This window comes from Sitophilus oryzae, unplaced genomic scaffold, assembly GCF_002938485.1.
Source record: "Sitophilus oryzae breed Bouriz unplaced genomic scaffold, Soryzae_2.0 scaffold_151_pilon_pilon, whole genome shotgun sequence".
Lineage (NCBI taxonomy): Eukaryota > Metazoa > Arthropoda > Insecta > Coleoptera > Curculionidae > Sitophilus > Sitophilus oryzae.
In genome coordinates, this window is record NW_022146192.1 from 906,292 (window position 1) to 978,380 (window position 72,089).

Genomic DNA, 72,089 nt, shown 5'->3' on the forward strand with positions numbered 1-72,089 from the left:
CTCCAGCCAGCATCGTTATGGGACGGGAAGTGCGCCTACCCTGTAATCTGAAATTTGGTTGCCGACCGGGAGAAGAAGTCGCCGGAGAAGATTATGTCCACATACTACGTCAAAAGATGGACGACATCCATCAGCGAGTCCGCCTAAATATTCAAAGTGCTAGTGACCGAATGAAGGAACACTACGACATTCAAGCTGAGCATGGAGGAGGACCAGGGAAGTTGGTGTGGCTATACAACCCGCAGAGACGTCGTGGGTTATCTCCGAAGCTACAATCCTCGTGGGAAGGGCCATACGAAGTCTTGGATAGGATTAATGACGTCTTATACCGTATCAGAAAATTGCCAAAAGGAAAGCCGAGGGTAGTCCATTTCAACCGTTTGAGCCCCTACCAAGGCGAAATAGAAGATCGTGCTGAGACCGTGAGAACCTGCAGCTTTGATCCCCCTGATTCGGAGATGTCCTTTGACGATTTCATGGCCCGATACAAAAGCAGTCAGAAGGCTTGCTATGGTGTAACCAAAGAAGAACAACGAGACCTCTTTTCCGTGCCTCCTGATTATTCACTCCCTCACTGTGTAGCCCGAGATTTGCGGATGTCCAGAGGAATCGCTGCGACGTTCAATGAGAAGTTTGGGCGTATCGGAGAACTACGCCGACAGGATCCAGAGGTTGGAAGCGTCTTGAGCCTAACCGACAATGAACATGGTCAAGCAAGGTACATTTTTCACCTAGTCACAAAGGAATGGTCCCCAAGTAAGCCGACTTATCTCAATCTATGGAAGACCCTGACTGAACTGAGAGAAGCCTTACTAAACAGCAACATTACACGATTAGCCATTCCGAAGCTGGCGTGTGGACTCGATGGTTTGAGTTGGCGTACAATCCGGAACATGATTGAAGTCTTGTTCAGACTTACGGGAATCGAGATGCTCGTTTGCTGCTACAACCCAAAGCTGAGATCGCGAGAGAAAACTGTAGGCTGCTATTTCTACCAGACTTCTCAATGTACCAGGGGCCAGCTTTGCAAATACCTTCATTCACCGTGTACATCTCGGGACGAGCATGTACCTAAGAAGGGGGCAGTGTTGCGGATCCGTGTGGACTCGACCTAACCTAACTTTATGTCCCGCCCTCAGATGACCTTCACATCGCATTAAAGAATAGACACCGTAATGATTCATTCGGACGTTCGAGAAAAATCGAGTTCCACTGGAATGGAGTAGTACATACGAGAACAATCGAAACCTTCTCTATGCACCTAACCATCTATGGACTATTCTAGAAATATTTAGCTGTAGGTATAAAAGCCGGCGTCTGTGGCCTAGAGAGGGCAGTTAGAAATAGACGAGTACAGTTGACGCGCTAAAAATTCAAAATAAATTCTTAGTTATAAATCGTTTGTAAATAGTTCTGTAAGTCTTTTATCTTTATTGTTTTTGTTAATTAGTGTTAAATAAATAGTGTTTAAATAAATTGTGACTTTCTATCCACACGGAACCGACGAAAAACGTAACATAACATAACGATTTTTGCTTGGAATTGAAGGAAGAATTGAATTATTTTTTTTATTCCACATTTTTAATGTGGAATTTGAATCAGCATCAAATTACGCAACTTTGCCTCAATTTAACCAACCTCGTATCTCTCTTAGTTTCCGAAATCCCATTGATAAGCCTCGAATTTGGAATACCCTGTATAGTATTTCCAAAGTCAATTGGGAATATTGGGACACTTAATTCCCTTGTCCCGACGATGCCGACAAAGACAGTGCCGAAATTAAGAGTCCCAATCTATTCCAACTGACTTCAGATAAACTATAAATCAATATCTAGTGATAAGTATATAGTAATAATAGGTTTCCAACGCAGAAATTAGTACCGTTCTAGAACGGTAATTGGGATCGCCGCGCCGGTAGAGATGAGCAAAACTGCGATTCTCCAATCGCAATTAAAACCTGCATTTGCAATTTTAATATTTACGAAACCAAATTATTCGTAAAAAATGCTTTTCCTAAATATGCCAATGAGCCATCCTCGTTCTATTTGCAAAAATTGAGATATGATCTTTTAACTAGCCAGGACAAGGCGCGAAAAACAATAGACGATAAAATCTATTTTTCCAAGGCATCTTGATTAAAATCAGTGTTTTTAACACAACCATGACATACTAGATTAAAATTTAAAATACGATTTTTTTAAGCGAAAATATCAAAAGTTGCCATATGATACGCCATTCTATTCATATTCATTCATTACAGGTAAAACGCTCGAAAACGACACTCTGAATAGAATGGCATATCATATAGCAGATTTTTTTTGTGTAAAAAAATACCGAAGGTGTCATTTAAAAATCAAAAGTTGTAGTCATTTCCGGTGAAACAGGAAGTGACCGAATACAATTAAATACGTTAATAAATTCTAATTTATGTCGTATACTAGCATACCAAATCTCGTTTTTTTTATCAGGAAGAAATAAAAAAGTTATAGAGGTGAACCACTTTTGAGCACCCGGTATATTATTGATCGTGGCTCTACAAAATAATACCTTCTCTATAAATAAATTATATTAGAGAGAAAATTCAATCGCAATTTACTATAAAAGTCTTCAGTAGACCACAAAATTACATTCGCACCAATATTGCAAATCGCAACACCTAAAAATTCAAATTCGCAGATAGAAATCACATGACAATCATATGACAATTCTATTTTATGCCGACGACGCTGTGCTATTCGCAGGAAATGAGGATGACGTCTAAATACTAGTGTATCGCTAGTGTATCGATATAGTATATCGCTTCAATCTAGTAGGAAAATCTTATAACATGATAATCTTTGCATCCAAAACAAAGAGCCTGACAACATCAAAAATACATATCAGATGCAAGATTGTCGTGGATACAATAATACAGCAAGAAATGAAATTTAAATACCTCGGTATAGAGTTATCCGGTTATAGAGATATCTCGGTATAGAGACATCGAAACAGAGGTAAGACAACAAACAACAAAAGCAATGATAGTAGCTGGATGTCGGAATGACATCATATGGAAAAATAAATACATAGGTGTCGATGTCAAGTCAAGAATATACAAGGCTGTCGTCAGACCCATAATGTGTACCTACACAGCAGAAACCAGACCGGATACAGCAAAAACAAAAATATTCTTGGAAACAGGTGAGATGAAAATCCTCCGCAAAATCACAGATAAAACGCTGTTAGATAGAGAACGACAACATAAAGCAAACATGCAAGGTGGATAGCATTAATAAATGGATATTGAGACTGAGCAGAAGGCGCGAATGGGATGAACATATAAGCCGAATGGACGAGGGAAGAGTAAGGTCAGCTCGAGACAAATCACCACTGGGAAGAAAAAGTACGGGAAGGCCAAGAAAAAGATGGTGTCATGAAAAAGATGGTCGTGATAACCTTACCATCGATTTCAAACTGTAGGCATGATGTGAAGAATGAACAGGTAATCTGCTTATTCTAGAGTAGGAAGAAGATAGAAATCACGGTCCCAATTTACAAAATCACAATCGCAGCAAAATCGCAACAAAATCGCAAATTGCAACAAAGTCGCAAAAAGACTGGTTGCCTAAATTGAAACTCGCAAATAGAAGAAATCGCAATCGCAGTTTCCTATGAGAGCCAATCGAGCAGTTTGCGATTGCGATTTTAAAATCGCTACGATTGAATCGCAGTTTGGGATTTCTTGCTCATCTCTAATCGCCAAAATCGAATTTGTAGGCATGTCTCGACTTGGACAGTTCTATTACTACACCGAAATTAAATGCGGGTTGGGACAGTTTTTGAACTGATTTTAGATTACAGTTGGGGGTTGGAACCTTTGGTGTTACAAAAGTAAAATAACACTCAATCACCACAATACACCAAAATACTTTAACTTTTTGATGATGCTAACGTGGTTAGCAAAATGTTTTGGTGTATTGTGGTGGTTTAGTGTTTTATTTTACAACTGATTTTAGAATCAAATTCATAACCTGTTGTTAATATTATAGGTCAGATATATTTTGGATGTAAATTTGAAATTTTGTTGGATTTGTTATTGTTGTTGTATTGTTAATTTGTCTTTGTTATTGTTGTTTTTATTAATAAAGGTTTCATAAATAAATAAGTTTACATTAGCAACTGTTCATTTACTAATTTAATAATTAACAAAAGTTCTTAATACGGAAAAATGTGCGTGCCGTTCATTTTACAAATGAAAATTTATTTATCCTCTAATCAAGATATTTATATTTAGTAGCAGATGACCTTTGCTGGATTATCTGATTGTATCAGAAGTCAATTTTATTTGAAATGTGGTGTTATAGGTCAGAGGTAGAATTATATAGAAAATCGATAAAAAATTGCTTCAATTTCAAATACGTAGTATAATCTGTTAGAATAATCGAATCGAACTGTCCTTGGTGTAAAGCAATGTTTTTTGTCGTTTTTGAGTATTTGTATATTTTTTAATGTTATAACTACATTAAAAAATTGATAAATAATCATAAACACTGATAAATAATCATAAATGTTAAATATACAGGGTGTCCCAGAAATAAGTGGAAGTATTTTTAGGGGTGGTAGAGCTGCCCATAAGAATCATATCTCTCTTTACCAATTTTTAAAATAAACCGATAATAACCGAGTTATTTTTAACTTTAAAAATTTAAAAAAGGAATGGCAACATTTTGAAAGCCGCCGTCAACAATCTATAATCAGCGGGAAATACCAAGCAATTACCTAGATCTCGGCTTGTTAGACACCCAACAAAAACAAATTGGAAAATTGAGATTAAAAGAAAAAAAACTTACCTAACATTAGAAAACGGGACTCCGATACATAGCAGATCGATGTAATTAGGTAAGAGCGTCGTTTTATCACCTTACCTAAAACCGCTACTCTACATTTAACAACACTTCATTCCATTTCGATTTTTGACAGCGCTACAAAATACCCACGTGTACTTTGTACAAAATACATTCATATGCCATCTGAATTAGTTATTTTTTTTATTTATTTTTTATTTTTTTGGTAATTTAAACTTCTCTGTTTTTCTATCTCATATTCTCATACTTTTGTTTTGAGGAGGAGGGGAAAAATTTTCAGTGGGTAGTGTCGCATTCCTACGGACTAAAAAAATCCTCCTCGCATTCCAACGCTCTATCCAGCTGAAAACCGCTTGCGCATTACTTCAGCTGGAAGGCTGTCTATGCGATATGGCGCCGCATTGTATTCTCTTTGGTCTGTACTAATTCTCGAATGCATTTATATGTAATTTTCCATGATTCTTCACTACTTAACAGCCCTTCCATCATTTTTGGCATTAAAAACTTGTCCGCCACTGTCTCGTTGGAATGTCTCTCTAAACTGTTTTCATTCATTGCAGAAGTATAGTGTATGTTCGACACTATCAACTTCCTTGTACGGGTTGAGGTGGATCTCTCCCTTTTATACAGATAACTGTTAAAGTATCCGTGCCCTGTCAGTGCCTAAGTTAAAAAATAGTCTGTGTCTCCTATTCTAACCAGGTATTAATTCTGGTATAGATCTGTCTAGATCCCACTCCTTTTGCCATTTATTCATCAGTATGTTTTTTGACCCTAGTTTTGGTATCCCTTTGAAATTTTCTCTTCCCTCCTCTACAAGAAGGTGAATAGGAGGTATCCTGGATATGACATTTAATCCTTCAGCAGAGACTGTTCTATATACGCTGCAGATCTTGAGGTTCAAGTTTTTGCCTTATATATCCTTTTGTTATTGCGAAGTGCCACACTGGTGCGGCGTACAGCAATTGAGAATGTGCTACACAGGTTCGGATTCTTCGTTTAGAAGCAATTGTTACCTATATTAGGCTTCAACCTACCAAGTGCGCTCAAAGTTCTTTCCACCTTTCGTATAACTGGATTTATATATAATTCAAACAATTCGTACAGAAGTGTTGCTGGATACAATACTGTTTATAGTTAGTAAGCACTATCAAAATATTTATACGTTATAACAGTTGAGGGAAAAGATTGAAAATATTTCGTAATATGGCGAAAAAAGCTGCTATAGGTAATTATTCATTATTTAGGGTTTCATAATTTCAGTTTAATAAACTGTAAAAAAAAGTATTTAAAATAATAGACGTTGCACTATACCTAATAGTAATCTGCAATGATTAAAAAATCTACAATAAATAAAATTAATTTAAGTATTTTTTTTGTCGAAATTTAAAAATGCCAACTTAATGTATATGTGGATAACGTAGAAGGTGGCAACATTGTATCCTCTTGAAGCGCTATAAAGAAATTTCCCAAAATTGTACAAGTGGCCCCCAAATTTTTTCAATATTTTACGGAAAATGTGAAAAAAAATTTCAAGATTTTCTTTCGCAAAAAAAACTTATGGGCATGTTTCTGGGATCTAACTATAATACCAGTTAAAATACTTGCACTTATTTCTGGGATTGTATAATAATCAATATTATATGAGCAACTAAAAATATAAACTAAAAAAATTGCAACCTAACCTAACAAAAATTTATTAATATTAAAAACTCCTCCATGAAATAATAAATTCGCCAAAAAAATACAAAGTGATATTTTTGGTTTTTCTGAAACCCTCAATAATGTCTAGACTAAACAAACGGTTCTAAACCACAAATACTTAACAAAAGAAAATATTAGGGTAAATAAACTTTCGCGGCTAGCAAAGTCAAAAAATATGAAGGAATGTGTCCGGACTGGGAGCATGGCATTTATAGACACTTATATTATAATACTTACTTTAGAATTGTGTATATAATTTGCAGTTTATACTACAGCCACTTTTGTCTATAAATAATTTTAAATGGCTAAGAGCCAGTTTTATCGGTGCTTAAGCTTCAGATAAAACTTAATGTGAGATTTCCTACAGATGTCGGTTTTATAGCTTGCTGTAAACTGCAATCTAAAGTTTTTGAACATTCCGTTGTAAAATGTAGAATATTTAGGTGGGGGTTAATCGCCACGACTTCGCAGATCTATAGCATTCCGTTACAAGAATAACCAGAAGGATAACTCCCTGACGTCATCGCCGCGACCGTATAGCCTTGAAGGGTTTCTAACCTAACCTAACCTAACGTGAAATTCTAACTTGAAACGGCCAGTGCAGTAGTGACTGTTGTGGCAATTGCGAGAAAAGTTATCTATTGTGTTTTTTTTGCTTTTTTGATTGATTATTTTAATTTGTGTGTGTCAAGCTATGGATAAAGATAAAAAAGGCGGGTCATGTCACTCAAAATTGCGAGAGCGACAGGAACAACATAAAAGAATTTTAGAAGATATTTTGCTGGATATTTGATAAAAAAAATGTTTATCTGTACATTCATGTACTAGTTGTGAAAAATATACAAAATCTTATCAAAATTTGGATGATACATCTTTGTTTTGCTACTACTTAAATATGCCCCACGATGATTTTGTAAAAATTTTATTAAAACTTTTGTACATACATATCAAAATAATACAAATCTGTTACACCCATGTGAGCATTTTCCCATTGGCTATTTGATAAAGCTTTTCGGTACGGTAAGACTATTTTATACATTAAAATATATCAATAGAAATTTTAAAACAATAAAAGACAGAAAGATTGTTATTTGGAGAAATATGTAATAGGTAATTGTATAATTAGGCTAAATGATTTTTTTTAATAATTTATTTAATGAAAATGTACTGTATTTGCAGGTATTCCAGTTCTAGTAATTAATGACTGACAAATAGCTTTATATTTGTTTACTTTTAATATTTAAGTATTGCTTAAATATTTTTTTAAGTTATTTTCTAAATATTTTATTTTCCTTACAAATATTTAAAAAAGATATATCAGGGCGGTGCGGTGTGGTGTTTTTTTCATCGTTAGTTCACTACAAATACAAAAATGACTACGACTATAATAATTTAAAATAAAATGTCCATCCACTGTTTATTTTAAATCATTTAAATAAATAAAGAATCCGCACGCCTATGCAAATTCTGTGTATCGGTAACGCGCGCGATGTAGGAAGGTCACCGGCTGTCGGCTTCGACTTCAAAGAGATTGAATTTAAGTTGTCCTTCTGGTTATTATTTATTCTTGTGATTCCGTTGCAGTGAGCGGGGAGTCCGTCGACCGTCGCGTTTTGACAAATGTAAACCGGGACGCGTATTTACGTTTCCGTGTTCATTTCAACACCGCGCGGTCATGGAAGCACTGAATTGTTGTTCAATATTGCTTTACAAACCCGTGTTGATTTCAAGATCACGCGGTTGTGAAATCAGCACGAAAACCTATCCCAATGTTGGTTGGCAAACCCGTGTTGATTTCAAAAGCCTCAATCTCCAAACTAAATTTTCGTACAAATTAAGTTACACATCTATGTTAAAAAAGGGATTTTATTTACATTATTGACATTTGAGACTTTTTAGGCGCGCCTCTGTAAACCATACTTTTTTCTCAAAATGGAATATACAAAGCAATAATCTGCAGTTAGGAAAAACTTTCCTTAAAGCATTTCTCTCAGCACTACTGTCATCGGTCGTAATAATTCCTGGTTGAAATAACTTTCCGCAAGTATTTCCGTAGTTTCGTAGTTTTGGAGTCACCACTACTCATATAAATGGGTTAGTTGACGATCAAGTAGATTTTTTTGGGCATTAGCTTGTGTCACATACAAATCTCCCTCGCAATTTTTCATAATGCTAAACTCATGAAATGATTTAGCTGCTGCAGCTGTCATTCCAGCGTCAAAGTAGGATATATTAGGATATATATATTGTTCTTTTGTATCTTCAGAGCAACGCAAAAGTCCTAAAGATTGAGCTACATTGCCTCTGTGTGAATGAATAAAATTAATATGTAGAGCGACATTTAAACCTCTCTTCAATAAACATGATGTTTTTAAAGTATGTTCCGTCACTTTTAAAAATTTTATGCTTATGTTTGCTTCGTAATTGAAGTTTCTCATTGCTCCTTGTGTTTTGTTTTTCGATTTATTTCTTTCTGTCAGCTGAAAAACGTAAACTTTTCGAAAATCGTAACTTAGTGGTTTAGAAAAACGTCTTTTCATTATCCAATTGGTTTTTGTCTCTGGCGTTTATAATGTAACTACATTTCTCATCATAACTGGTGTAATCAGGCAACGAATTGAACAACGAACGTTGAACTTCAGAAGTATAACTAACTGAAGAAATTTCTTCAAACTTCAAAATCTCAAAATCATTGGTAATTTTTGAAAAACAAACTTAATAATTTCATGCTTAATTAGATGATCGCATGTTGAAATCAACAGAGGTTTGTAAAGCAATATTGAATATTGTTGAAATGAACACGAAAACGTAAATACGCAGCCGGAATCCCATTAAGCCACTCGCCACGCCACGCCACGCCACCTCACGTCATGAAGACCTGTGCGTATGTTTTTCCATTTAATTACATGTGCTACGTACACACTAGGGTTCACGCCACCCCATGCAACACCATCCCACACTTGTGATGGGCGATTCGTCTGTCACAGATATCATGTGCACACTTTTTCCCACGTCGCAACACGTGGGCTCACGTAGGATCGAGTGGCGTGGCATGGCGTATGGCCTAATGGAGTCCCGGCATTATCCGAACAGAGTATATAAACGAGACTGGTTTAATATTCGTTACATATCTGCGGCACAAAATAAGTCCGCTTAGCTAAGCAGATTCGAGTAAACCAGTCTCTTGAGAATCGAATATAAAATATCATATATGTGCGTTTGTGAATACCAAAATACAGAATTTAATTATTCTGGATGCCGGGCCACAGCGGCATTCAAGGCAACGGAAAAGCCGATGAGTTAGCTAGGCAAGGATCATCGGCATCCTATCTTAGTCCAGAGCCAGTACTAAGAATACCCAAATGTATGGTCCATAATGCACTAAAACTCTGGATCAGGGAAAAGCAGAATGTCCACTGGAGAAACAGTCAGGGGCACAGGTACAGCAAGACCTTTATCCAAGGACCTAACTCTAAAACCGCAAAAGAACTGCTAATGCTTAGTAGGAATAAAGTGCCGATTACAACAGGCTTCTTGACAGGACACATGGATGTCAAGTGTTGCCTGAACAAGCTCAACCTGTATCAAGGAAGTCTTTGCTGCTGACTCTGCGATAAAGATCCTGAAACAGCGGAGCACATAATATGTCACTCTCCGGATCGCAAACGACACTCTATATTTGCGAAAGCTTGGTAGAACAGGAGGAACTATATTCCCATCCTATCATCAAGAACCTGCATAAGTAGTCTCTAATCATAACACTCAACAAACATAATAGATTGTTAGTTTCGTCAATCATATATCCAGTTGTTTTATCATTAATAGTTTTATTATTTATCATAACGATTTTTCTTTGTTAGTACTTTGCCAATTATCAAATGGTGTATTGATCCTAATTCTTAAATTTGTTGTTTTTATTCAGTGGCATATCACTAAATACCTTTTATTAATTTTCTCTCCTAAATATTTAAATTAAACGCTACGAAAAATAATGAATACAAAACAATGCATGTTCCAATTTTCATTCACATTTCAGGTTAGCACCCAGTTATCTATTAAGATATATACAGGGTGGGTCTTAAATAAGTGCAAATATTTTCAGGGGTGGTATATTTCTATGAGGTTTTTTCCCAAAAAAGATGTTGAAAATCGTTCATTTTCTTTTAAAGTTCCCTGTATATGAATGAATATTTTTATTTTAAAACTAACGTGTACCCGCGACTTCGTTCGCGTCGAATTAATCATTTGTAATGGTGATGATAAAGCAAAGCAAACATTTCCATTAACATACAAACTGGATAAAATTTTCTCACATTTATATCAGCATGAGAAACATCAATCTGACGATATATTATATAGCTTGGTAATAATTGAGGGGTAGTTTCATCTCGTTGGAATTTGATTTTCGAAAAATCCGTACACCCCACAGTACACAACCTCTACACCCCACAGTCAATCCGTTTGCTAAAAATCAGCTTTAAACGTCAAGCAGTTTAAGCAGAATCGTGATTACTCAATAATCATATTTTATGAAACACCCTGTATAAATTTTTAAAAAATCTTAAAATATGTAAAACAACAAAATAAAATATGCGTGATTAAGAGTTTTTCCGAAAAACTCACCAGTTTTTAAATAAAAAAAAATATTCTAATATTTGATGGATGGATTCACCCCATTAAAATTCGAGTTTCAAAAAATCCCTTTTTATCGAACCTCTATAGTAAATCCGTTTTTCAAAAATCAGCATATTATTACACATTTTTTACTTAAAATTTATAAATAGCCATCAATAGGCCAATTTTAAGAGCATTTTTATTCTCTTTAAATTTTATTATGTATTTAAGAAAATCCGAAAATTAAAAACCGTTTTTTATTTTTTCGTCCGCTGTATATGACTTTATGACACACTTTGTGTACCCAAAATAAAACTAATTAGACCCGTCTGAAATAAATAATCTTAATAATTCTAGAAGTTATCGAAATCAAAGTATTTCAAAGAAGTTTTTCAATTTTGGCCCCAAAATGATTTCAAAATCTTGCTTTTTAACACTTTTTTTCAAGTTTTTCTAACTACTTCCATTGACTGAAACTAATTATGTATGGTTGGATAGAGGGTGAATGGCGTTCTTCCGTGGTGGTCTTTTATTCCTTAATTATGTATCGGGTGTTTTAGAACTCGAACAAAAGTCGAAACTTTCCAAAATCTGAAAAAGAAAATCTCTCGAAAATAATAAATAATGAAATGAATATTTACCCTCTATGGTTAGAACCCTACCTGTGGTCCCATATAAACTGTATTACTAAAATAAATAGCTTTGACATATAAAGTTTTCAACTGAATATTTGAGGTTTCCAATTGTCGCTTTTCTTGATATATTCCCCTGATATGTTTTTATTTTTCAAGAGCATTAATATTCTCTTTATACGTTATTTTTTACTCTTAGAAGGATGGTTTGAAAAAGAAATATCTTGTTCATATTATTGATGTCAATAAATAAACCCTTATATAAAATTTTACACTTCTAGATGTTATAATAATGCATTTTTGTACGGCCCAAACTTTCATTCCCTATTCTACTCCCTAAGGGTATGAATTTCATAAATTCGCTATGTCTAAATAATTAACTCATGTCTTTTAAATCCTTTGTACAAATTTTTATGTGTATAATCCAGATATCACGAAGGTTTATATAAATTTTTACTAAGTTTACCCATTTGGTTGATGGATTTCAAAAATCTCTTCTAATTCTTTCTGTAGAATTTCATTCGTCTAGACCAGATAGTAAGGGATTTTCATACAACAAATTGTTCAACGCTTTGCGTAGCTAATCCAGTAATCACTAATATCATTTAAACGAACCTTTGTGTTAATATTTATGTATCTAAAGCTGACTGTATTAACTGACCCCTAAAATATCTAAAAACTTGATATATAATCTAATTAACACTGACAATGACAAATAATTTGTTTCTGGAGGTATTGTGTGTAGATGTTTTTCAGGTATGTTTTAGTATTTAGGCGTTTTACACAAAGAAGTAGCTATTAAACAATACAAAAATACTTCATAACAAATTTAGACATATATATCTTTCATTGAAAAAAAGAATCATCAAAATTGGTGAAGCGGTTTCAGCGGGGTGGATGTAACAAAAAAAATAACCTTTGAGCTTTTATATACCTATGTATGGATGTGGATGGATGGATGGTATTTTTTTATATCAAGTTTAGCTGCAAATATATAACGTTAATTATGTTTTATATGTGGTGTTACCATTTCCAATGTCTCTGATGGTTGCAGCGATTGCGAAATCAGTGAGTTTTTCTTAAATTACTTAAAATCGGCTTCTCCAAAATTACATACGCAGACCCATAAAATACCTAATTAAAACTTCGCTGTAAAATTAGTAGGGGAACCATTATTTGGACAGTTAAAAATTTGCATGCGATTTCCTATATTTTCACCGACGATGCACTACCCGGTATACACTAATATATGCTTAAAATATTGAATATTTTATTTTAACAATTCAAAATTAATAAAATAATTACGGCAGTATCTTAAATTTTCTAATATATTGTTTTCTGAGTTATTTCCATTAAAAAAATGCCCTCATCCCCATCAGCCTGCCGCCCTCCATTCTATTTTTTTTTTCTTTTTGTTCTATGTGGTAATTTAAATAATAATTATTATATAATATAAACTTACCAGAAAAATTAACAAAGATTTTTTAAAGTTGATCACGAAAAAATCCAAAACCACCAAAACACAAACAGACGATAGATCTTAACGACGTACTTCGTTCCTTAATCTGGCACAGAAAGTCGCGTCAGCAAACGAGCGAAATATAAGGCAATAGCAAAATAAACAAGTTTGTTTGTGCGGGGTTCGCGTCCGTGCGACGTGCGTCGATTCGCGCGTCAAGTTGTGTCTTGCGATTAGAGCGGCGCCACTCCGAATGTACGACTGAGTGAATTGGGCAAAACGACGCCGGGTGAGTGACGCCGACGCGATGCACCTAGACGTCGCGTCGGTCGGTTGGCCGGCCGTCGACGTCGCGGTCGTCGGGGATCGCGGCATCGGAAGTTGTGCTAGTCAGGGGAAAAGTTCCCGGATTGAAATATTCGAATGATCCGGACAGGCGGCACGAGGAGGTAGAAGAAATCCATTTTGTTGGGCTTGTTCAGAAGTGGTGTCAATTTGTTTGAAATGTCGCAAATAGTGCATAATTTATTTTACGTTGCTATAAGATATAAGAAAGATTTATACAGGGTGATCCGAACTGTATTCCGGAAACTTCGGCAGCATATTCTGCAGATAAAAATGAGTAAAAAAGTTTGTATAAATGTATGTCCTAAAATACTTAGTTTCGGAGATATAGGGTGTAGAAGTTTCATTTTTATGTCGATTTTTTCCAAATAATTTCTGAATTAACGTCAATATTTGGATCAAAATTGGTGTCTAGAAGTTTTTTGGCATGAGAAATTTGCTTTTGATGTGTTTTAACTGGTTTAAAGCGTAATAACTTTTTGTCCTTACCTGTATAAAACTACCAAGCGAAAAAATATACATCTCTGTGACTTTTTACGTAAAAAATATCTCTTTGTAAAAATCGTTACAAGCAACCGTTCTTAAGATATTTAGAATGGAAATAGTCAATACATGGCATTATTGACGAACACGTTGAGTAGATAGTTATTTCATTGAAATAATAAATTTGGAAAAAGTTTATTTTTTTAAATTAATCATAAATTTTTCAGCAAAAAATGATGATAAAACAGTTTCTGTTGAACTTTTGGCACAAAAACATTTCAAATTTATGATTTCAGTCTAATAATAATAGTCAACATGTTAAATTTATGTCAGTGATGACAGCAATTGATAATTTCGATTTCAAATATCTCGAAAACCATTACTCATAGCGATTTTTACCAAGAGACCATTTTCACGTAAAAAACGTCGTAAATGTATATTTTTTTTTACTCAGTAGTTTTATACAGTTACGGACGAAAAGTTATTACCCTTCAAACCAGTTAAAAAATATGTAGGTGGCGCCCTCTACTAGTAGTAGTCATATTGACATCAAAATCATATTTCTCATGCCAAAAAACTCCCAGATACCAATTTTCATCCAAATATTGACGTTACTTCAGAAATTATTTGGAAAAAATCGAAATAAAAATGAAACTCTAAACCCTGTATCTCCGAAACTAAACGTTTTAGAACATACATTTATACGAACTTTTTTACTTATTTTTATCTGCAGAATATGCTGCCGAAATTTCCGGAATACAGTTAGGACCGCCCTGTATACTAATTATAATAGTTTATTCACGTTATACGGTCAGTAAGGACTGGCCAAGGACTGGCCCATGGACTAGCTTTGGATGCCGATTTTAGTGCGATCGACGAGAGGAATCAATATGCTTAGTACAATAAGATGAAACTGAACAAAAGAAAGAGGAATCTGGGAGCACCACAGTGCCCCCGCCAAGTCGAGCACAGTCTTACCATCCTTTTCTCGAAAGCATTAGCGGCACTTTTCACCACCCTGTAACTTTATTGTGGAGAAAGCAAGAATATTAATTTTCACTACACATGAGGACATACTATAGCTGGTTAGATTACCAAAATATCTAGTAATTATACCTCATAGTTTATGAATTATCGTTTGTCAAATTTCTGTAATTTCGACATCATCAAAATTCTAAGGTACTTCTAGAAGAGTTACAAAACAAATTTCAAATTTTGAATGTTAGGTAGCTTTAAGCTTATAACCAAAAGAAAAAATTAAAAACCTCGAAATATCCTTATGGATTAAAATTTAGCTGTCTAGTCGCTACCGACAATTGACTTTCCAGTCGAGAAAAATAGAATTAATCCAAGCAGTCTCTTCTGATTTTATTTTATATGAATGTAACAACAATAATCCAAGGATTATGAGTTAGTGCCATTCAACCTAATCTAACCTTCAACTTCAAATTTTGAATTTTAGGTACCATTAAGCTTATGATGGAAGGAAAAAAAGAAAAATCTTGAAATATCCTTATGGATTAAAAGTTACCTGTCTATCCACTACCGGTAACTGACTTTCCGGTGATGGTAGTATGAGAACCGATGATAGGATTGTTTTGAAAATGTGGATTTTTATATAAAGGCGCCTGCTCCATCTATCTAAAATCTTATCAGAATTACAGTGTTGCCGGATCATTTTACAAGTGGTAGTATCTTTGGCAGTATATTTTTACATTTTTGGAAACTACTTTCATATCTCATAATTTTTCTATTATATTAACCTCTTATAGGTTTCGAAATAAAAAAATAAAATATGTGTAAAATTGATAAAAACATTATTTTGAATAAGTTGAAATTTGGGTTATAATGAAAGTCGAAAACACAAGTCGTTTGAAAACGTTTTGATCCATTTGATATTATCTCACTTATACAATAATTCTAAGTTTATAAATTATTGCTAGTCAAACTTCTTTTATTATTTTAAATGATATAGAGAGAGGTAGAAAAAAAGTAGGAGGATAATCTACAAAAAGAAATGAGATCCCATCAAAAACATAGAATGTAAAAAATGTAAAGAATCTCGCAACACAGTTCCTTTATACTATTAAAAGTTGTGAGATCTCATGTAAAACCAAGTCAGTTTATTTTATTTAGTTTCTCTTTAAGCACCTATTCAACAATTTTGTTACAAATTAATAGTATCAGTATTAGACATCTTCATTTCTGTAATAATTATAATGACTTGGCAATTGCGCGATATGATATTCTCTACTAATTAAAAAACTTTATTCTTAAGGGCACTGTTTAGATTTACTTAGTATTATGGTGCCGTGCAATTGCCAAGTCATTATAATTATTACAGAAATAAAGATGTCTAATGTCTAATATTGATACTAATAATTTGTAACAAAATTGTTGAATTAAAGAGAAAGTGACTTGGTAAAAAAGAGAAGGTGACTTGGGGAAATAAACTGACTTGGTTTTACATGAGATCTCACAACTTTTTATAGTAGAAGAACTGTTTTGCGAGACTTAGCATTTTTTTACATTCTATGTTTTTGATGGGATATGTATTTTACAGAAGTGTTTTTAATAGTTTAGCATTTTTTTTATTTTTTTTTTTAAATAATCCAACTGGCTTGTCTCGTGGCAGGCTTGCGTCAAAAAATGGACAGAAAATGTTTTGCCCTCGTCTCGCTCTTGTCTCGCTCTTGTCTTGCTCTCGTCTCGCGCTTGGCTCCTCAAATCTGGACGCACCATTAGATCAACCGTGTTTACGAAAAAATAACTTTGCATAAGTAAAACATTTTTTGTTTTATTATTAATTTTTAATAAATGGTGAATTTTTGGCTTTAAAGGCTTATTATAACAATATTAATTTGATTAGAAAATATCTAAAACTATTCGCGATTATGATTATTACACCGTGCTTTTATTTTAACTCTGAACATAGAATACACAGTGCAATGCTATTTTACTAAGTATGGTCATTTTTCAAGCGGAACAGTCAATGCATTGGATTTGAGTGAATAATATGCAACCAATACTCAAGTTTACTACACAACAAATAATATTTTTTGTTTTAAAATATTTTTTTTGTTTAGCTAAAAATATTTTGAATTTTATTTCATGTCTATTAATTTTTCGGCAAAAAACATTATTGCCTGTCGGTATTTCATCAATGGATGATAAAAGGTTGGTTATGGACTGACCTTAACCAGGAAAATAACCCCAATATGGAAGCACTAAACACAATACCTCAGTATAACAGCCTCGATGTATTAGATATCCCAATAACAGAACAGGAAATAAAGGCATCCATAAAACAGCTTAAAAACAACAAATCAGCTGGCTGTGACGCGATTCCGGTGGAAATCTATAAGTGTGCAAGTACTTATTGGTCATCTTAAGGCTCTCTTCGATGTCATATGGGAAAGCGGAGAGGTACCTCAGGACTTTTGCAACGCAAATATAGTGAATATATTTAAGAACAAAGGAAGTGTATCAGACTGCGGAAACTACCGGGGAATTTCACTCTTGGTTATCGGAGGAAAAATTCTTACAAAAATTATGTCAAACCGCCTGCACCCACATATAGAAAAAATCCTTCCAGAATCGCAAACGGGTTTTCGTACCAACCGCGGTACCGTCGATTGCAAATTCTCCATCCGCAAACTACAGGAAAAAGTAAAAGAACAGCAGTCTAAACTTTATGTTGCATTCATCGATCTAACAAAAGCATTCGACTCTGTGAACAGAGATGCGCTTTGGGAAATTATGGAAAAGTTCGGAGTACCCAATAAATTTCTTACAGTGTGTGAAAGCCTCCATAACAACAACAAGTCAAGAGTGTCACATCATGGATCACTGAGCGACCCATTCCTAACAAATACAGGAGTTAGGCAGGGATGTGTCTTAGCGCCTCTCCTATTCAACATATTCATGGCAGCGCTCTCCATTATAGTGGACAGCAAACTGCAGGAGAGAGGATTGGGCATTAGATACAGATACGACCTTCCCCTAGGAGATGCAAGACCTTGTCGTTGGTGGGGAAGCTCCTGGTCAGGTGCTGGGGGGAATCCCCCCTAGCACTTGGCTTGGTGTAAGAAGCATCGCACTCATCGTCTTGTTCCTGACTGTAGTGTCGTAGCCAGGGAATTGCACCAAGACATATAACGATACCGGGCGGGGCTACGGACAGTCTCAACCTTGGGGCACCGGGGGGCACCCCATTGTATTTTACCCCTTACTTCTACATGCGGGGCTCTGTAGAAGTGGACTGACTGTCCCTAGCGCTCATAGGAACACTATCAGGTCTGGTAATAATAGTAATAAAAATATCACCGGTGAAGCTGTGGGGAAACCCCCTAGCGACACTGGGAACAGTAACAATGAAAGTTCCAAGAAGCCAAACCCAAAGAGAACTACAGGAGAGGTGGCTGACACTTGCGTGAGACCATCCTCCGCAAGTGGTATACAAGCTACCACCTCCTCCAAGGGTCGGGAGCCTACCTCCTACCTCTAAACCCAACAGGCGACACAAGCTACCGTTTCGTCTACCCGGCCTGGGTCGTAGCTCCTCGACTGTGAGGAACACGGGTCTCCGTACGAAGTCCTGGGACTGTATGATGAGTTATAACTCACGAAAGGGGGACACAATAGATCTCTAAGGTCGCAGAGATTAACCCCCTTCCCACTTATTCTAAATTCTAATTCTACAGATACGACGGCGGTCTGTTCAACATAAAAAGACGGGGCAAAAACACGTACAAAATTCATCACGGAACTTCAATACGCTGATGACTGCGCTCTAGTTGCAAAAACTGTACAGCAATTACAAGAAATATTGAACACATATACCTGGGCATACGAGGCTTTGGGCCATAAGCTAAACATCGGCAAAACTAAAATCATGCGCACTCCCCCGGAAGATCACAAAAATGCTATAAAAATCGGAGAAGAACTACTGGAATATGTAGCGAAATTCAATTATCTTGGCAGTTTGATTTCGGAAAAGGCCAATATCGACTCTGAAATTCAGCACAGGATTAGCAGCGCCTCAAGAGCATTCTGAAAATTAAAAGACAGGGTTTTCTACAATCATGACCTGAGCACAAAAACGAAACTTGCACTGTACCGAGCAATAATAATACCCACCATGTTATATGGGAGCGAAACCTGGGTGATGCCGTACCGCCGATACATGAACGCATTAAACAAGTTGCAACAGAGACACCTTAGACAACTCTTAAGAATCAAATGGTTCCATCATGTCTCAAACGTATCGGCTCTTGAAAAAGCTAACTGCGAGAGTATTGAAGTCATGGTTACAAAATCCCGACTAAGATGTGCTGGTCACGTATACAGAATGCAAGAAAACCGCATACCAAAATCACTGCTTTACGGTGAGCTTGTAAACGGTAAGAGGAGGCCGGGTGGACAACTGAAAAGGTACAAGGACATTTTCCACAAAAACTTAAAGGGTATTAACGTGCAAAATGAGTGGAAAGTAGCAGCTCACAATAGAACTCAATGGAGAAGAATTGTAAACTCAGTTAACAGCGAGGCACAAAAAGTTAAGAGGCAACAAAGCAATGAGATTTTTGAATGTCCGGAGTGCGGTAGACAAATAATATCACGTATCGCGCTTCTCAGTCACAGAGAAGCTCATGAAAGAAAACGCCTTGCGTGACAATCTTCTGATACGTGTCAAATACTCGTCAGCGAATAATGGCAGTATATAGTATATGTATATGGACTGACAACAGAGGAGTGATTTACAAATTACAATGATTGACGCCTATGTTCACAGTTAAAATAAAAGCACTGTATATTATGTATACTATTAAATTGTTACCAAGATCTGGCAGATTTTCAATTTATTACGGTAGAAATAAAAAAAAAGAAAATATTTTTTCAAGAAATAATAATACAGGTAAAGAATTTTCTACGGATTCAGTGGAGAAGATTTCGATATAGGAAATATCCTAAATCACAAAAAGTTTTTCCGCTATACTTTCGTAAATCTACAGATTTACTGGGATTTACCGGGCGAAAATACGACTACAAGAAGGTAATATATAAACGGGAAATATTTTTTCGACTAGTAAAATAACAATAGATATTATTGAAGTTTCTTTTATAATAAAACAGAGAATATATATTACGACTAATATGAGTACTTCACTAGTTTTGCAACTAACTAGCTATTTTGCACACTAACTAAATTTGCTGTTATTTTAGAAGAATCCGGCCATTTTTGCAAAATAGCGGATAACAAGCAGTTAGTTTACAAGCTAGCTGGTTGGTTTGCAAACTTAAACGTTAATTCCGACGTTTGCACATCCTTTAGTGAAGTTAGTTTCTTTTTATACTCATATGAAAGGTCAGGGGAAAAAAGTAGGTAAGTCAATTTTTTGCTATGTTTAAATATTCGATGCTTTTGGTTCAGAGTTTGTGTAAGCATCTTTTTTAAAAGCCGCTGGGAAAAGAGCAACCTAATCAGAAGATATACAGGGTTGTTCACCACATATGACACGGAGAATTGCAGGTAAACCATTAGATTTTTGCAAATTGCAAGTTTTGGATTCGTTACAGGACTATCAGAGCTACAATTTAAAACTATTTTTACAAGATACAGAGTGTCACAAATAAATAAAAAATATCAAAGTTGTATTTTTTTAAATGGAACACCCTGTATATTATTACATTTTTAGTTTCTACGATTAAAATAAAGATAAATTTGATTAAGGTTTGCCGCATTTTAATCTTACCGTTTTTGAAATATTTAGGTGTTTGTCAAAATAGAGTAATAATTTTAATGCTTCATTTCTCTAGGCGTATTTAAGTTCTTAAAACTAAATATTACACTGAAGTATTTCTATGTTCTAAATTTTGTGTTGCAATAATACAAATTATACTACCTTATACAGGACGTCTAAAAATTTACTTTAAATAAATACTAGCTTTAAACGGCAATAACTTGTTTAATTTAAATAGAACACCCTGTATATTTCATGAGAAACAAATGCACAATTTAATTGTCTATCAAATTATATTATACCATTTTTTACCTAACTCTTCAAGTTTTCGTAGAAAATGCATTTTCTTATAATTTAGACCTCGTTTATCAATATACCCATGATTGACATTTTAGATAATTATTTTTAAAGATGTATTTTTTTTTAAAGAGCACAGATACTAATATAATCGATATAGTTCGTTTATTTTGTCAAAAAATAAAAAAAATGTTTAAATATTTGTTAAAGAGGACCAATTAATATGATTCCAGTATTCAAACTACATTAATTGAGTGTTTGTTTGCGTTGATTAATAATAAATTGCTTCAGTACTAAAAAACTGAATTTTGTATGTGTATTAGACAGAGTGGTAAAAAGTTATGGTAAAAAGTAACACCTTAAAAGTTTTATTTCATTTTTTGACGAATGTTTATTTATAACTACAGATATCTACATTAATTTTCATAACTTACTGTTGTATAGATTTCTAATTCAAATTCACATTTATTTAGTTTATTTAGAATAATTTATTAACTAACACAATTTAATATCTAATTAATTAATAGTTGGGCGGAAAGAATGGTGGTTTATTTAATTAATGGTATAGTCTATTACTAAGATTTAAATAGTTTTATTTTTGTATACAAATGGGCTAGTAATATTATTGTTTTTAGCACCTATATATTTTGTACATTTGCTGCTTTAAATCTAAAAGCAATCTAAAATGTCAATATTCCATAGGTATATTGACAAATAAAGTCTAAATTATAAGAAAATGCATTTTCTACGAAAACTTGGAGGGATAGGTAAGAAATGTTATAATACAATTTGATAGACAATTAAATTATGCATCTAATTCTCCTAAGTTATACAGGGTGTTCCATTTAAATTAAACAAGTTATTGCCGTTTAAAGCTAGAAATTATTTAAAATAAATTTTTAGATACTCTGTAAGAGATAGTATTATTTTTATTATTGCAACACAATAACTGATCAATAAATAAACTTCAGTAAATATTTAGTATTAAAAACTTTAATAACCTTGGAGAAATTAAGCCTAAAAATTTTTACTGCAATTTTACAAAATTGAAAATATTTCAAAAACGGTAAGGTTTAAGTGTAATAAACCTTGATTAAATTTACCTTTATTTTAATCGTGGAAACTAAAAATGTAATAATATCCAAAAAAAATACAACTTTGATATTTTTTATTTATTTGGGACACTCTGTATCTTGTAAAAATATTTTTAAATTGTAGCTCTAATAGTCCTTCAACGAACCCAAAACTTACAATTTGTAAAAATCTAATCGTTTAGCTACAATACTCGGTGTCGTATGTGGTGACCAACCCTGTATAGCGTCAACGTTATACTATAAAGAAAAAAACAGCAGTCCAGTCAAGCAAAAGAGGAAAGAAACGGGCAAGTCTTTGTTGAGGTCGTACGTTTGTATTCTAAAATTATAAGGCAACGATTTGATATGATATTTCTTCTGCACAGATGCGAAATGAGATGGCGGTTGAATTACATAAAAATGATATTGTGCAGACCTAAAATACCTCTAATAAAAACTGTGTTTTATCTTATTCTCGGGAATGCTAACAAAAAAGAAAACCAATTAAAAATGAAGTGATTATACTGTAGCTACAAGCACTTTATACCGGTTTGTTACCTTTTTGTTTTGTCTTCTCGGCGTTCTATCCCACTTCTTTATTTAGCAAGGTTTTTCCGGTTGTAATTATTATCCGAACCCAAGCACAAATACTGGAACAAGAGCATTTATTTATCGAGAACAAAAGAAAAATACTCTTAACAACATTGAAAATTTTGTTAAATACAATTATTTTATAAATGATTTCTTTGTAAATGTTATTAAAATAGATAATACTAGAAAAAAATATTAAGTCATCTATTTAAATCCTGTCATTATGAATATGAATGTGATAGCAAAAAATTATATAAATGGAAGATGGAAGGATTACGAATGTGAATGATTTTCGGATTGTCACGGGGTTTTTAACAGGACACTGTCTCCTCCAATTCCTCAATGAACACCGCAGTAGAAGCTTAGAAACCAAGGCGAATGAAGATTCTGTAGGGAAACACCAGAACACCTCATCACTGAGTGCGCCGAGACGACAACCATTCGTGCTATAAACTTTGGTACGACTGATATCGGAGATGGAGAACTAACATCTGTAAAACCGTCTCAGATACTGAGTTTTGCCAAAGTCCTGAGACTGCATGATGAGTTATAACTCAAAAGAGGTAATAAATAATAGATCTGTAAGGTCTAAAATCACGGTGATTCCCCTCTTCCCTACTCCCATAAAATCTACAATCTATAAGATGGAAGCAGACAGTTTGGTTTTAGGCCAGAACGGTTATGTATATTTGTCCAGGAAGGAGGCCCTAATATTACTTGTACTTAGTAAATGTAAGTAATAGAACTTAAAGAGGCCCTAATATACAGGGTGCTACAAATTCGAGGTACGAGCATTGGTATCTCGGTAACCGTAATAGATACGAACATGATTAAATTGGGGCAAAGTTGCGCTTTGGGATGTTCACCAAGATGCCATCAAAAAAGTTTTAAAAATTTCAAAGATTGCTGAATTTTTTTGAAAAAATCTTTTTTTTTTGAAAATGAATTCTATTTTTTCCTGTCGTTACTTTTAAGAAAATCAAAAAACTAATTGCAAATTTGCTGATAATTTGTGAAATACAGAGGCCAACTTAATTTTTTTAAATATAAACCTGCATTTTTTATTTCCGGTTTTGAAAGAACTCGGTCTTCTGAGTACAATGATATACCACACTTTACACTTTTTTTTTTGTTTTGGGTACCTTAACAACAAAAAAACTATTTAATATTATTTAAAATAATTTCAAGTTCGACTCTGCGGCTTCAAAGCTAAATTTCTTCTTCTTCTATATAACGATGCAAAATCGAAAATACGAATATAAAAGTAGCTCGCAGAAATGCCAACAAAAGACTACGTCAAGATTGTTGCATGTTGCTTCCTTTTTGTCATTACCCCTGCTCTTCGCTGTATTTTGCCTCTAGTATATTTTGGGCCAGTTTTGAGATGGCTTCAAAGTTTTCTCTTCTTTCTGTTACCGATTTTAAGAGGGTATCTGCGGAGATGTTGCCACCAATCGTCATGCATGCCTCACATCTTTCCTGTTCCCATCTTGGACAAGCAAACATTGTGTGTTCTGGAGTATCATTGGGTTCAGCACAGTATCGGCATTCCGCGACTTCCCCCTTTCCAATTTTACACAGGTAACTCCCAAAATTTCCGTGGCCACTCAATATTTGAGTAAGATAGAAGTTTACCTCTCCATGCTTTCTTTTAATCCACATATTTATATTTGGGATGAGCTTATATGTCCATCTTATCTGTCCTTTTTGTGATACTTCCCATTCTGCCTGCCACTGCTGCACTGTGCGGTTTCTCTCCATCTCTCTGCTTGCCCTGGTTTGTACTTCACCCTTGAGAAAGAGTCGTTCTCTTTCTCTTGAGAGAAGATGCAAGGGCACCTGACCCGATATCACCAAGGCTGCCTCAGTTGAAGTAGTCCGATACGCCGAGCAGACCCTCAAAGCCATGACTCTCTGTGCACCTTCAAGTCTTTTTTTATTTACGTGCATATTGGTTGCTTCGTTCCACACAGGTGCTCCATACATAATAATATTCTGGCACGCATATGCTAACACTCTTCTCTTTGCTGGTGTTGGGCCCCAAACGTTTGGCAGTATTGCGGACAACGCTTTAGCAGTTCGTTGTGATTTCAGACACACAACTCCTTGATGTGCAGGCCCATCGTGAGTGCACGGTCTATGTGGAATCCAAGATAGTTGACTTGCTTTACTGGATTTATTATTATATCCTTAAAATTAAGCCTTATATGGTCAACTTTTCTCTTGCGGCTCAGTAAAATCGCCTCTGTTTTTTCCACAGCTATTTCGAGTCTGTGCTCACGCATCCATCTGGCTATGATTTTTAGTGTATCATCGACAGTCTGCATTAGGTCGAGGTCGTTTATTTTTTTTGTTTCTTTTGGTTTTTTTTGTTATTATCACAGCAAGATCATCGACGTAACAGATCAACTCTGTCCCACCTGGTACAGTAAGCTCCATGACACTGTCGTAGAATATGTTCCACAGAGTTGGCCCCAGCACCGAGCCCTGTGGGACGCCACCGAATACCTCTCTTTCATCTTCTCTATTGAGAACTATAAATGTATTATCAAGGTAGCTTCTTATTATGTTCACCAAATATCCACTTATGCCCCATCTTCTAAGTTCTTTAATAATTATTTTCCATGACGCGCAATTAAATGCATTTTTAACGTCGACTAAAATCAAAGCATTATGCCAAGTGGCTTTTCTTTTCACGATATCCGATATTTTTTTCATTGCATGTGTGGTAGATTTCCCCTTTACAAATCCATACTGGTTTGGATGCATACCATTTCGTTTCTTCCTAATTTCTTCCAAGAGTCGCGTATTGATGAGTTTCTCATAGACTTTCCCGATTACATCAATGAGGTAAATCGGACGATATTTTGGTGGATCATTTAGGTGCTTCCGGGTTTTCTCTATTAGGGTTAATTTGGATCTCTTCCATTCTTTAGGGAATTCATTTCTCTGAAGAAAGTTATTGAAAAATGTTCTAAAATATTCTACATTGTCCAATATAAGCGTTTTTATCACATTTGGTGGCAAATTATCACAGCCCGGAGATTTGTTAATTTTTATATCTTTGGCAGCATTTATTATATCTGAATCACAAAAAATATCACATTCTCTTATTGATCTTATTGTTGCATGTTGCATCTTTCTTATTCTTTTCAAAATGTATATTACAGTAGCATTAAAATTGGAATTGCAATCTATTTTATGATGCAGAATGATGGAAAATAACTGACAAAGAGGGTAGAGGTATTAGAAACGGATGGCTATTAAGAGCAGGATGAATTGGGGAAAGAAACCTCTCAATGCAGCACTGTGGGGATGGTAAAGAATGGAAATTGATAAAATATGAATACAAAAGCTTATATGAGAATATTATCTATTTATACAAGGTTCTTCCGGCAACTAGTTTATTAAAAGTTTTTTTAAGATGGATAGTATTATTTTAATATAGATATTATAATTTAGTAGTTAGTTATGTGTTAAATTTATTTTATATATTTTAATTATTTATGTATTAAATTATGTTAGCAACCTGCAATTATGTGCTGCAACCTGGATAACAAACTTTTATGAAACAGGCATATTAAGAATATTATCAGAAAAGCCACAAAGGCTCTCGCATGATATGTGCATCAAAACTTGCTGGAAATAGAGACCCATGATTACTTTTGGTGCGATTGCTTAGTACGCAAAACTAGAGCACCGTACAGCAAGGCAAAACCTGTGTAAAATGCAGAGGCTGGCATGCATCTGCATTACAGATTACGGGAGTCATGAGAATCTGCCCAACAGCAGCACTGGGAGTCATTCTAGACTTAACACCACAGCACATTGTCATCGGTAAATATGGCAAGGCGACAATGATTAAAATGGTCATTGACGGAAACACTACTGGGAGAATTCTCAATTCAGGAGATTGCCACACCCTCAAAATGAAAATTCCACTCCTACAACTTCCAGTGAATGCTATACCTAACCATGAATGCAACCTAACCTAACCATTAATGTACAACTTTGAGAATCTTCTGACAGAACTTTGAAACACCTTACTGTAGTATTGAGCAATAAAAAAGATTGGAAGAGGAAAAAGTTTGCTCAGCAGGTAAAAGACCGTATCATAACGTGGTATAATGATGCTTCTAAAACCAAAACAGAAACAGGGGTAGTATTTGAGCCGAAAATTAAATACTCCGAATAAATGGGCATCTACTCCAATATCCTTTAGGCAGAAATCTACGCTTATAGAAAGATGCATACAACTTATCTTAGTCGGGAGCTATAGGATCTCATATCAGACATTAATGCCTGGTTAGACAGAAGTTTTGGAGAGGCAGACTATTTTTTAACTCGGGTATTGACAGGGCACGGATGCTTTTACAGCTGTCTGTATAAAAAGGAGAGATCCACCTCAAACATATATTGCAAGAAAGTTGATAGTGTCGAACACACACTATTCCTCTGCAATGAATTGAAACAGTTTAGAGAGATATTCCAACGAGACAGTGGCGGACAAGTTTTTAATGCCAAAAATATGATGCAAGGGCTGTTAAGCGGTGAAACATCATGGAAAATTACATATAAATGCATTCGAGCAATAGTCCAGAAGCGCAAGAGGCTTCCAGCTGGATAGAGCGTTGGAATGCGGGTTTTTTTTAGTGGGTAGGATTCCGACACTACCCAACGACGGGTGTATTATGCTGATTTTTCCCCTCCTCCTCAAAAAAAGGAACTATAGGAAACAATAAGAAATAGCCATCTTATCCGATAGCCAAGCAGCATTAAAAACAATCAACTCAGTAATTATCAATTCAAAATTAGTCAAAGAATGCCCAGAGAAGCTGAACAAAATAGGCAAAGAAAAAAGTGTTCCTACTGGTCTTTCTACCAGGGTACCAAGGAATAGAAAGTAACGAAAAAGCAAAAGACCTAACTAGAAAAGGAGCGAACACTCCACACTAACTGGATCAAAACCATTCTGCTTCTCAAGTGGAAATCAACTTAAAGCGGAACTCAACGACCCGGAAGACTCCATCCGTAACCTGGAATAGGAATTCTCCAACGGCCTAACATACTCGAAAATATTTCGCAGGACTTATGACTGAGAAAAATCAAAAATTTTGCTTGGTTTAAAAAAGAACAATCTGCCGATAGTCACGGTGTTTTTAACAGGACACTGTCTTCTCAATTAGAAGAAGATTGAAGCTAAGAAACAACGGCGAATGAAGATTCTGTAGGAAAAATGGGGAAATACAAGAACACCTCATCACTGAGTACGCCGAGACCACAACCATTTGTGCCATAAAGTTACGTACAACTGATATTGGAGATGGAGAAGAAACCTCTATAAAACCGTCTCAAAGAGACTGTATGATGAGTTATAACTTAAGAAAGAGGGATACAATTGATCTATAATGTAGCGGGGATTAATTTCCCCCCTCCCGTATGGGAGGAAATTAATAAAAAATAAACTTAACTGTGTATAGAGGTTGATTATCGGTTGCTACCGGCGCACTGTGGTAGGGTTCGGTCCTAATATTTCAGTACCGGTATCCGGTACCACAAAGTACCGGTCTCACAACCGGTATATCGGTTCCAACAATTAGATCGGTGGGACCGATACTGAACCGGTATACCGGCTGTACCAGAAGACCGGATGGACCGAAAGACCAGTTGTACCGGAAGACCGGATGAACCGGAATATCGGAAAGACCGAAATAACATTTTTGTTGTTGTGCCAGTTGTAACCGATACGGTAACGTAATAAATATGGTATTTTGAGGGATAAATTAGATTTCTCGGAATATATCGTAAATCTATCCGTTACCGTTATAACGTTATTAATCTAACTTACGATTCTGATTGTTTATGTTCACATTTCCGGCATATTCTTGATTTCTTGCCCAACATTCTCTTTAGTTACAAAAAATGGAAAAAGTACTGGAAGCTGCTGTTCTTGGATATATAAATGGAGCAGAAATACGATGCTATTTTACATATTTTAAATAATAGAGTAGACGGTATTGAATATTGGCCTGAGTTTTACAGACATTTTAATTTATATAATATACATGAGTGATCCACGACTAAGGTGATTTACTTGAATTTTAGATATATTAAAAAAAATAGACCAAACTAGGCAGCTATGTCTTAAACATACATCAAAATAAATTATACTGCATGTTCCTAACCGTATTATACCGAATTATCGAAAAAAAAAACGGCGTCCAGTTGGCTTGGAAATGAACATAGATTACATTCCCCATATAATTTTACATATAAAATGACAGCGATCTTCATTTCATAGCCATCGCTGACGCAGTTTTTTTTCGATCATACGCTCCCTAGAGTAGGAGAAAGACAATAAGCTTTGCACAAAACCGGTACCGAAATCGTTTTATACAGGTTTTTTGATTTTCATATTATCATGAATATATATTTCTGTACCGATTTAAACCGGTCCTCCGGTACCAATACCAAAACCGATATACCGATCTTGTAAAAGATTATATCGATACCGGAATATATCAAAAGTACCGGTCCTGGTACCGGTATACCAGAAGACCGAACATGCCTACACTGTGCGCTAAAGTGGGAAAGTAACTGCTAATAAGTATATTAGCGGTTTTAAGAATTTTTTAGCTGCCAATCTTAAAAAATGTGATTATATTCTATTAATTCTTATTAAAAAAAAACAAGAATAGTACATATTAAATATTTTTAGTATATTTATGGTATACCGGGTGTTTTTCGAAAGTGGCTCATCCTTATAACTTTTTTATTTTTCCAGATAAAAAAACAATATTTGGTATGTTAGTACATGACAATACATCATGTTAGTAGATTTTTCCTCTCCTCAAGTCTAGATAGGAGTCAAGCAGCATTAAAAACAATCAACTCAGTAACTATCAATTCAAAATTGGTCAAAGAATGCCTAGAGAAGCTGAACAAAATAGGCACAGAAAATAAAGTGTTTCTACTGGTGTTTCTACCAGGGCACCAAGGAATAGAAAGTAATGAAAAAGCAAACGACCTAGCTATAAAAGGAGCGAACACTCCACTAACTGGATCAAAACAGTTCTGCTTCTCTAGTGAAAATCAAATTAAAGCGGAAGTCAACGACCCGGAAGACTCGATCCGTAACCTGGAATCCTCCAACGGCCTAAGATACTCGAAAACAATTCGCAGGACTTATGACCGAGAAAAATCAGAAATTTCAAGAAAGAACAATCTGCCGATAGTTTCGGTGTTTTTAACAGGACACTGTCTTCTCAATAAACACCTCAGTAGATTGAAGCTAAGAAACAACGGCGAATGAAAATTCTGTAGGAAAAATGGTGAAACACCAAAACACCTCATCACTGAGTGCCCCGAAACGACAACCATTCGTGCCATAAACTTTGGTACAACTGATATTGGAGATGGAGAACACACAACCTCTGTAAAACCGTCTCAGATAGTGGCTGTTGTCAAAGCCCTGAGAAGAAATGATGAGTTATAACTTAAGAAAGGGGGACACAATTGATCCATAAGGTCGCGGTGATTAATTTCCCCCCTCCCGTATGGGAGAAAATTAATAAAAAATAAAGTTAACTGTGTATAGAGTTGTTTATATCTTGTGTGAGTATCGATTGCTGCCGGTGCGGCGCACTGTGGACTGGGAAAACAAGTGGTAATAAATATATTAGTGGTTTTAAGATTTTTTTAGCTTCCAATCTTAAAAAATGTTATTATTTTCTCTTAATTCTTATTAAAGGAAGCAAGAATAGTACATATTACATATTTTTAGTACATTTATGGTATACAGGGTGTTTTTGGAAAGTGCCTTATAACTTTTTTGTTTTTCCAGATAAAAAACAAGATTTGGCATGTTAGTACATGACATAAATCAGGATTGACTGACATATTCAGTTAGTTTCAGTTACTTCCTTCGTCATAGAATGACATATGATATGTCAACTATTGACATTTTAGTTTAAAAAAATGTAATTTAAATTTCAATCAAATTGTTACTACATTAAACAACAATAATTATTTTTTAACAAGATCGAAAATTAATCAATGATGTTTCCAATATCCCAAAGGAAAAACTCAATATCCTGAAACAAATTTAAAAAAAGAATAATAAAATTAAAACCTCTTTTTTATTAATTAAATAAAGTCTGGTTATTTGTAAACAGACTGGGATAAAAATGTTATCGGTTACCTCACTTCATGCAGGCAGTCAACCAACAAAATATCATAAATATAGCTAAGCATATAAATAGGGGTTGCTTCACAAGTACCCAGATAGCACAAAAGGAACATTTACATTCTAAGAATATTCCTCCTAAGTTCTTATAAGTATATTCTTTTTTTAATAAGTATGCCATATGAATAGTACATTCTACTATGAATGTGATTTGAAGGTATATTATAAGCATGACCTTAGAATGTCTTCTAAAATTATTGTTTACAATTAATTATACTTATCTGATATTCACGTTCTAAACATATATCAATATCTGAATAAAAATAATGGAGAATAAAAATGATTTCGATATGAAAAAATAAATACAATACATTATATTTGTATATTTCCTAGTATTAAATTTTTGTGTAATAAACATCTAGGGACTTTATGTATTAAGTTTGTATACGTCACGACATCTTTCGGTCCTTTCTGGCATCACAATTCATTTTTCACTTTTTCATGACTGAAATAGAATTCGGCTTTTTGCATGCTTTACGATGGTTTTGATTTTGACACAGAATATATACCGGTAAATTCTGTGATTTTGATATATCAGTTGTTTAGTTAGAGGTTAAACTTATAGATATACGATATAAAATAAAAAGGCTGAAATATAAAAATATGAAAATCACTCAAGGTTATTAAAACTGATTAAAATAATAATCTTGGGAATAACCGACAAAAATTTGAAAACCTGACATTAGTCAAAAACGTAAGTCAAAAACAATCATCGGCGCATGCGGTAACGAGCGTGTAATGGCGATGGCGTTGGCGTTTTGGGATAATGGCGTTTTACTAGGGATGGTAGACTGTAAACAAATATTCAAGAAAAACTTAAAGTGTTGTGTTCCTTATTCTAACAAATAAATAAACCTGTAAATCTGTATAAATAAAAACGATCTTCCATTATGAAATAAAAAGATCGGAGATCGGGTGTACCAAAGATCGATTAGATAGTTTGATAAAAAATCGAAAAGATAGTTTGATAAAAATCGATTATAATCGATTCTTTGGGTAAAAAGATCGATCTTCGATTAAAATCGATTCGAATCACATCCCTAACATAACCTAACTTATCAAAAAAGTAAAAACCGCTAAAAACTAAAAACGTGCTCCATTTCATCCAAATTCTGATCCAAACCTGAGATAACATAAAGGTAAGTGATGCAAATTTATTTTAAAGACAGAATCGGTAAAATAGTTCTTGTTATGTTTGTGTTTTCAGCATAGAATAACTAAGTTTTCAGTATCTATTTTAAGGTGACTGAATTTAGTGTATTTTAAAACCACATAAAACCATGAGACCTCGAAAAAAAATTGGTTATTCTAAAAAATATTTTAAAATTCAAGCAAAAAGAAGGATCCAAAAGCTTATTAAGTCAATGTTACGCAAAGATGACTTCAATATTGTACATCAAGTTGATTCAAACCAAAGTGATTCTTTATTATCAGCCTCTGTACATCATCAAAGTAGTAGTAGTATCTCTGGTAGTATAATTGAAGATTTTTGTTCTAATAAGTGTAGTTCCAGTGCTGACATTTCCTACAACTCTCGTAATGACATATTTTCAAACCAATCTTTAAAAAGAAAACTAGCATCTTGGGCAGTAACTGAAAATATATCTCACCAAAGTTTGCGGAAACTTCTACACATTTTAAATACCACCTCTTTAAATGAATTAGGGTCACTTCCAAAAGATCCAAGATCCTTATTACAAACACCTAGAAAAACTTCTATTGTACCTTGTGGGCCAGGTTCATACTTTTATTTCGGAATCCAAGATTGTATTCAGAATTTATGTAGTAAGCTTTCGATTAAGTTATCTGACACTAATTTTTTTAATGTTTCTGTAAACATTGAAGGTGTCCCAATATTTAAAAATAAAAATCAAGCATTTTGGCCAATATTATGTTTAATTAAAAGTGTGCCATTTTTAAAAGATTTACCCTTTTGTGTGGCACTTTACGAAGGTGCTAAGAAACCTAATGCAAATAATTTACTAAAAGATTTTGTTGATGAATCTGTCAGACTCGTCAATTCCGGTATTATTATAAATTCTAAAATATATAAATTTAAAGTTATATCATTGATTTGTGATTTACCAGCAAAGTCTTTTATATTATCGATTAAAGGTCATAATGGATTTTTTAGTTGTTCAAAATGTACCTTAGAAGGAGATTTTGAAAACAATGTAATGTGTTTTGTTGAAACTGTTTTTGAAAAGAGAACTGATGAATCATTCAGATTTAGGCATCAACCAGAACATCATACTGGAATTAGTCTGATTGAGAATATTCCTAATTTTAACATCATTGATAATGTTCCCATAGATTATATGCATTGCATTCTTTTAGGTGTTGTAAAAAGGCTTTTGTGTCATAAAATATATGGTTGGGTATATGGCAAGCCCCTTTATAAATTTAGAGCTTCAACAATAAATATTATTGATACAAATTTGAATGAGATGAATAAATATATACCTTCTGAGTTTTCAAGGAAAACAAGATCAATAACAGATTGTAAAAGGTATAAAGCAACAGAATTTAGGTTGCTTTTACTTTATACTGGTTATATTATTTTTAAAAATACTTTGCATAAACAATATTACAACAATTTTGTTTGCTTCAGTGTAGCTACATTAATTTTAATATCGCCTACTTTTTCTAAAATAGATGATCTCACTAAATATGCACATGAGCTTTATAAGTCTTTTATTATTAATAGTATTAAGTTAAATGGTTCTGATTTTGTGTCCCATAATGTACATTCTTTGTTGCACTTAACAGATTGTGTAAAATTATTTGGCCCTCTTGATGATTTCAGCTCTTTTCCTTTTGAAAACTTTATGCCCCAGTTAACAAAAAGAGTTCGTAAAACTGCATTGCCTATTCAGCAAGTAATTCGAAGAACAATTGAAACCAAATTACAATATATACCTTCATCTAATAAAATTTCTAAAAAGTTATCAATAGAACATTCATCAGGCCCTTTGTTAAATAATTGTGTTAATCCACAATTTAAAGTTGCTCGATTTGATAAATTTTGTATAAATACTGCTAAGTTAGCTGATAGATCTATTCTTCTTCATGATGATACTATAATTGAAGTCAGGAACTTTGCTACATATAGAGGAAAAACTGTTATTATAGGTTGTTTATTCAAAAAAGTTGAATCATTTTTTGAAGTTCCATGTAACTCATTATTGTTTAATATTGCCTTTATTGAAAGAGAAAGCTGTGAACTTTTTATGTATAATTTTTGCAATATCAAATCAAAAGTAATGGTACTACCATATGAACATAGACTTGTATGTTTTCCTTTAGTGCATATTGACACTGTGTAAGACTCACCTCAATCCTAGCGTCAATCCTTTATTAGTCTTTATCTTTATTAAGTTAGTAGTCAATGATTTTTGTGAATATAATTAATCTTCTGTAGTTATTGTTTATTGTAATTTTACTGAAGTTGTCAGGAAAATTTTCAAGAAAATGTCTTTTGCCGTGATAAACTTTCCTGAAGAAAAAACCGTTGAAGTGGTGCCCATGTCTTGGTATATAAGTAACTGTAACGAATGTTTTTGGCCTCCATCTGACACAAACAAGTCAAACATTTTAAAATTAATTGAAAATTCAGCGGTCCCTCAAAGTTATTGGGATAGGCATTCAGCTGTAATATTGGGACAATATAGTAATATAGCAGTTTCTTAATTTAGCCTCTAAATAATTTTGAAATACCATTTTAGACGATTTAAATACAGCTCAAAAAAAAGCTAAAAAGGCCATGGTAACAAGTGACCTTTCATCAAACAGTGAGAGCTTGCCTAAAGGACGCGGGTACAGGAATAAAAAAGAAAATTTGAAGTATATTTCAGGCAGTTCCTCTGACGAAACTATTTACCCACCTCTTAGTGAAAATATATTTAAAGGTAGGTCTGTATAATATATTGACTTTTGCAACGAAGACTATAGTAAGTCGAAAAACGGCGATTTTAGTTACAGTATCTATTTTGCATATTTTGAATAGAACTTTTACATGAAAAATATAGTATCTCGAAATAAAATACTTATTTCCGGATTATTACAATATTTATTTCAAGATACTTTGTATTATCTTTAATTTCAACCCAAAATCGCCGTTTTTCGACTTATTCTAGTTTTCGTTGCAAGGGTATATATATTGGACAATTTTGTTCATCATTAATGATTCTTAAATTATTTATTTCTAATCTGTATTGTTTTTGTTGTACTATACAGGTATTTCAAACAAAACCTATCAAAAATTATCTTCAAAAAGCCCTACAGTTGAGAAGATATCCTTTACTCAAGGCACTCAGAGAAAAGGCATTTTTAATTGCTCTACTTCAGAGAGTTCTGATACAGACATAATACCAAAAAAAAACAAGAACTTACAAAATGTGAACCCTGAAATTAAGGCTTCAAAGAAAAGATACAGTTATCATTCTCTTTCAGATACATCTGATGCAGAAGATTCTAGAATAAAATCAAAAAGCAAAAGCACACCTGAGTTAATGAGAGAGATAGATATATTAGGTAACCATTATATTATTATTAAATTACTGCTACCGTTCTCTGCTCTCCTTACAGATATTTATTTAATATAGTATTTATATAGGTATTTATGTAGGCTCTTCTATAATCATTTATTGTTTATTTTTTTTTGAGATAAAGATATTTTTTAGAATCTACAATTACAAATAAAAGGACTGGAGATATTGGTAAGTGTAACCCATTTAATATAAAATTGTAGCAAAAATTATATAATGTTTTTCTATTATTAACAGATTTTAAAAAGGCTGTATTAGAAGAATTATCCCTTTTAAATTTAAAGGTTGATGCAGTTATTGATAAAATTTCATCAATTACAAAAATTATATCTTTAAACACTCCAACTGTTTCCTACAGCAGTGATAAAATGATAGAAGAATTTTACAAAAAAAATCCGATAATAGATGATGAGGGTCTATTTGCAATGGAGGATTGGCTAAAAAAATCAGATAATTTCAGGATAATGGTATCAACTAATAGATAGGATATCACCTTGATCACTGTAAACCACACTTTGTTAATTTGCAGATATTGACTCTGCCATCCTTATACATTTTATGTCAATTGTTAGAAATTCACAAGAACAAAGATAGTCTCTTGTATAACTCTGATATACATAACTATGGCACAAGATCCGCTCATCTTATAAGAGCAAATAAATTTAAGCTCACCAAATCTTCAAGAAACTCTTTAAATGTTGAGTTGTATAATGTAATTCCTACCTCCGTCAAAAGTTATAAAATTTGTAGATTTAGGGCAGTTTTGAAGAATTTTCTGATAGTCCATGCGTTCTACTCGGTGGCGGAATATTTTAATATTATGAACTTAACCACCGACCTAACTTAAATGTTGTATTCATTGTTTATTCACTGTATTTGTATTTTACTTACATGTTGTTTTAATTTTTATGTTTGTATATATTTAACTGTTTTTATGGCATGCTACAATTGTATCTTGTTTGTACAAAATGTGGTCAAATAAAGCAATCTATCTACAGTAAAGACTTGATAATCCGGATCAATTAAAGCACAGCTTAATCCGGATTAATAAAAAATCCGGATTATCGCGATTTGCATTTTTATACACATATATTTATAAAAAACGAATAAAATAAAACATTTTTATTAGCAAAACCTTAAACAAATATAATTTAAATAAGAATAAGCATATTCTGTAACAAAACTCGTTGTGAATAGGAACATACATCCTATAGATACAAAAGTATAAAATACATACTACATTATTTAAAATAATCAGAGATTTTACTTTGTTTTTTAAGTGCCTTAACTGAAGAATGCTTAACTATAGCTTCCTCTTGTATATTTTTTAAGACACGAATATCGTTAATACTAAGGTTATTCTCTTCAGCCCACTGCAATCCCAATGTAAAATATTTTATTGCATCAACGTGCTTGATTTTTTTTGACTGGATATAGATTTCTTCATCGCTGGTCTCGTCGACGTCGTCTATAACTTCATGTTGGAGATCACCATGCTCTATGATATTTTTTGAGTTGTCAACCCAATGATTAATTTCAGCATTTGTATAAATCTCTCCATCAATTTGCGTCAACATGTTTTTAAATGTCTTGGTAGCCATGTTTTACTTGCTGCAATTTCTTTTGCAACTGGCTTAGACGAGTGAGATCATCAGGGTCATAATCTGGTAAATTGCCTGATGAAAGTTTGTGCCAACACTTTTCTAAAGAGGTCGTTGTAACTTTTTCCTATGAGTTATGGAGTAAACAAACTGCATCCATAAGATTAATTTGCTTAATGCATTTACCAATATCATCCCCGTCTTCAAGTTGCGAAAGGATATGGGCTAAAAGACATTTTCGGTAGTTTAGCTTTGTTAATCTGATCGCATTTTGATCCATCGGTTGAATCAAAGCTGTGCAGTTTGGGGGTAGAAACAAAGTGAAAATTTTCCCATCTTCATTAATTAATTGCTCATCAGAGCAGTGACTGGGCGCGTTATCAATTAACAGTAAGGCTTTTTCAGAAAGTCGTTGGGTTTTCAAAAATGATTTTACTTGTTTGCAGAATGAATTACGAAACAAATCCTTAAAAATTTCAGACGTCATTCATGCGTTACCACTAGAGACATATTCGATAGGTAAAGCTTTGTTTTTGAATGCTCTTGTATTCTTTGCTTTTCCAATGATAAGAAGTTGAAGTTTTTGGGTACCATCACCATTTGTGCAAGCTATAAACGTATTCGCTCCTTGCTTGATTTGTGAACTAAGGTTTTATCAGGTAATAACTTCCAAAAGAGTCCTGACTCGTCAGCATTATAAATTTGCTGAGGAGCGAGATCGTGATTTTTTATAACTTGCCTTAGTTTAGCAATAAATGGCAGTACAGCAGATTCATCATTGGATAATTTCTCTCCGCAGATTTTAAGATGTCTTAATCCATGTCTTTTTTTAAAATTAAGAAGCCAGCCTCTACTTGCAGTAAATGTATCTTTTTCATAAATATTCTGGAAGAGTTGACGAGCTTTTGCGCCTAATATTTCAAATGAAAGGGAAATAGGTTTGCTTCGTTGCTTAATAAACCATTATCCTCAACGTGATATGTTTACGTTTCCCCATTCTGAACTACCTACGTTAAAACACGTCCGGCCGTCAAATTATTACTATATAAATGAATTGCCACTTCGATAAAACGCGTTAAAACAAGTTCGAACCACAAATTCGGATTACCGAATCATACGAAATCCGGATTACAAGGTACATAATGCAGGTGCGCTGCCGATCCGGACTAGCAAGGAATCCGAATTAGCGCTCTTCGGATTATCGATTCTTTACTGTATCTATATATTTATCTATACTGGGTGTTGCATTTTTTATATCACACAGTGTGTGTCGCGACTTGCGAAGGACCACCCTTATTACAAGGGAAATAACGATTGCGGGCACACTACTTTTAATAAATTTATTACAATTAAAATAATAAAAAATATATACAATAGCAAATTGAGCCCGTTTGACGTGACGTGACAATTATTATTTTCGCAAACCCCCCTCGCGTCTCTATGGAACTGTAAAAAAATGGTTAGCCTGCTCGCAATTACAAACACACAGTATATTATTTACATCAAAATCCTCCATAATTAAGCTTAGTAAATAATTTTAACGGTTTTCTTTGGCCGTAGGCTGTTTTAATCTTTTAAAAAATCTTTCTCATGTTAGCGTGTACATTTGAAGTATCTAACACAAAAAAGAGTACTCTCACAATAGAAATCATCGTCATTTTTAATTTCACAAAACATTTAAATATTCAAAAATCTAGTTGAATTCTTCTTCGCACAAAGTTAAGATATTAACAACAAAAACAGTGCTGACTTCAAGTAATCACTTTCCAGCGCAACACTCAGTGCTTTTTACAGTTTTTTAACCTGTCAAATTACTGAAATGGAAGTCTCTCAACTGACGTAAACCAAATTTTTGTTTTCCACGGCCTTCTATGTTAGATTGGCAGAATAATAAAACCATTTTAATATGAAAATTAAGCATAACCATCAAATTTAAATTAAAGTAGGTACGAGTTTATTTATTTGCAAAAGAAAAACTACGAGATATAACTCTATTTTTTTATCAAGCTGGAATGTTCTAAATGAGATAATATTATCAAAAATAACATTTCTAAAGGTTACTTTTTACTTGTTACTTTTTTAAATTATTATTTCTCAAATCAATGAATTAGAACCAATAGACCTGTATGATGGCCTCCTGATTCCCGAATTTCTCGATTTCTGATTTTGGAGATTTTTGAAATATGAAATATATTGTGGCTACAACAATGTCGAACACCTGGAAAATTCTTTAATAATGCAATCTAATAATGCAAGCTTTTAGATATTTGCAAACCCATCCCGGCCGTTATAATAAATTCCGTTATAAAAAAAAAAGAAAAAAAATATATTCAGAGATTCAGTGGTATCAATTCAAAAGTAAAATATATCAATCCCAAATAAAATTTTAATATGTATATGACTATTTTAGTAAATACAATTTTGATTTTTTTTTGTTATTAATCACGGCTTACTAATAAGAAAATGATATATTTTAAATATTGCAGTAATTAGTGAAAATAAATAATATAGAGTAATATATATTTTTGAGAAGCTCATAGAAAAACGAACCATATGATATATAAATATACAGGTGTTAACAAAAAAACATAAATTTAGTTCATATTTTCAAAATTAGTTTTTTCGTAGAAAAACAGACTACGCCACTGTATTCTAAGTAAAGAGTTCTACAAGAATCAGTTTTCACCTTCTTGATATCATCCACGATGACGGAGATACGTGTATAAAATTTTGTTTTCAGCATCTTTCGTTTGACAAAAAAGTGGGACAGGTTTGTGCACACCGCATCCTCCTATCTTTACGACTAATAACGGAGATACCGTATGATTTCAACTAAAATGGGACACCCTGTATAGTTGGAAAAGAAGAGCACTAAAACCGAGACTAAAACGCTCTAGAACCTACTATAACAAATCAATAGCATCGTCAAGGAATGAAATAAAAATTAATACTGTGATATTTAACAGGCTGTAAATTTGTCCGGATAAAATCCGATGACCCTGTATGAGTTGATATGTCGACCCAACAACACAATATCAATGTTTCTAGAGAACTAAAGAACTGTAAAAAATGTATAAATAGGAAATACGTAACGCAAAAATTAATTTGAATAACAATTTGATATCCAATTCTACTAATCCAGCAAGAAGTGCATGGAATATAATAAATTCTCAAAGAGGCAAAAGTACCAGTAAGTCTACACTAGAAAACTGTACTATAACTCCAGATATTTTCAATCATTATTTTGCTAATGTTGCTCTTGATCTGGTACGTGAAGTCCCAGTATCAGATTCAAACCCATTGGATAACCTTGCTAATATAGTGCGGCCCCAGACTAGTGTTGAGTTTACAGAGGTTACTAACAATGAGATCAGAGACATTATAAATTGTTTAAAAAACAAAGTAAGTCGGGACTCTGCTGTTATGAACGTTAGACTATTAAAATCAATAAAAAAACATTATAATATCTCCGCTAACTAAATTAATAAACATGAGTTTTAGAGAAAATATTTTTCCATCCATTTTAAAAAAAGGTACAATTATTCCAATCTACAAGAAAGGAGTTAAGAGTTTGCCATCCAACTACAGACCTACTTCTATCCTACCTATCATTTCTAAAATTGTTGAGCGTTGTATGGTAAACAGAATCGTAAACTTTTTTCAGAACCAGAATCTTTTTAATGAATTCCAATTAGGATTTAGAAAGAACAGAAACACAGTCCAGACAGTCTCGGCTCTAGTCTCGGATATCTTAAAGACTTTCAATTGCAAGAAATTCGATACAGTGTTGTTCTGTGACCTGAGTAAAGCCATCGACAGTGTGGACCATGGTATCCTCCTTAAAAAGATCATAGCGTATAATTTTTTGCCAAAGACTGTGGAACTGCTGAGGTCTTACTTAGAAGATAGATGTCAAAAGGTAAAGGTGGGGGGTGTGGTGTCTGGGGAGACTGTTGTAAATATTGGGGTTCCTCAGGGCTCCATACTCGGTCCGGTTCTCTTCCTAATTTATATAAATGATTTACCAGCAAGTGAGGCTTCAGCAGGCTTTACTTTGTTCGCAGACGACACTACAATTGCCTGTAAAGGTGAAACACTCGAAGAATCTTTGGAGGGTTCCGAGAGAGCGCGGTCGAGAGCTAGCGATTGGTTGTAAATGTGCTGGTTGTCATGCGAACAAATTAGTGTTAAATACAGAAAAAAACAAAAAAATAATATTCTCTATGAGAAACATTCACGTTTCCAGGGAACAGGTAAAATTCCTCGGGGTTTGTCTGGATCCGAAGCTTCAATGGGGCGGGCACGTTGACACGGTTTGTGGGAGACTGGGCAGCGGCCTATTCCTTCTGCAAAATTTAGCTAACAATGTGTCGCGAAACACAATGAAGCTCGCTTACTTCGCCTTTATCCATAGTCATATTTTATATGCCATCCAAGTATGGGATCACTCAGCTGAAACCCACAGGGTTTTTAGACTACAGAGAAGGGCCGTAAGGCTGCTGGCCGGTCTTGGGTATAGAGAGGATTGTCGGACCGTTTTCCGGGTTCTGGGAATACTGGCATTGCCATCTCTTTATATTTATCGCAACCTACTAGATTTAAGGAATAAAATAGACTCTCATGTACAACTCACAGCGAAGTTCATGACTATAATACGCGAAACAAAAATAACATTGTAACAGAATTCTTCGCGTCTAAGAAGGTGTCAGGATGGTCCGGGGTATTGGTCTATCAAATTTTATAACAGACTACCTGAATGTTTTAAAAATTTATTAAATAAGGATTTTAAAATTAAATTGAGGACATTTTTAACTGAAAATGCGTTCTACTCGCAAGACGAGTATCTCTATTTCAATTTCTCTAGCTAAGATTATTTTTAATGTGTTTGTGCTTTGTGAATGTTACTGTGTAAATTGTAACTGTAATGTTCTATATTTATTATATATACATATGTATAACATATTTACCTCATTTTACTTTGTATCTTGCAAAGCTTGATAATCATTGACAATTGTAAACCTTAATGGTAATTCACATGAATAAGAATTTTGAATTATGAGAAACGTGATAAAAAATAAAAAACAGAAGAAACTAAAATAAAACTCCACTATTTTCTAGAAAAAGTTTATAAAATATTTCGTACCTACAAAAATTTCCCATGAGCTAATCCTGCGGCAGTTTATCTTATTCTAAAACTAGAACGGTTTATTAATTCATGAAATCAATAGCTATTTTCTTGATGCCGAATAAATAATAACTTCAGTATACGTGAACGAATGTGAAATACTTTCGGTTTTCCATTTCGTTTTAGTAATCGATAACTGTGAATAAAAGCAAATAAAAAATCTTTCTGAAAGCCCCAAATATAGATAATTACGAAAAAAGCTAGTTTAAATGCATTCATTAAATAATGCTATATTGCCGTTTAGTATCTATTAATAAAATTAAATATGAAAAAAGTTTATGACTGCATACCAAAGTAATGATGTATCTTTAAAATCTCGATATTAGCAAAAGAAACATATCTATCTTTATTTAAAAAAATGGATTAGTCAAAATTAAGTTTACAAATTAAGATTTTCCTTTTTTTTTTGGTTTTCGGACAAAGAGCAAATTTTCAAAAATATTGTAAAATTTTAAATTGCAATTTTTATATTTTTTAATACCATATCTATAGAGTTTGCTTTTAAAATTTTATAGATAAATTCGTATGTTTTAAAATTATTAGTTGAAAGTTTCCTGTATTCATTTTTTAGAGGTCGATATTTATTTCTTTAAAACTTAACATCACTGGCGCCATCTACTGAACTATGTCCATATCTCAGAACATGTTTTGTGAGTTCTCTCCATCGCTATTCGGAGGAGTTGTTTACGTATTTCAACAGATGACCGAAGAAATATAAACACATAAATTTATAAAATACCGAAGGTTGATTAATTTTTTCAATATAATGTAAAAGTACGTCTACTGGATCTGTGTCTATGAAAATAATAATTTTGTCCTTTACTCCTACGCTGAGCATAGAGCTTCAGTAAACGCTCTCCAGAGGGTTCCGTTGTTGGCAATTGATTTGACATCTCGCCATGATCGGTTTACTACTTCGATCTCTTTTTGTCCTTTGCCATGTGTGTCGTGGACGACTAGGCATGTTCGGTCTTCCGGTATACCGATACTTTTGAGATATTCCGGTATCGGTATCGTCTTTTTTTAGAAGACCGGTATACCGGTTTCGGTACCGGTACCAGAAGACCGATTTCAATCGGTATAGAAAAATAAATTAGTGATAGGTAATATGAAAATAAAAAAACCTGTATTAAACGATTTCGGTACTCGTTTTTGTGCAAAGCTGATTGTATTCTCCTACTCTATAGGTACCGTAGGGTCGAGAAATAAACTGCGTCAGCGATGGCTATGACATGAAGATTGCTGTCATTTTATATGTAAAATTATTTGGGGAATGTAATCGATGTTCATTTCCAAGCCAACTGGACGCCGTTTTTTTATCAATCGGTATAATACGGTCAGGAACATGCAATATAATTTCTTTTGATGTATGTTTAAGGCATTGCTAGTCTAGTTTGGTCTAGTTATCTAGTCTTTTTTAGTAAGTACATCTAAAATTCAAGTAAAACATCTTACTCATATATCACTCATGTATATTATATATAGCGTCAACTCTATTATTTAAAATATGTAAAATAGCATCTTATTTTCGCTCCATTTATATCTCCAAGAACAGCAGCTTCTAGTACTTTTCCATTCTTCATAAGTAAAAAGAATGTTGGACAAGAAGTCAAGAATATTCCGGAAATGTGAACATAAACAATGAGAATCTTAAGTTAGATCAATAACGTTATAACGGTAACGGATAGATTTACGATATATTGCGAGAAACCTAATTTATCCCTCAAAATACCGTATTTATTACATTATCGTATTTACTTAACGCTACAGGCACGAGAACTTTCAATTTATATTTTTTTAATACGGTATCATGAGGTATACAGGGTGTTCCAGGCTGAGCGTACATTAGAAGTCTCTAGAGAACTACAATATCTAGATCGGAGCTTTTTGCATATCATTGTTTTATAGCGAGACCTATCGATTAAAAATATTTTCAATATGGCGGCACTTCCGGAAACACCGGAAGATGACAGCAACTTTCTTATTTTAAATGGGTACCCCCATTTTTTATTACATATTTAAATTCTCTGTCAAATTTTATGAATTTTGATATTAAACACTCTATACCTAATATTAACCGTGTTTGAGAAAAAAATATATTTAAAATTTTTGAACGAAAAAAAATGCCTGTCAAAAATATGTGTATAGTAGAGATGAAACGGATAGTTGTTTGGCCGGATACCGAATACCGGATATTCGGTGAGCTGAGAGGCCGGATGGCCGAATATCCGGCTATCGCGATCGGTTCAATTTTTCTCTTCTGGAGTCTTCTAACAGTGATAGTTCATCGTCATCTTTCACACCTGCTAAAAAAACTATAAGAAATGAAACTGATTCAAATGTTACTCGCGAATCTCACGACACGTTCTGGGATTATTTCCATGAAATCGCAGAGGAAAACAATATCAATGTCGCGATCAAGAGAAAAACCTAATTGCAAGTGAGATCGACTACTACTTGAACAGTTCGAATTGATCATAGTCAAGGCCCGAGACCATTACACTTGATGGTCGGATAACGTAAACCACTAAACCAATTTGACGAAATTTGCGAAAATACACCTTTCAGCTCCTTGCAGCAGTGTTTTTAGCGAGAGGTTGTTTTCCGAAGCTGGTTTGGCTTATGAAAACAAGCGAAATCGCCTATTACCGACAAACGCTGAAAATTTTGATTATATTTACCATATTTTGCCATTTATTAATTTTGACTATTATTTTTTTTAGGTTCTCTTTAATAAACGAAAAAAAACACAGGATGGTAAATTTTAAGAATCTGTGCATATTTGCGTATTTTTCAAAGGTTTTTCATTTATTAGTTATTTATGTCACTAATTAAAGTTTTCATTTTTATTTTTTTCATTAAAGTGAATAATGAATATTTAATTTTTGTAATTTTCAGCTTTAAATAAAAGCAGCTTAAAATGTAAGTATAAATTATTTCTTGTTATTTATGTTACTTTTTGAATATCCGGTATCCGGCCGGATAGGTGCCATCTCTAGTGTATAGCATAAATGTCAAATTTACTGATTACCACAGTCACTGTGAGTTAAAAAGAAGACATGTGGATATCTATTTCAAAAATGAAATTGTTGGAATGTCATATAATAATGACCGCAGCTGTCATGGAATTGAGCGATAATAAATCATTTTTTTCAAATGGAAACCCACATTTTTTATTTCAATAGTGAAAAGCTTTTCAGTTTGTTACTTTTTGACTATACATGTTCCTATACCTAAAATAAATTGTTTTTATGTTATTTAAGATTTAGTTTTAAAGCGTATATTTTTCTTGATTATAACCAGTAGCCTATGACTTTAAACGTCAAGTTATGTAAAACGATAGATCTGGCCATGTCATACATAGATAAATGCAACAAGTTTAGATTGGAAAGCCCGTAAAAATTTTAGGTCGCGAAATTATTTTGGGTCGCGACCGTTATACGCGATCTGGCGCTGCTATAGCGGTCGCTAAGAACAACGGCAAACAAAAACAGAAATAATTTTCTCTTGTCAAAGTCAGAATCTTCAAAAATCATAATAATCTTTCAAAATCTAAACCGCTCTCATTTAAGAAATTCAGAAAAGTGTTTATAGCATCCATTTTCAAACTAATTATTGCTATCTTGTGAGTTTAATTCAAGTTTTATTTACTCCAACCGGTGATAATTGTAAAAAAGTGAATTGATTAAAAACTTAAAAAGCTGTGCTGTGAACTGTGAACTGCAAAAACCATCGTGGATCGTGGCATAACGTCGGTTTCCAATGTTTCATAGGTATTTCATACATGCGTCCTTATATATAATAAAGTTTCTTGTATGCAACACACTGTATTTTATTTATAAAATTAAACGAAAATAATAATAAATTTGAATAAACAATATTTGGCGATATAATTCCGGAAAAAGCCGAACCGCTCCGAAATTTTCAAAAGTTTTGGGTCGCGACCGTTGCGAGAATAGCGCCAAATAGTGTTTACATTGTCCTTATGGGCACTTTCCAATCTAAACTTGTTTCATTTATCTATGATGTCATATTGTGACACTTTGTTCAAAAAGCAGTATGTTATCGATCATCATTTCCAAGCCGATCATACGGTATATTATTAATATCGACTATTAGATATCACTAAAGACCGAAAATATATATTTTTATAAATACACTTTTTAAACTTTTAAGGCAGGCAGTATTTATAATATAGGAAATTCAAATAATTCGTTTTCTGACAGATGGAAATAAATTGTCTGACTGTTTGACACTTAATGTCAAAAGAAGCTAGATAAAATCAAGATAAATATATGTTTTCAAACTAAATCTTAAATAACTTAAAAACGATTTATTTTAGGTATAGGAACATGTGTATACTCAAAAAGTAACGAATTGGAAAACCTTTGCATTAGTGAAATAAAAAAAGTGGGTTTCCATTTGAAAAACAAATGATTTTTGATAATTTTTAATCGCTCAACTCCATGACAGCTAACGCCATTATTATATGACATTTGCACAATTTAATTTTTGAAATAGATAGCCGCGTGTCTTCTCTTTAGGCCACAGTGGCCGTGGTCATCACTCAGTTTGACTTTTATGCTATACAATTTTTTTTGACAGATAGTTTTTTTCGTCCAAAAATTTTAAATATTTTTTTTTCTCAAAAACGGTTAATGTTAGGTATAGAGTGTTTAATATCAAAATTCATAGAATTTTACAGAGAATTTTAAATATGTAATAAAAATGGGGGTACCCATTTATAATAAGAAAGTTGCTGTCAACTTCCGGTATTTCCGGAAGTGCCACCATATTAAAAATATTTTTAATCGATAGAGCTTGTTGTAAAACAGTGATGTGCAAAAAATCTCCGATCTAGATATTGTGGTTCTCTAAACACTTCTAATGCACACTCAGCCTGGGACACCCTGCATGCTCACTGGCACAACAACCAAAACTGTTATTTCGATCTTTCCGATATTCCGGTCTTCCGGTCCAACCGGTTATTCTAATTGTCAGAACCAGTATACCGGTTGTAGGACCGGTACTTCGTGGTACCGGATACCGGTACTGAAATACTAGGACCGAACATCCCTATAAATGACCAGTTCTTCTACTGCCTTGTGGATTCCACCTATGAAAGGAATGCGGACAAAAAACATTTAAATAAACATTAATATATATGTTATAAATAGCTACCTATACAGGGTGCTCCGAAATGTATTCCGGGAACTTCGGCAGCATATTCTGCACATAAAAATAAGTAAAAAAGTTAGTATTATAAATGTATGTCCTAAAATACTTACTTTCGGAGATACAGAGTGTGTTTCATTTTTATTTCGATTTTTTTCTAAATAACTTATGAAGTAACGTCAATATTTGGATGGAAATTGGTGTCTGGGAGTTTTTTGACATAAAAAATGTAATTTTCATGTCAATATGACTCTTACTTATAGAGGGCGCTACTTACATATTTTTTAACTAGTTTGAAGAGTAATAACTTTTCGTCCGTACCTATAAAACTACTGAGTAAAAAATATATATTTACGTCATTTTTTAAGTAAAAGAGGTCTCTTGATAAAAATCGCTACGAGTAAAGCCCCATACTCACACTTCGCTACTTCACTTCGTTCCTTCGTCGCGTCCCTTCGTCCAAAAATCCTATATTTACTATGGGAAATTGTCGATTTTATGCGACTGTATGTTCCTTCGTCCGTTTACTTCCTCCAAAAATCATCCCGACCCACAGACATTTTTTTAAGCCACCCTATAGAAGTGAAAATATATTTTTCTGACGTACATCCTCGTACGTACTTTAGGTTTGCACTTAAACAAAATTATCAGTTTTTTTTATTCTAGGAGATAGAGATGCCCGACGGAGATGCCGGAGCCTGTATACAGGGTGTCCCTGCAGTTTTTTTCGTTAAAAAATTTCAAATATATGTTTTTTCTCAAAAACGATCAATGTTAGATATACTAGATTGTTTAATATCAAAATCCATAAAATTTTACAAGGAATATAAGTATGTAATAAAAAATGAGGGTACTCATTTAAAAAGATAAAAATATAAAAAGTTGTCTAAGAAACTTCCGGTATTTCCGGATGTGCCGCCATATTGAAAATATTTTTAATAGATAGATCTCGTTGTAAAACTATAATGTACCAAAAATCTCCGAGCTAGATGTTATAGTTCTCTAGAAACTTCTAATGAACGCTCAGCCTGGGACACCCTGTATATTGATGAGCCTATACAGTGTGGCGCAGCTCATTCGCCTCGGTTGATTATAGAAAAACGGAAAGATGTAGAAACGAAATATTTTATGGGTATGTGTGGAAAGGCAATGTGCACAATTTAAAATTATTTTGAAATGTACAGGGTGTTTCAGAACTAAGATCCATACGAAAGTTATATTTTTTCTTAAGGAACACCCGGTATTTTATTTTATTTTTGGATTCTTGGACATAAAATAAGATATTTATTGTAAGGGTTTAATATGTTTTAAAGCTTTGGTTTTTGAGATATTTAAAGATATTTAAATATGCATGCTATAAAAGTTTGCCAACACCTTGTATATTACTTTTCAGAAATAATTCTTGCGCTGACTTTCAAGCCAGAGATAAACTTTACTAACAAATTGATTACTTCCTTAAATGTATACAGGGGTATCAAAAATTGCTGGTCTATTTTAAATATTTATTTTACATAAAAACTTCGTTATTTTAAATGCAACACTGTGTATTTTTTAAATAAGTCGAAGCAGATTTTAATGCTCTTTCAAACTATCTTAGGATTTCCTATACCTATCTGGCTCAGATTTTCAATAAAAAGCGATTTTTCAATAAAAAATCAAGATGGCTGGTGTCGCCATGGCAATTTTCTAGTGACACTTCGCAGCTGTTTTCAAAATCGATATTAGTTTATGGACTTTATTTAAATTTATAACAATTTATCTACAATAAGGTTAATAAGTATTTATTATTTTATCAAAAAAAATGAAGCAGTATCTGCTGGCGGAGGGAATGAATATGTTACTAGTGATTTTATTTTGGGAGGACAATTGCTTGTTGGAAGCTGAAAGATGCTCAAACATATCCAAATAGGAATTTTCATGACAAGCATTCCTTTGAAAAACTACTTTTCTTTTTTCGCAGAGCCAATAGAGTGGTATATGAAAAACATATTAGGCAGAAACCTGTCGTTGGAAGTGAAGAAAATGAATTTGCCTTAATTGGTTCTTTTATAGAAAATCCAATATATCTACAAGTCATCGTAATATAAATCAAAGAACTACAATAGTTTAATAATAAACACTTACTTATTAAACTAAGTAGGTAAATTAATTAAAAGTAAACTGTTACAGAGAACTGTTATAAATTTAAATAAAGTCCATAAACTAATGTCGATTTTGAAAATAACGACTGACTGTCATTAGCAAATTTCCATGGTGACACCAGCTCTCTTAATTGCAATTTTATTGAAAAATCGCTTTTTATACAAAATCTGAGCCAGATAGGTATAGGTAGTTGCATTTGAAATAACAAAGTTTTTAGGTAAAATAAATATTTAAAATAGACGCAATTTTTGATACCCCTATATATTAAAAGAAGCAATAAAACCTTTTAGTAAAGTTTATTTCCCTGGCTTAAAAGTCAGCACAAAAATTAATTTTGGAAAGCAATGTAAAGGGTGTTGACACTATTTTTTATTATAGCATGCATATTTAAATATCTTTAAATATCTCAAAAACCAAAGCATTTAAACATATTAAACCCTTATAATAAATACTTTATTTTATGCCCAAGAATCCAAAAATGAAATAAAATACCGGGTGTTCCATAAGAAAAAATATAACTTTGGTATGGATCTTAGTTCTGACACACCCTGTACATTTAAAAATAATTTTAAATTATGCACATTGCCTCTCTATATATACCTATAAAATTTTTTGTCTTTACATCTTTCCGTTTTCGTATAATCAACGGCGAATGAAGTGCGCCACCCTGTATATACTGATATCTATGATATTTGGGTGTTCGCAAACAATGTTGAACTTAAAGTAAATAACTTTATTAAAAATCCCAATTATTGTTGGGTAATTAATATTATACAGTGTAATCACAAAAATGTCAGATTATTGATTATATTATGGATTTTACAATAAACCAAAATAAAGCTACAATATAATATTTTTTCATAAACACCCGTGTCTTCTTCCAGAAACGGAGCGTCATCGTCAGGTGCCATTTTTATAAAATCTTCTAACTTCACTTTCTTAGTTATAGATAAATTTTCGTTTTTTTCTGGAAACAATAAGATGATAATTAAAACATAATATGTAGCCATTAGTAAAAATAGATTATACAAAACATGCTTAAACTATTGTCCATTAATGATGTGTCGGAATTCAAATTTTTCGTTCGTCGGTAACAGGTTCCTGATTCGTTGTGGAGTATTCGATTTCGTATCCGATTGTGGAGTATTTGATTCGTATCTAATTGTGGAGTATTCGACAGGTTCCTGATTCGTTGTAGTGTATTTTTAAAGAATCAGAAACCGGTTACTAAAGAACGACGAAACTATAAATTATTTATAATAGCTCTTGGAGTTAGCTCGAACCGCGGTAACTGCATAGCGTCGTGTTTAGCTCGAGGCGTCGCGCTCCTAGGGTCGCGATTTCGTCGGTTGTAAACAGTACTAACTGGAACTGGTAAGTACGTAGCGTCGCGCGATCTCGACCGCGATGTGTTTCGCTCCAGCCGTCGCGCTCCTTGAGTCGTGGTTTCGTCTGTCGCGAACAGATGTAACTGGTAACGACTTATACCGCGGCGTGCTTCGCTCCAGTTCCAGTGGTCGCGCGACTGCTAGGGTGCTCGTAGGATAGACTTTTTGTCTGTCGCGCTTTGGTCGGTCGCTGTTGGCATTGATGCTCCCGTTACAGTCGTTATCCCGTTACAGTCGTTATTTTTAATAGCTCTTGGAGTTAGCTCCAACCGCGTTAACCGCATAGCGTCGTGTTTAACGCCAGCCGTAGCGCTCCTAGGGTCGCGATTTCGTCGGTTGCAAAGAGTACTAACTGGAACTGGTAAGTACGTAGCATCGCACGATCTCGACCGCGATATCTTTCGCTCCAGCCGTCGCGCTCCTTGAATCGTGGTTTCGTCTGTCGCGAACAGATGTAACTGGTAACTACTTATACCGCGGCGTGCTTCGCTCCAGTTCCAGTGGTCGCGTGACTGCTAGGGTGCTCGTAGGATAGGCTGTTCGTCTGTCGCGCTTTGGTCGGTCGCTGTTGGCATTGATGCTCCCGTTACAGTCGTTACCGGTGGATCGCGATTTTCGGTAGTCTAGGTACTAAGTATTTTTGATCGATAATAAATATATGCTAGGTACATTAGATAGTTACAAACACTTTTACAAAAATAAGAAAAACAAAGAATATGACCAAAAAAAGGCAATTTGTAAAGCTACTTTCAATTGATTAAAAATATAATTCCAATTAGAGTTATATAGTCTGCAAAGAAAGTGAATTACATTTTATTAACACACGGGAATAATGTAAGACTGATTTTATTTTGATTATCTGACATGAACATTTTACTTCTTTCTCACCAACCTCCTATTTTCCACCAATAAGGAATACAAGTAAATTAAAAAAAGATAGCAGATGGTGAAGGTATCTCGAATAATGATTCAAATTATGTTACTTTTTATTGTTTAAGCTAAACTATTTCTAAAGTAAACAAATTTTAAGAAAAAATATAGAAAAATATAATTATCTTACAATAATGTATGTATTATTGGCAAAAATATAAAACTTATAAAAATCTATTCTTCAGTCCAAAGAAAAGATGGCGAATAAAAAATATTGAATACCAATAAATCATATTTTATTTTTTAATTATAATATAAATTAATAAATTATATTTTTTATTTAATAGTTTTATTTTCAAAATTAAAAACTAACATAACTAAATTATTCTAGCCATCTGCATGTTGTTTATTGTTTACATATTTGGGGGTTTGGGGGGGGGGGTTATGAATTGTTATTGTTTATGAACTTGCACGGATACAGAGATAACGGCAGGGATAGGATATACGCACAGTGACCAGGAATACCGTATAGGCGGGAACAGTGACACTTTGTAAGCCGGAGGCTCGGTTACAAAATCGCGGTATTTCTCTGGAACGGTCGCTATTTTAACGCGACTAATGTGGAACCGGTATTCCCATGACTATCGTACATGTCTTTATTCAGAACCGGAGGGACATCATCAGGTTTTATTTTAGTCTCAGATAAACATTCAGAATTTGGAATTGTAAAATTACATTAGCAATGTGTTAGTAAAAATACAATGATTCAAATAAATTTCAAGAAAAAACATACTTAAAGTCGTGCATGTCTTTATTCAGACTCCAAGCGACATCAGGTTCTTTTTTTATAAAATCTTCTGATTTTACTTCGTTAGTCACAGCTGGGCATTCAGCATTTCTAGAATTAATAAATTACATTATTACATTGTATTACTAAAGATACATTTAAACAAAAAACATACTTAAACTCATCCAAAAGCGGAGCGTGATCATCAATTTTTATTTTTAAAGACTCTAATATCGCTTCATCAGTTAGAGAATTATCATCATTTCTGGAAACAACAAAAAATTAAAATTGCGAAATCTCAGAATTTAGAGTTTTAGAAAAATAAGCGTCATGGCCGTGGCACTCGTTTACATATTTAAAATAACGGTTTTAGTTTGGCTTCCGGCCATATATTTTTTTACTTATAAATAATCTTCAATAAAAAAAATAAAAATAAATAAATAAAGCCAATTTTGACGCCGTTTTTTTTTTCATACATTGTATGATAATAATTATTTTTTTTAATTCACTGCTCACAAAACAGGTTTAAAGTTGCCTTGTCGGTCCATAAGGTCAGGACAAGGTGCTATCACCTTTTCATATAATCACCTAGGAAAGATCAAACAATGTTAGCAACATCAAGCAGTACAGATTTCTGCATTAGGTGGTAAGTATTTTCAGGTATTCCAATTACTTCTAATTGTTCTTTCCGGTTAATCGGTATATATTTATACATTTATATATATTTATATAATAAATTATACTTTGAGACCGTTTGTTGCGAGTAATATCGGCGTGTGATTGCAGGATGGTAGCCCGTTCCTACTGCTAAGAAAGACCTGACGATGTTGGTTGCGTCAATAGCCTAAGAGCTGACGACATATTTAGAGAACATATTGTTACGTTTTTTTGTCGGTTCCATGTAGATAGAAAGTCACAATTTATTTAACACTAATTAACAAAAACAATAACGATAAAAGACTTAAATAACTATTTATAACTATATTTACAAACTTATTTATCTACCGTATTTATTTAGAGCAAAAACAAGAGCCTCGACCGTAGCACACTGTAGTTTATTATCGTCTGTCCCTTGCGCACCAGCGTCGGTATATATATAGGCGTGCGACGGAGTCTAGAACGCACTGGGCGGTGCTGGAGAATTCTTAGCCGCTGTGTTCTCGAATTTCTAGGCTCTTCTAGGTCATATTAAAGCGGGACTGGTTTCGCAACACTGCCCCCTCCTTAGATACATGCTCGTCCCGAGATGTACACGGTGAATAAAGGTACTTGCAAAGCTGGCCTCTGGTATATTGAGAAGTCTGGTAGAAATAACAGTCTACCGTTTTCTCGCCTGATCTCAGCTTTGGGTTGTAGCAGCAAACGAGGATCTCGATTCCCGTAAATATAAACAAGACTTCAATCATGTTCCGAATTGTACGGCTAATCGTGTAATGTTGTTGTTTAGCAGGGCTTCTCTCAGTTCAATGAGGGTCTTCCATAGATTGAGATAAGTCGGCTTACTCGGCGACTATTCCTTAGTGACCAGGTAGAAGATGTGTCTTGCTTGACCATGCGCATTGTCGATTAGCCGCAAGACGCTTCCAACCTCTGGATCCTGTCGGCGTAGTTCTCAGATATGCCCAAACTTCTCATTGAACGTCGCAGCAATTCCTCTGGACATTCGCAAATCTGAGTGTATTATATATATAAATCTCGAAAACCGTTTAAGTTAAAGAGCTAAAAATTTAGGTAAATTATTTTGATTCGACACCAAATCGATCCCTCGAGTGCGAGTCAAAAAAGCCGCGGGGGTAGATTTCCTATATTAATCCGGCTATACCCTTTAAAGTAATTCAAATCTCAAACAAGAAACCCGATATTTTTACCAGCTTTTCGGTGTTAACAGTAGGCCATCCTGTACACCATCATTATGTCCGATGGAATGCGTTTAATTCGAATACGTACGGTAAGGAGAAGAGTGCTTTTTCGGTGAGGCCGGACACAGAAACGGCGCACAGTAGGCAATATGTCCAAACCAAGTTGCAAAAAATAACATCCACAGTTTGCATTTATGGCAATAACATTAGATTGGAAACATATTAGTTAAGTGGAAATCACATAAAACTAACAAAAAAAAACATATTCGGAGTGTCTTTCGAGGGGCTGTAAAACGAACTTTGCGCAAAACCTACATTTTCAGTTAATTTGTGTCCAATAACTGCCTTTTTTCTACAATTTTTTAAATAGTAGGCGTTGCATTCAAGTTACACAGTATTATAACAATTGAATCGGACGACCTTAGCTTGCTGTCAATAATTATTGTGAAATTGTCATAATGTGTTTTACGTAGATTCCCGGTTGCGGTAAATTTAATGTCAAGGTAAGTAAAAAAGTATCTTTTATTTTGCTTTTTTGGATAAAAACTAGGTAAAGGTCAAAGTAGAACATAATCATTTAAGGTTTTTTTGATAGTGGCATATATTCTATCTTAGAAAAGTTAAGTCAAAAAAATCGCAAAAAATCGCAACATTAAACTTATTGGAAGCGTATGTCTCAATGCGTATGTGTATAGTAAGATCCTTTATGTGGATACTTCTCATAAATTAATTGTTATAGTAGCTAGAGAAGAACTTGAAATATAGTTACGTAATTTTTCTCAAGATTTCCGAAGAGGTATGTCATAAATGTCAAATGACATTTTTTGACAAATTGACAAATTTTGACAGTACCTAATTTTTTAAATTAAATGAAATTTATTTTTCTTCAGATTTAAAAATGTGCACTTCGTCACCATTGCTTCCAGCTGTTATAAAACAAAATATCAGTAAATAGTAGGTGGTAAAATAAAATTTAGATATTTTTAATAGGTATAAGTTCTGTTATTTTCGAAATCGTCATTGTTTAATTCTCAGAATATTGTTACTTATTTAAAATATAATAATAAAATATTGTTCACATATTGTCTGGTATTATTAGAGACCCAACTTATTCAAATGACAAACAATCTTGAATAAAAGTTCGATTGGATTAGTATACTTAGGGTTATATAAGGGCGGTATAAGTGTTACCTTAGGTTTTATACATTGACACCCCCTTTATCTTTTTTATTTGACGTTTTCGAAGACTGTCTCAAATGAAAGTGGTTTTGAATAAATTTGCCAAAAAAGTCTATTTCGCATATCCAAAGTGCTTCAAAAAGTCTGGGCGTGGTTCAACTATCTTATTTCAAATCAGGTATAGGCTACATAAAAGTAGTTAGGATTTTTAGGAGAAAATAAAAATCAAATAAAAAATTGGGTACTAATTTGAAATAAGAAAGTTGGGCCACGTACAGGATTTCTAAGGCACCCTGTATATGCAAAGAAGACTGTTTTAAAAATGTATTCGAGACCATTAAACTTTTATTCAAGACACTTTTTTCGAAAACGTCGAATAAAAAAGATAGAGAGGATGTCAATATATATACCTAACCTAACAAACCCTGTATACCGTGTAACGAAAATATTTTCGTTACATTTTTCCTTTTATATCGTTTATACGTTTTTTATATATTATCGATTTTTTTGGCGGAACCTCGATAGTGGTACACATCACTAGCGATGGTTGTTAGTTTAAATTGTTTAAATATTTTATATATTTTCTGGTTGCCTATGGGTTACCGATAATAATTTGTTTATTTTTAATGAAAACGAAGGTTTATTATTAATATTTTGTTTAGTGTTAAATAATTAAGATGCAATTGTTACACACATTTTTTGAAGGTATGTAGGAAATTTTATCGTAATTATTATTTTTACTATTAATTATAAATTTTTATATTGACATTGGTACTTAACGCATGTCTAAATGAGTGGGAGAATTCTATAAAGGGACTTTTTTTTTTGTTTTGCCAAGAATCACTCTCTCTCATCTCGATCTTCTTTGCTTAAACACCTAGTTTTTTTTCAAGACACCGGCACGAGGTACGACTTGGAAATGATTTATTAGTTTTATTTTTTTTAAACATTTCTTACTATCTAATATGATTTAATTATTTGATTTAATTATTTAATTAGCTTGTAACTTTAAATTCCTTTTTCTATTTTATCTTTTTATCTCACAGTTTATTTTTTTTTTCATCATCTCTTTATCTTCTTGTCTTAGTAGCACGTGTATGGTAGTTTTGTAAAAAAAAATTCTAATACCTTTAACTTTTATTTAGTACTAATTATTTTTATCTTTCTATTTATGTACTGAGACGCAAGCTGTCGAACAGGAACCCGCAGAGGTGTTCGATTTAGCAATCTCAGGGGCCATGAATAGAATCAATCACTGCAGGAGTACTCTCAGAGACGAACCAGGAGGGACTGTGGTAAGTAAGGATTTTTTATAATATTTATATTATATGACTTATGTCACCTTTAACGAATCCTTGCTTGCCAGAAGGCAACTCTTGTTTTATCTGGACCCTGTAGTGGTGGTGTCTATTGGCAGGCCATTCGACAGATAGATTTTTGTTTTTTGTTGTTTTTGGGTCACACTAGGGAACGTATCTTTACCTCGTATCTGCCAAATTTACCTTACCTTATCTTTATCTTATTTGGCGGATGCATTATCTTTGTTCCTGGAGTGACATATCTTTTCTTTTAGTTTTTATCTGTCGAATTGCCGCATTTATCGTTTTTCGTATCTTATCTCTATCTTTCTATTTACCTTTATCTTTCTATCTAGTTTTTTAATTTATCTTTTAATATCGCATTTTAGTATTAACTTTTGTTCTAGTTTAAATTTTCATATATTTCTAGTTTTTTTATCTTACATATTTTTGTATTCTTTTTACACGTGTCTACAAATTAAAACAAATAATTTACTGTAACAATATATATTTTTTTTTCAAGTCGTACCGAAGTGATTGTGGTGGTCTGGAATTTTCTAGAGAGAGAGAGAGCAAAATATTTTTCTTTTATATTTTTTTATAATTCTATATTTATATTCTTTAAATAATTTGGACAATCTTTTCAATTATAACTTAATTTAAACTGTCACTGCCTATTTTCTTTTTTAAATTTTAATTATAATTTTTATTATAATAATTAGTAGTTGGATTTAGATATTGATTATTGTTTATTTGAATCACTAATATGTTATTTAATCATAAGTTATTTTTATTGTACCTTCATTGGCAACCAACAGACAGTTCAATTGGTAATTTAGAACACCACCACAAAACTGGGTACTTATCAATTGTGTTGAGTAGAATATTGCAGTTTGTTATCTTCTAGGAAGATACGAGAATTGACCCTCCTCATAAGTAGCTCACGCACTGAGACTGGTGGAGTCTCACAAGCTCTCCAACGTTAGCCGGACAATCACGCTACCCACCAGCGGACGAGTGCAGCGAAGAGGGTGAGGCCGTTCTCCCAACCAACCGAAGCAGAAACACTTAAGTATTCCAGTTGCATATCTAATCTCATATAATCGAGACTGTCACAGCCAATTACATTGATTGTTTATAATTGTAAATTAAATATAAGTCATTAGTGAAATTTTCTACTGTCTTATTTAATTCCAAAGCATACTTCCACAAACCAGTAACTTTTAGAATTTTGTGGGTTTTTGTTTGGCACCTGTAACGTGGGGCTTCTTGGCATTTTTGTCGAGACTGCACTTTGGAAGTTGTTTTGGAGTTAAGTAACTTTGAATTTTAAATATTTTATATCTTTATCGTATTTTTCGTATTTATCTGTTTTTTCTTTATCTCGATATATCTTTATTCTGGCTTTGGCAGTTTACTATATTTAGTATTTTTTGAGTTATCTTTTCAATTATCTTAATTATCTTTTAGTCCAAATTATTTTAAAAATTATTTCTCTAACGCGTTTAGATTTTCTTTTATATTCTATATTTTCTCATATAATTTCTTGTCGTATCTCTTATTTTTCTTTAATTTTGCGTTCTTTCCGCTCTACATGGTGGGCGAGTTGGATATACCTCTGATATGGCGCGATAACGTATCAGTGGTGTATTCAACAGGGAAGACTAATTATGTACGGGTTCCCCGTGACGGTAAAAGTCCGTCAAGAGACAGTTGGAAGTTCAGCTCTTCCAACTTTTGTTTGGCACCGCTTGTGTTCTTAAAGGGCGCCAACCTAAGTTGACGACCCTCGCGGTGCTTTTTGCTGTAAGTGTTCCTTAAATGTAATTGCAGTTTTGCCGTATCGCTACCTATCGTTGAAAAGATTCACGATCTATGCTACGGGATGTTTATCAAAACTGTCCTGTTAATTTTTTCTCTATATTATAAAATTTTCTTATCTTTCGAATTTCTTGCAAATGCAATAATTATTATCGCATTTTTTTTTATCTTTTTAACTTTTTTATTCAGTATTGTGTACAGTAAATTTTTTCTCTTTTCCCTTTATCTACTTCTCCTGTTTATTGCGTTTAGTGCTTGAAGGTTTTTAGTACCTTTAAAGTTGAATTTGTTTTAATTGTTTTTTTACTTTTATCTTACCGTTAATTGGTTAGCAAATTCGACATCGCACATTCGTGCTGGCGCCCAACTTTTTTTTTTATCTCTCCAATTTATCTGATTATATCTTAGTGACAATTGCATCTTGATATCTTAATTAATTTTTTTTGAAAAATATTCAAACTGGAGTTTTCATATTTTTCTTTCCGGGGAGGAGAAGTGTGTAACGAAAATATTTTCGTTACATTTTTCCTTTCATATCGTTTATACGTTTTTTATATATTATCGATTTTTTTTGCGGAACCTCGATAGTGGTACACATCACTAGCGATGGTTGTTAGTTTAAATTGTTTAAATATTTTATATATTTTCTGGTTGCCTATGGGTTACCGATAATAATTTGTTTATTTTTAATGAAAACGAAGGTTTATTATTAATATTTTGTTTAGTGTTAAATAATTAAGATGCAATTGTTACACACATTTTTTTGAAGGTATGTAGGAAATTATATCGTATTTATTATTTTTACTATTAATTATAAATTTTTATATTGACATTTGGTACTTAACGCATGTCTAAATGAATGGGAGAATTCTATAAAGGGACTTGTTTTGCCGAAAATCACTCTCTCTCATCTTGATCTTCTTTGCTTAAACACCTAGTTTTTTTTCCAGACACCGGCACGAGGTACGACTTGGAAATTATTTATTAGTTTTTTTTAAACATTTCTTACTATCTAATATGAGTTAATTATTTGATTTAATTATTTAATTAGCTTGTAACCTTAAATTCCTTTTTCTATTTTATCTTTTTAGCTCACAGTTCATTTTTTTTATCATCATTTCTTTATCTTCTTATCTTAGTAGCACGTGTATGGTAGTTTTGTACAAATTTTTCTAATACCTTTAACTTTTATTTAGTACTAATTATTTTTATCTTTCTTATTTATGTACTGAGACGCAAGCTGTCGAACAGGAACCCACAGAGGTGTTCGATTTAGCAATCTCAGGGGCCATGAATAGAATCAATCACTGCAGGAGTACTCGCAGAGACGAACCAGGAGGGACTCTGGTAAGTAAGGATTTTTTTATAATATTTTTATTATACGACTTATGTCACCTTTAACGAATCCTTGCTTGCCAGAAGGCAACTCTTGTTTTATCTGGACCCTGTAGTGGTGGTGTCTATTGGCAGGCCATTCGACAGATAGATTTTTGTTTTTTGTTGTTTTTGGGTCACTCTAGGGAACGTATCTTTACCTCGTATCTGCCAAATTTACCTTACCTTATCTTTATCTTATTTGGCGGATGCATTATCTTTGTTCCTGGAGTGACATATCTTTTCTTTTAGTTTTTATCTGTCGAATTGCCGCATTTATCGTTTTTCGTATCTTATCCTACCTTTCTATTTACCTTTATCGTTCTATCTTTTTTTTTAATTTATCTTTTAATATCGCATTTTAGTATTAACTTTTGTTCTAATTTAAATTTTCATATATTTTTAGTTTTTTTATCTTACATTTTTTTATTCTTTTTACACGTGTCTACAAATTAAATCAAATAATTTACTGTAACAATATGTATTTTTTTTTTCAAGTCGTACCGAAGTGATTGTGGTGGTCTGGAATTTTCTAGAGAGAGAGAGCAAAATATTTTTCTTTTATATTTTTTTTTATAATTCTATATTTATATTCTTTATATTCTTTAAATAATTTGGACAATCTTTTCAATTATAACGTAATTTAAACTGTCATTGCCTATTTTCTTTTTTAAATGTTAATCATCATTTTTATTATAATAATTAGTAGTTGGATTTAGATATTGATTATTGTTTATTTGAATCACTAATATGTTGTTTAATCATAAGTTATTTTTATTGTACCTTCATTGGCAACCAACAGACAGTCCAATTGGTAATATAGAACACTGCCACAAAACTGGGTACTTATCAATTGTGTTGAGTAGAATACTGCTGTTTGTTATCTTCTAGGAAGATACGAGAATTGACCCTTCCCATCCGTAGCTCACGCACTGAGACTGGTGGAGTCTCACAAGCTCTCCAACGTTAGCCGGACAATCACGCTACTCACCAGCGGATGAGTGCAGCGAAGAGGGTGAGGCCTTTCTCCCAACCAACCGAAGCAGAAACACTTAAGTATTCCAGTTGCATATCTAATCTCATATAATCGAGACTGTCACAGCCAATTACATTGATTGTTTATAATTGTAAATTAAATATAAGTCATTAGTGAAATTTTCTATTGTCTTATTTAATTCCAAAGCATACTTCCACAAACCAGTAACTTTTAGAATTTTGTGGGTTATAACCGGAGGAGTAATAATTGCTCAATATTTGTCTGTTTCATCTTGGCTCTGCCAAAAATCGTAAAATTTAGTTAAATGTAAAATATTCTTACCGCATTTTGGTAGCTGTATTAGTCAAAAGATGATTTTTCCATTTTATGAATCCCCCCCCCCACCACCCCCAACCACTCTCAAGTCAGCCAAAACCAAATACGTTTAAATTTACATATACCGCGGCCTCCCCATAAGAGCAATGAGAGAATTTATGTCCCAGAATTGAAGGACAGAAGATCGAGTTTGACATAAGTCCATCCTTGTTCAGTAGCTGGATGTAATGCACATGCGCCGAAATGCTACTTTTCTATTGGCCGAATGGTGTCGAGATGGGTTATCGATTTATTTTTGGACGCGTCGTCGGCGAGAAGTGTCTAGTCCTAGCCGTCAACTATTAAGCTTGACCAATCAGGTTGGTTAGCGTGGGTCTTTGGAGTGTGTTAATTCATTTGTGTTTGTCAAAAACTCTAACGTGATTGGTCGGGCTTAACAGTTGGCTGCTAGGGCTAGACACAAGTTCGTCGGCGTGGATTTTGTTTTCAGTTTGGACTTGGGCAGTCGCCATTAGTGTTTTCTCTAACTTTCTGTTTTCCACATGTACTGTGTTTTCGTTTGTATTTTAATCTTTGTGCGTTTATTGACAATTTTGTGATTTAGTTTTAAAGACTTTTGCTGTAGTTTAATTAATAGAACAATGGGAATGGGCTACTGCTTTTTGTGTGGTAGAAGCCAACTAACCAAATTAATAATAGAAATTTTTCTCGATGTTCGTTTGTATCATGAAAGCAAAATCAGAAATGAAAGGGATGTTAATATAAGACAAAAATATACGAAACTAATTTTATTCAAAAATCAATAATTGTTAAAAGCATTATATTTAGTCTTACTATTTTAAAATAAAAAAGACATTATAATGTAAAGACTAAAAATAGAGACTACATAAGGCTAATTATAATGCTTACACAGTTACACACAGACTGTCTTATTGTAAATTATTATTGTTTTTTTTTCATAATATAAAAGAGTATTTACAATGCAACAATGTAAATAATTATATTTTTTGTATCTAGCTTGATTTATGTATAAACTTAATATGTACGTTATATTTGTTTAATAAAAAATATGTTAATAATAAAGAATTACTTTTGTTTCATTTTAAACCAGGACTGATGTTGATTATTGATCATAAATACATGGGCAGTAAAAGAAACAATAGACAGTAAAAAATGTACTGTTATACTTTGTTTTGCTGCAATTTTTAAGTCGAGTGAAATAGATATGCAATTTGTACTACAAAGTTTTTAAGACAGTTCCTTAATTGAGGTTTTACTAAATTATTTTTTGAATTTTAAAAAAAGTGAAATAATGCAATTTGTACTACGAAGTTTTTAAGACAATTTCTTAATAATTGTGGTTTTACTAAATTATTTTTTGAATTTAAAAAAAAAATATCGTACCTGTCACTTTTTTTCATTCGTTTTATTTAATAATAATTGTCTAACACAACAAAGTCTACTTAGAACGATATGATATAAATATAAATGAGTTCATTAAAAAATGGTCTGATTAAAATTAGTACCTAAATAAGCAAAAATTATCCCCTCATAAAACAAGAAATTAAGGAGTTCAGTAAAAGGATTGCAACTATATATTTTATTCAGTAAATTTTCATAATAGTAAGTATAAAAGCACAATCTCTAAAACGACAATATGAATAATGTATATTAAGATTTAACTCGAGTTTCAGTGAAAAAACTATATTGATATTAAAATATTTTAATACCTTCAGAATACTAATTACATACCATAAAATAGGAGTTTTTACGATGCGGGAAGCCTATCTAGAAAAAGAATTTTAGAAATCAGCAATGGGATTCTGTAAGCTCTGTAGCAAGAAATTTCCTATCGAGCCTACGCTATTTGTATACGATTGATGAGTTACTAGACAGGGAAATGTTTACAGAATCGCACTGCAGATACCTATTACGCTACTAGGAGCTCCCCATTGTGAGACAGATACAAAATCATTTTTATATACCTATTCCATAGCCTATTCTTTTAAATGTCTGTAATATTTATAATAAACTTATTTTAACGAGTAGAAGTATTGCACCAGCATCAAAATTAACACTACTTGTAAAAAACTGTTGCTCCTTGAGTTTGTAATAGATATAAACAAAATAAACATTCGAAAATACCAAATCGAAAATATCTGAAAACTTTTGGTCGAAAAAGTGTTTTGCCATAACATGTTGGATACGATTAAAATATCTCAATTGATAAATATGCGCATAATGTTACATTATCAAACTTATTTGATTTCAGAATATTTAACAAAAAGCTTCCAATTTTTCGAAAGATTTAATTCAATTAGAACGTCTTTAACCTCAACTTAAAATAAATAAAACCAAAACAAAACATATCATATGATTTGGAACTGTCCAATCAAAGTGCTTACAGATCGAGCAAGCGCAGAAAACCTCCTCCCGAACAAGGATAGACTTATGTAGGAAATGCATTGACATTCTATAGCCATCCTTCAACATCGGGACAGGAATTTAAGCGGTACCCTCCGTATATTTTATTTGAACGTATTTGGCCAAAACTAACTGGGTTCACGGGCTACTGGCATAGAATGTTTTTACCATAGACTTAAAATAAAATATAGACTGAGCATCTCATTCATAAATAGCTGGAACATGCGGTCAGACAACGTCTTGTTATTGTTGTGTTATTGTTTTAGGTTATAACGAGTGCGACACGAGCGATAGATAGGTTGTCTCTGTCATAACGGTCGTTCCCTGACGACTCTGCCGAGAAACACAACACTGTTTTCGTTTCTCAAGTACACCTGAACTCTCCGTATCATAGCCGGGTAACTTTTTATTTTAATGAAGCTATAATTAAATTAAAAAATATATCGGATTTAAACTTTTTATATTTTATTAAGATTTAGGACAGGTTTTTGAATAAAAGTTTAGAAAAAAAACGTCTTAGAGTCCAAAAAGGATAAAAATAATAAAATACACGTTATAGAAGAAATTTTATTAACGAAATTACGTAATTTTTTGAAATTAATAATAAATTATTAATTTTAGTCAAACATTAACAACCCTAATATTAATCAAAACAGGATCTATTTCACAGATATAATAGAATCGGCGACAGGGAGAGAAAAAAAATATGATTTTGTAATTTTTTCTGGTTAAGTGACGTCTTATTATGTAAATTAGAGAAAACATAAATCTGTTCCATTAAAGCAAGAAAGGTGATAGGAAGTGGATAATATGAAAACTACATTTATTTAACACGATACTGTTTTTATTATACCGGGTGCGTTCCAAAAGTGGCTCATCCTCAAAATTTTTTTATATTTTCAAATAAAAAACAAGATTTAGTATGTTAGTATATGACATAAATTAGGATTGATTGACGCATTCAATTGTTTTTGGTCACTTCCTGTTTCACCGGAAATGAATATAACTTTTAATTTTTAAACGGCACCCTCGGTATATTTCTACTTTATTCGATAGAAAATGATAACAATTTAATTTTAATAATAATAATATTGATTTCTGAATAGAATGACATAGCATAATATGTCAACTTTTGACATTTTCGCATATGGTTTAATTGTAATTGTAACACGCGGTTCATAACGACAATTTGACTCGAAATACCAAGTGTGTGGTATCATATATTCATAAAAAAATGCTTTTTCCAAATATGCTAATGAGTCACCCTTGTTCCATTTGAAAAAATTGACATATGTATGATTAAAAATACGATTTGTACATATTTTAACCGACTTAGACAAGACACGAAACCTATTAGACGATCAAAACTATTTTTCCAAGGCTCCTTGATTAAAACTTAGTGTTTTTAACAACACCATGGCACCCTGGATTGAAATTTAAAATACGATTTGTTTTTCAGCGACAATGTCAAAAGTTGACATATGATATGTCATTCTATTCAGAGTGTCATTTTTTATCGAATAAAGTAGCAATATACCGAGGTTGCCTTTAAAAATAAAAAGATGTAATCATTTCGGTGAAACAGGAAGAGACCAAAAACAACTGAATACATCAATAAATCCTAATTTATGTCATATACCTATAACATACAAATCTGTTTTTTTTATCTGAAAAAATAAAAAAGTTATAGGGGGTGAGCCACTTTTGAGACGACCCGGTATATTAAAAAATATTGTTTCATAATGTAATATCAATTTAAAATTCTTGTATGTTATTTTATATGCTCAAGATAATTTTAGAATAAACCATATTTTTAATAAAATCATTATTAATTATTAACAGGGTTATAATTATGACTTTGTTACAATGTAAGTAAGTAAATAATGTAATGAGAAAAAATTCAGATTTTACATTTTACTAAAATATTATCTAAATAAGCGCCTTTCTACAACAACGCCACTGGCTCCCAATGGGCAAATTGAGAGTTGTCTACCGGTCGAAAGTCGTTTCAAGACTTAAATGGATTATTTAAGTCAAATTTCTTGCAAATTTGGCACTGGCGAACCATATTTTATAGTTCTTGAACAGAAAAAGTCAATAAAATAAACACTTAAGGACTACAAACTAAGAAAATGCGTTAATACAGCCGGGGACATAGCGGCATCAAAGCTTTACCGCACACTTGCCACGCGTACTACAAGGTAATAAATGAATGAATAGGCTCCCTCGCCTCTAATCGGTGTTATCATATTGTAAAGAACTTATCCTTTTTAAACAGTATCCGACTTATAATTTAGTAGTATAAGGACTATTTAATACATCTATGGAATATTAAAACCTACTTTATTAAACTGTAGTATTAATATCTCAATATATGTGTATAACAAGAAAAAAATATTGATAATATTAAAGACGTGACAACATAGGCTGGATGAGGAAGGCTCGGTCGACTGTACCCAGAAGTAAACATGTGTACAAAAAAGATTGTTTGACCGCGTTGAGATGTAAATAGTGTAGTCTATATTTTATTTTAAGTCTATGGTTTTTACCAAATTTGAATGAAATCGTACAATAAAATAATTTTTGCAATATACTTCTGGATTTTTGCCCACTGTGCGACGATGGCCAGCATGAACGTGGTCAGGCCGAAGGAGGCGTGAATGGGCACCAGGGCCGACCTAAAGCCCGCCGTGGCCCCATCGCAGCAGAGCAGGATCAGGAAACTGAAGAAGCCGACGACAAACTGAAAAAGAAAGAAACGTTGATAAATTAATTAAAATAAATAAATTATTAGTCCTATAATTTTAGACTTTTTCTCATTTTTAGCCGCCGCTTACCCCCACTCACCTTTGTTCTCACTATATTAGTGGCTAGTCATATAGTAAAATTTCGTAATAATAAAGTGAATCTCTTCTACACATCAAGAGTAATGCACAATAATAAAAAAAATAGCTAATGTTGTTAGAAAGCTGATTCAAAAATATACTTTTTTTCGTCAGACGATTTCTCATCAGATAGTTTTAATTAATCAAAAAGATTTATTTTTTCCACTCAAACGAGATTGTCATAGGATAACTGAGTTTTGTGCTGATTATTTACTAGGTCGACTTAATCTATTTGAATTCGTACGTGCATTGGGACATACATATTTTGCAAGTGAACTAACACACATTGTTCCATACCTGAGACTAACGAAGAATTCCAAAGTTATAATAGAAATTTTAAAGGTGTTCGAGAGGTTCCACTTGGATGACGCTAGAGATCAGTTACTACGAAGATTTAAGGGCAAGTTATCACAACCCTTCCAACTTAGAAGTTGGAAGCACAGTATCAAGAAAACATAGACCTCTTCGTCAATATCGTACTCCAAAATATTTAAAAAACTATATTTTGTTTTAAAGTGAAAAATGTCAAGTGAGAATATTGAACTTATTAGTGCAGTAATATGTATTCATCAAGAATTTTATAAATCATTTCATGAAACTTATCAAAAACTTAGACAGATGGAAAAAATATATTATGATGTGATTCTTAAATATGAAAGTGGTATGCATGCTTGTGCACAATATTATGAAAATGATAATATATTAGAATTATTCTCTGTAATGATAGACTTAGGATTTATAAATCAAATAACATATTTAAATAAATTTGTTAAGAGTGGAGAATTCCACAATCAAGTAACAGATGATGTAAACACTAACATAAATAGCAATTTAGTTAACCAGGATAATTCATCTAATAATTTAGTTGATGTAGAAGTATTAATTTAGTATAAAATTATATTTTAATAATAATAATAAAAGATGTAATAAATATTATATAGATTTTTATTCATTCATGAAAAAATTATCATACAAATACAATACATTTGATAATGCACACATACAAGTTGACTTAGAATGATAAAAGCATTTTGGTGTTTCGATGGGCAAGGCAGGTTGTTCGTCTATTTCAATCACTGGTTTTTTGGAATATTTCTTTACAAATTCTGCTTTTTCAGCTCCTTTAACATAAACAAATTCCACTTCAGGTTCTTCAGTGAGTTTTTCAATTATTGTCGAAAAATAATGGTGAGGTGTAAATCCTTCATTCCAGTTGATACAATGATGGTTTTTCATTAGCCATACTGCCTGTCTGTGACATTCTGGTGACAGATAGTCTAATGGACAGGGTTTCTTAAACATATGATGTGAGATTCTATGTCCAACAAAGGCTGCAAGTTCTTTAGGTAAAAATGTGTTTTTCTCATCTTTAAATCCTTGTATATCCACAATCAACCTCATGTTTTTAGTTCGCTAAACTTTTTAATTAGACTTTTTTGTCTTGAGTAATTTGTAATTTGTTCTTTCAATTTTTGTATTTTAAAAATACATTTTTGTATTTCTAGTTGAAGTGTTGATGACATATTTACTACTACAGACTTTGTTTACTTATTTTATATTAAATCTAAATATTAAGAGAGTGGGGGTAAAAGTTATTACTACAGAACCCGTTTGAAGCGTTTCCTTTTGGTGAGAACAATCAATATGTGTAATTGGTGAAATCTCTTTGAATTTTTCAGGATTAAAAATCGGTTCATTAGACATACCATAATAAGAATAGCGAAAATTGGCAAACATTTCATATAGTTCTGAAAATTTATTATCTTTGAAATTCAAATACAAGTCATGATAAGGATATCTTTCAGAATTTAAAAATATTCTAATATTTGTCAAATCAACATTGTCAAATTGACTCATATCTTTTTTAACATCTCCTTTTCGATTTTCTTGAAAGGCAATTATTACATGACGGGGAGCTTCAAGTTTACTAGTTGTTTTTACAGGCCATGTGTGTCATGTTGTTTCAGTTAGCGAAGAGTATTCAACCAGTTCCCAACTTCTAAATCCAATTAGTATATCTTTATTTGACTCCAATATTCTAGTGAGAGCTAGTTGTTGTGGTATATCAACTAAAATGTGCGGTACTTTCCAATAGATTTTATCAAAAGAAACCTTTGGGGTTTCTAAAGTTGTAGATGGAGGTGTTACATCATCCTTAAAGAAAACTCCATCTAAGTCATTATTAGATCTAATAAGAACCAACTCTTGTTTCATATTAATTATAATTTTTTTGTCTTCAAGGAATCCCATTAGCAGTTTTAATGGTATAGATACGGAGAATTTTCCATTATCATCAACTATGATTCTGTCCTCTTCTTTTCTGTGTGGAAACCAACCTGCATTTTGCAGTTTTAAACTTTCATTTGTGTTATTGGATAGATAACCCTTTAATGTTGATGCTAGCCCTACATTTCTTAGGGCATCTATAGTAATACCATTTAACTCATAACGAATTTCTCTAAATAAAAAAGCTATACCATTGTTCGTAAATCGCAATCTCTTTGTATAATTTCCCTCCGTATTTGTTAACTTTCCTTCAATATAAATTAGACTTTCTGATGGTAGAGTGTAAGCATCAAGTTCTTGGATTGGTATACGTATTTCATCATTATAGTCAAATTTTGAAAAAATGTAAGGTTGATAGGTATGCAGTTCTGAGCTGACAATAGAGTTATCAATATATAACTTCTCGTTTACATCTAATATGCTCATTATATTAAGACTTTAAAACCTAGCGATTTTAAAAATTGATGATATTTTCGTGTTAACCTATTGCTGTTGGATTTGGGACTGAACAATTTTTTAGTCGGTTTCTTTATATAAGTTTTTATTTTGTTAGGAATAATAACTGAAGAATAATTTATATTTTCTCTGTTATATCTAACAACCATTTTATAAACCGTTTGTTTTTAAATGTAATCTTACTGTAATAGTCTCACCCCTGAAACTGATAAGATCTCCGTCTTGATCAACTATTTTTACTGTAATGTTGTTAATTGCTTTAACGCTGACTGGAAAATATAATATAGGTAAAGGAGATTCAACTATTTTATACCCTGGAGCTACAGCAGGATAAAATTGGTGAATAATATGAACAGGTTTTCCGTTACTAAATGAACCAACACAGATATTACAATCAATGCAAATAGCGTTGACTTTACTTATATTAGCAACATTATCTGATTGATCTACTTTATCCGCTTCTATGATTCTACTTTTAAAACCTAGTATTTTTCCTATTGAATCATCTTTTGTAAAATCAATTTGTTTGCTACACATTAAGGTACATTTCAGGGTATTAGTATTAGGTTTTAATAAAAAAGCAACGTTTTCATATTCAAACACAGTTTTAACTTTGTCTTTTATATAGGTTTCTATATCAATTATATCATAAGTTCCATCTGGAATAACAATCACTTTATCACCTATATAAAGTTTATTGTGACCCTTTTCTATATTGGGTATAGTCATAAAAGTTTCAAAATCTGCTAAACCTAAGCAATATTGTTTCTCATCATCCAAATATATAGGTGGATTGAAATCAGCTGATAAAACTGAACTGTTTCCTGATATTGCTATTGTTGTAGACATTGTGTAAATGCTATTTTATTACATGTTGTTAGCTTATATATTATTTTTTAAGAATTTTAGAGAAAGTTGTCCGCAGTTGTATGAATTATTTTTTTGTTTATTTTCATATGTGTAAAATACTTTCACTTCACCATTTCAATTAAAATATTTTGAAAGTTCAAGAGGTGGTTATAAATTTCCATAACTATCAAAGTATACAACATGATTATCATTTTTAATGTATGAAGTCCAATGTGTTCCTTTATTTTGCCTTCGTATCTAAATTAACAACACCACACTCTTTTAAAGATATTGTATTTGGAAGTTCATCAAGCATAAATACACCCCTGAAATTGGGAATTTTCATTACCTTTATTACGTTTTTTTTTCCTTTTTCTTCTTTATACCCATTCCAAGCTTTCGTTTTCCCTTCATTATGGCAGCAACAGTTAATGCAGCTATTTTTTCACCGAGAGAAGAATCCTTAGCTTTAACTCTATTCCAAGCCCGATCTCCTAACAATTTATCAGATGCGTGTCTTTTTAATAAATCTTCAGATTGAGAGTATGCTATATCATGCTGTTTACAAGCAGCATCCAATGGATTATTCTCTTCTCCAATTTTGTACCCGGTCCACAATAGTTATATCCTGGTATGTGAAATTCGAAGGGAAGTTTGGTAATTAATTTGTTTACTAAACCAAAACCTTTTTTTCGTCTCCTATTTATAGTTTTGTTCACACTGGAGTGATGCACAATCATTAAAACGTATTTAAATACCAAAAATAAACTATTGCTGCTAGGGTATAAATACTTTTACACACAATGGCATATATTAGTAATTTTAAAAATGAAGATCGAAAAACAAAAATTCTCTTTACCTATTAAGAACCATGATGAAAAAGTTTCACACAAACAATTTAGGAAACATGGGGCTTTGTTTGGTGGTGGCTCGAAAAGAGGATTAATTGTTGGTTGTAGTAGAAGTGGTAAAACTAATGTTATGTTAACATTGCTTGAACATCCTAATGGTATTAGGTTCGAAAATGTTTATATATATTCAAAATCATTAGATCAACCGAAATATAAATGTTTAAGACAACTTTTAGAACCTATGAAAGAAATTGGATATTTTGAATATGATAATGATGAAAATGTTATTTCACCTCATAAAATAAAACCAAATTCTGTTATTATCTTCGATGATATTCCTTGTCACAATCAATCAATTATTCGATTAGAAGAGACAAGACAAACTATTCAAACATATGTTGGGAGTTCGGGATATGATGATTGGTTGAATGCTTTCCATGAATTACCAAGAACATATATAGATGAAGGTGTGAGAGATACAAAGTCTAAGTTTGATCACAATTATGGAATAGTGCATGATCTCGAAAGAGATAATTTTTTTAGGGTTTAACACAAAAACCTGTGGAAATAATTGGTAAAAATATTCATGTGGAAGGTATAAAATATCCCGGAACGGTTGGTATATATGAATTACTTTAAAAAAAGCTGTTGGATATAAAAATGAAGATTTAGAAAATTATATGGACATATTAAAAAGAACTAATACATATCGTAGAAATTTTGATCCCAACGACCAAGTGCAAGGAAATAGTTCACATAAATATGTAACA

General features: G+C 32.9%; 2 protein-coding genes across 2 annotated transcripts; one reads left to right on the plus strand and one right to left on the minus strand.

Annotated features, from left to right (window-relative positions):
• The first annotated feature begins 31,797 nt into the window (after nucleotides 1-31,797).
• Nucleotides 31,798-41,334, plus strand: LOC115878629. Its single transcript, XM_030895175.1, has 7 exons — nucleotides 31,798-34,700; nucleotides 34,756-34,938; nucleotides 35,267-35,563; nucleotides 35,713-35,748; nucleotides 35,815-36,044; nucleotides 40,260-40,580; nucleotides 40,843-41,334. Exons 1-7 carry the CDS (start codon nucleotides 34,502-34,504, stop codon nucleotides 41,332-41,334), a joined length of 1,758 nt encoding a protein of 585 aa, XP_030751035.1. The 5' UTR covers nucleotides 31,798-34,501.
• A 27,496-nt stretch (nucleotides 41,335-68,830) lies between these two features.
• LOC115878630 lies at nucleotides 68,831-69,589 on the minus strand. The gene has a single exon (XM_030895176.1). It carries the CDS (start codon nucleotides 69,587-69,589, stop codon nucleotides 68,831-68,833), a length of 759 nt encoding a protein of 252 aa, XP_030751036.1.
• Nucleotides 69,590-72,089: the final 2,500 nt, after the last annotated feature.

What these genes read in the sequence shown, in the direction of transcription:
- LOC115878629 (XM_030895175.1), top strand. Translation starts at nt 34,502, where the DNA reads ATGTCTTTTGCCGTGATAAACTTTCCTGAAGAAAAAACCGTTGAAGTG. An exon ending in GAGAGAGATAGATATATTAG is followed by an intron (nt 35,564 to 35,712) that starts GTAACCATTATA and finishes GATATTTTTTAG; the next exon opens with AATCTACAATTACAAATAAA. An exon ending in TAAAAGGACTGGAGATATTG is followed by an intron (nt 35,749 to 35,814) that starts GTAAGTGTAACC and finishes TATTATTAACAG; the next exon opens with ATTTTAAAAAGGCTGTATTA.
- LOC115878630 (XM_030895176.1), bottom strand. Translation starts at nt 69,589, where the DNA reads ATGAGCATATTAGATGTAAACGAGAAGTTATATATTGATAACTCTATT.